This window comes from Peromyscus eremicus, chromosome 15, assembly GCF_949786415.1.
Source record: "Peromyscus eremicus chromosome 15, PerEre_H2_v1, whole genome shotgun sequence".
NCBI lineage: Eukaryota > Metazoa > Chordata > Mammalia > Rodentia > Cricetidae > Peromyscus > Peromyscus eremicus.
In genome coordinates, this window is record NC_081431.1 from 71021517 (window position 1) to 71093605 (window position 72089).

The window sequence follows — 72089 nt, forward strand, 5'->3', positions numbered from 1 at the left end:
GGGAAGGTAGGCACAGCTTGAGTGACGTCTCTACCATCCCACAGCTGCCATGAGGACCAAGTGGGGTTTGCAGCAAACACCATACCCCTCCCTCCATCTGCATCTTACTAACCGTGACCTGCCACAGGTTCAACAGAGACAAGAGGAAAGGGCTTAGGCCTCACTGGGCTGCAGTGAGCATGCATGTACACACACACACACACACACACACACACACACACACACAGATACATGCATGCACATACACAGAGTGCACAGAAAAGACAGCATGCATGTGCATGCACATGTATACACACACACAGATACATGCATGCACATACACAGAGTGCACAGAAAAGCATAGCATGCATGTGCATGCATATGTATACACACACACATACACACACACACACATACACACACACACACACACACACACACACACACGAGTGTAGTATGGAAAGCTTGGACAGAAACCTTACTGGTATGCTATAGAAAGGTACTTCCCAGGTGATTGTAAAAATGTTTTAACTTTGTGTGTGTTGTTATGTGGGTTCACATGTGTGTGATGGTATGCATACATGTATGTGGAGGCCAGACGATAGTTTGTGGGGGTCAGTTCTCCCCTCACCATGCAGATCCTGGGAATCAAATTCAAGTTGCCAGGTTTTGCTACAAGGGCCTTTACCTGCTGAGCCATCTCTCTGGCCCTCCACCTTGCTGTTTAAAGTGGGCTCTCTCTCTCTCTCTCTCTCTCTCTCTCTCTCTCTCTCTCTCTCTCTCTCTCTCTCTCTCTCTCTGTCTCTCTCTCTCTCTCTCTCTCTCTCTCATTGATTGGCTAGACTGCTGGTCAGGGACACCTGTCTCTATCTTACCATCTCTGAGTCACAGACATGGCAAGCACACCTGGTTTTTATTGTTGTTGCTTTTGTTTTTTAATAGGTTCTGGTGATCTGAATTCATGTCCCCATGCTTGCCCAGGAGGCACTTTAATCTTTTCAGCCCATTTTCTAAACGTTAATGTGCTATAAACTACATGGGGACCTTATTAAACTATAGGTTTGGATTCAGTCCATGTCCCAAACCGTGGTCCTGAGGCGGATCCAGGGCCCCATTTTGTCTAAGGATGAACTCAGCCTGAAGTGGATCAGAAGAGGGTTCCAGTGTGGGCCGGAGAAGTCCTGGGATAGCTAGCTGGGTCTGTGTGAATGCAGGGGTTAGGAAAGCAGAAGGAAGGAAGAGAAAGGCTCGTTGGGTGTCACCTAGGGTCCTGAGGACAAGGAGGGTCTTCCCCAAGCCTCTTCAATTCCCCTGAACTGTCAGCTTCCCCACATAACAGCTCCACATGTCAACAGCCTGGTTTTTTAAGCAAAAATCAACTATACACTAAGGAACAGCCTCATCCCCATAGTCAGGAAACATTGTGCAAATTAAGGAATCATTGCCAAAGGGAAGTCGAGCGGGCCTCCAGCTAGCTGCCGCAGTTAAATGGGAACCCTGCTTCCTCTTGGGGAAGCATTTCTGCTGGCTCCAGGGCTTTGGCCACCTATAAAACGTAGCAATGGGAAATAAAGAAACCCTCAAGGAGGAAGCCTTCTTGGGGAGCACGGAAGAAGGAGCTGATTTTGATCAAGCCATGTGCCCTATGATGGAGACCTTCGAAATCAATGGTAAAGTACGACTCTCTGGTAATGCGATTGCACAGAACCTTAACCTCTGGTGGTGGGAAGCAAGAAGAGACCAAACTGTAGGATCTGTGGGCTTGTGACCTGGTGCGTTTTGCACCTGACTCTCACTAGTGAGACTGCATCGGGCTGAAATTCCTGGGAAGCCGACCACAGATGCTGTGCCCTTGGTGTGTAGTTGATTTTTGCTTGAAGTCTGGTCCTTTTTAAAAGTCGTATTTAAATATTTTCTCTGGTGTAAATGCTGATGCTTATTAAGGAAATGCCCCTTCTTTAACGTGTGTCTCAGGAGGGCACACTCTGTGTGTGTTGAGATGATGCTACAGGTCGAAGGATGTGAAGGAATTCCACGGGGCCTGAGATGCAGCTCGGACAGTGGTGGGCAGACCTAGCAGGCATGAAGCCCCGGGTTTGATCCCAAACACACAAACGGGTGATGCCTGCCTGTGATCTCAGCCCCAGGGAGGCAGAGGCAGAAGGATGAGGAGTTCAAGGCCATCTTTGGCTACGCAGTTTGGGGCTAACCTGGACTATGTGAAGCTCTGTTTCAAAAAGAAAATTCACAGCACTGAAACCAAAAGCTGTGTATATATTTGGGTGGAAGTCCTTTAATATCCCTCAAGGGGCTTCTGTGAGAGCCGATGTGCTGACCTGGGAACACATTCTTCCTTTCCTGTCAGTTTCTCTAGCTTTGTCACTAGTTTGACTTAGATGGAGCACAACTTTCAAATATTTAATAATTTTTTATTACATATTTGTGTGTGTGTGTGTGTGTGTGTGTGTGTGTGTGTGAGAGAGAGAGAGAGAGAGAGAGAGAGAGTGATGCATGTGCCAAGGTGAATGAATGGAAGTCAGAGAACAATTTTAAGAGTCAGTCCTCTCCTTCTATCCCATGGAATTCTGGGATAGAACTCAAATGGTCAGTCTTGGTGGTAAAGTGCCTTTACCCACAGAACTATGCCACTGCCCTCTAAGGATGTTTCAAATGGTCTCTCAACATTATATAGGTGAAGTATCTTTCACATCTTCAGGAATTTGTAGCATTTAAAGTCAGGAATGGACTTGTTTGCCACTGCAGAGCTCTGATTTCCCATTCTAGAACATTCTATAAGAATCATCTTTCACAGTGATCAGCTGGAGTGAAAGGGGGTTGTGAGCCATCTGATGTGAGTGCTGGAATCTGAACTCAGGTCCTCTGACAGTTCAGTGAGTGCTGCTGACCACGGAGCCTCCTCTGCAGCCTCTGTGCCTGGCTTCCCAACGGGCTCTGGGGATAAAGCCCAGGTCCTCATGCTTGCGAGGCAAGCGCTTCACTGATGAATCGAATCTCATATCCTCACCCTCTGGATTGTTCTTTAAGATACACTGTTCTAGACAATTCAGCTGATCAGATGTATTCAGTGCCTACTACCTTCTGGACACCACACCGGGCACAGAGAAAGGATACGTGATGAACAGGGCTGCCGGCCTTCAGGAAAACACACTGAGGTGGGGAGAGCAAGCCCTGCCTCAGCTGGCCTTTCTGAACAACACTGGCTGAGGCTGAACACTTCACAGGACATCACGGATGCAACCTGGGAGGGGGCCTGAGGTCAGAGCTGATGTCGCTCCTAAAGTTGAAAGGATGGAAGAAACTAGGCGCAGAAATGAGACAGTGGGCGGCTGGGGAGGGGTGACACGTGTCTAGGTCTCTCTCTCTCTCTCTCTCTCTTTCCCTCCCCCCTCTGTTTTTTTGTTTTGTTTTTTTTTGTTTTTGTTTTTGTTTTTTTTTGACAGGGTGTCACTTAAAGCCCTGACTATCCTGGAACAAACTATGTAGACCAGGCTGGCCTCGAACTCACAGAGATCCTCCTCCCTCTGCCTCCCGAGTGCTGGGACTAAGGTGTGCGCCACCACATCTGGTTGTTCTGTCTCCAAGTCTTGAAACATCTGACTTTACCATAGAAGCTTAGAGAAAAAAAAAACTTTTTGTTGTGAAATAATTATTTAGAGTCACAGAAAGTAAGGAAATACGTCCCAGAAGGCCTTTTGTGACCTTTCACCCAGTTCCTTTCAGGCACAGCTTCTTGCATAGTTTTGGTACAATCCCACAATCGGACACTGATACATTGCCCCAGTTGTGGGCAGACTCTGCACTAGGTTTAAGCCACAGGTAGTCCTCAGCCCCTCACAAGCAATCAACTCCAAGCAACCAACTGCCAAGGCCAATCAACTCCATCTCTACACTTGTGTTAATTTGGGAACATCAGAAAAATGGCATCATATTGCAGCTGTCTTTCATTTAAAAAAAAAATTGTGCATTGGTGTTCTGCCATGGGCGTTGGGTCCCCTGGAACTGGAGTTACAGACAGTTGTGAGCTGCCATGTGGGTGCTGGGATTTGAACCTGGGTCTTCTCGAAGAGCAGCCTTAACCATTGAGCCAACAGCTCTTAACCTTTGAGCCATCTCTCCAGCCCCCATATATAACTCTCTAGAGACTGGTTTTGAGGTCAGCAGGATGGCTCAATAGGTAAAAGTAGTTGCTGCCAACCCTGATGACCTGGGTTCAAACTCCAGGGTCCACATACACAAAAATGTAATAAGATTTGCTTTTATTTTTTCTGTTTTTGCATGTATAATGTGTGTGATGCATGTGTGTGCATTTGTGTGTGTTATACATGCATGTGTGTGCATTTGTGTTATACATGCATGTGTGTGCATTTGTGTTATACATGCATGTGTGTACATTTGTGTGTTATATATGCATGTGTGTACATTTATGTGTGTTATACATGCATGTGTGTGCATTTGTGTGTTATATATGCATGTGTGTGCATTTGTATGTGTTATATATGCATGTGTGTGCATTTGTGTGTGTTATATACATGCATGTGTGTGCATTTGTGTTATACATGCATATGTGTGCATTTGTGTTATATATGCATGTGTGTGCATTTGTGTGTGTTATACATGCATGTGTGTGCATTTGTGTGTGTTATACATGCATGTGTGTGCATTTGTGTTATACATGCATGTGTGTGCATTTGTGTGTGTTATACATGCATGTGTGTGCATTTGTGTTATACATGCATGTGTGTGCATTTGTGTGTGTTATACATGCATGTGTGTGCATTTGTGTGTGTTATACATGCATGTGCACATGCCATGCCATGCAAGTGGAGGTCAAAGGACAGCCTCGGGTGTCAGGTCTCAGCCTCTGCCTTGTTTGAGACGGGGTCTCTCATTCTGCTGCTGGCCTTGAACTTCTCGGGATCCCCCTGTATTCTCCTCCCCTCTCACCATAGACGCCCTGGGTCACAACTGTGTGCTACTGCAGCCAGCATGAGGGGGACTCTGGAGAGTCTGATTCAAATCCTCCCAGTTTCACGGCAAGCGTCCGATCCACTAAGCCATTTCCCCTACCAGGGCTTCCGATTTTATCACACAGTGTAATGCCTGAGAGCCTTCAGACAGCTGGATCCGGGTAGTTGGTTCTTCTGGATAAGTAGTGACCCACAGTATGAAGGCACCACAGTTCAAATGTTTCCTCTTTGGGGCTCCTACAAGTAAAGTTGCTACAGCTATTTATGAAAAAATTTCATGTGAATATGCATCTCATTTCCACAGCGTCTGAGGATAGACTGTTTTAGTGCTGACATGCTGTCTTTGTTTTCCATCATCAATCCGTTATGTAAGAACAGACCGACATGTCACATGCACACTAAAACCAGGCAACCAACACACTAGTTCTCAGATCTCACACAGGGGCTTTAGGTGGTGCTTGCTGGCATGTGTGACATGGTGGCATGCTCAGGGAAGTCATGTGACCAAGTCATACCACACAACAATGACAACCCTACCAGACACACTGCGGGTTCATAGCACGATTTTGAATTAAGTCTTGGACACTGAGCACTGAGAAACCTTTTGCTGATGCTGATATGTGTGCTCCCCCACAGTCAATAGGGTCATATAGATCACAAATTAAAAACCCATGTATTTCATGATCTTTGACACAAAAGTCTTGGAAAAATATTCCCAAAACATATCAAGCAATAGATAAAGAGAGTCACATGCTACCACAAAGTGGGCTTTGTTCTAGGTATGCAAGATTGATTCAACAATGGTTCTATGACTAGCCCTCTCCCAAGTCCACCCTGTCTTGATTACTAAATCATGTAGAGCTGTCCTTACATTCCAATCTTCACAAGACCGTTGTAGTTATTCTATAGCCTGACCTTTCCACATACACCTCAGCATTAGCTTGTCCATTACTACGTAAAAATCTTGCTTCTGAATGTATGAATAATTAACACCTTTACCTCATACAGGTTTAACCTATGAACATAGTATATCTCTTCACTTCTTGATTTTACTTTTCCAAAGTAGAATTTTGTAGTTTCCAGCATACAAATCCTACATCTGTTTTGTTAGATTTACATCTGAATATTTTATTTTCTTTGGCCTGAACAAAAGTATTACCATGGGGGGGGTGTTAATTTTTAAATTAAATTTTATTATTTTAAATTACATTCTAAATTAAATTTAATTAAAAATTTAAATTAAAATAATAAGATTTTAAATTAAAATAATAAAAATTATTTTGTTTTATTTATGCATGTGTGTGCATGCATGTGTGTGTGCATGTTTACATGCTTGTAGGTGCCTGTGGAGGCTGGAAGAGGGCACCAGATCCCATGCAGAGGAGTTACAGGAGATTGTGAGCCTTCTGATGTGGATGCTGGGTTCTGAGCTCTGACCCTCAGGAAGAGCAGCCAGTGCTCTTAACTGCTGAGCCATGATCTCTCCAGCCCAAAACTATGTTTAATTTTGGTTACCAACTGATTTTTATTAGGATATAGCAATGTCATTGAATTTTATATGTTGATCGTGTATCTTACAGCTTTGATGAATTACTTATTAGTTCTATGGATTTCTTTTCAAGATTATTAGGGGTTTGTTGTATTGACACTCGCTTCTGCAAATAGGAAATATTTGTTCCTTTCCAAGCTGTGTCTTTCAATTCCTTGTTGTTCTTTATTGCCCTGGAAGGCTCCATGACGGTACTGAATAAGAGGTCAGGAATGGATATTGCTTCTTCTGAGTCTCAAGGGAGAAACACTGTGTCTCTCACAACTGCGTGCTACTACCTTTAGATATGTGGAGATGCCTTAATATTATTAATTAATTTAAAAAAATTATTTATTTCATCTTTGTATGTGTGTGTGTTCTTGTGTATGTATGCACACACACATGTGTGTATAACCACAGCATCCAGAAAAGAACATCAGATTATCAGCTGGAGTCAGAGGTGGCTGTGAGTGCTGGGAACTGAACGCGGGTCCTCTGGAAGAGCAGCAAGTGCTCTTGACAGCTGAGAACAACTCTCCAGCCCCTGTTGTTTGGAAGTCTCTCACTGAACTTGGAGTTTATAGATTCAGCCAGACTGGCTGAGAGGAGTTCTCCTGTCTGTCTCCCCAGCGCTGGGATTACGGAAAATCATCACTGCACCTGGCTTTTTACCTGGGTTCTTGTGATCTGAATTCAGAGGTTCATGTTTGTGCATCAGGCATTTTACTGACCGAGCCTTCTCCCTAGCCCCCAGCCTCCTTTTCTTCACATTTTTTTTGTTTTTGTTTTTTTGTTTTTCAAGCAGGGTTTCTCTGTGTAGCTTTGCGCCTTTCCTGGAGCTCACTTGGTAGCCCAGGCTGGCCTCAAACTCACAGAGATCTGCCTGGCTCTGCCTCCCGAGTGCTGGGATTAAAGGCGTGCGCCACCACCACCTGGCTTTCTTCGCATCTTATTGAGGTCTGTTTTTGACCCGAGATATGATCAATCTTGGTGAATAAACGTTCTCTGTGTGATGAAGAAGCATGTGCCTTTGGCTGTTATTGGATGGAGTGTTCTGTAAATGTTCATTAGATGTTCGTTGATGGTGTCCCATCCTTCTGTGTCTTTGCTGGGTTTTATCAGTTGTCGAGCGCAAAGTACTAAAATTAAAATCTCCAATTGTATTTATCGATTGTGTCTTCCTCTTTTTAGCTATATCAATTTTTCTTTCTGTAGTTTTAAGTTCTGCTATGTGATTTCTTCTAGATAGTATGTGGTTGTGTCATGTTGTGTGACTCAGCTTGCCAATGTGTGTGCTCAGATTGGTAGACTTGGACCATTTACAGATATACCAGTTATCAATGTGTTAGGGCTTCAACAGACCATCCTATTATACACTTTCTGTTTTTTCCTTTACCTGTTTACCTTTCTTACTTTCTGGTTTTTCTTTCTTTCCAATGAATTATTTGAATACTTTTTAAAATTCCATTTGAGGGCTGGAGAGATGGCTCAGAGGTTAAGAGTACTGACTGATCTTCCAGAGGTCCTGAGTTCAATTCCCAGCAACCACATGGTGGCTCACAGCCATCTATAATGAGATCTGGTGCCCTCTTCTGGTGTAAAGGCATATATGCAGGCAGAACACTGTATACATAATACATAAATAAAATCTTAAAAAAAACAAAACATAAAAAAAAAATTCCATTTGAATGTATCACTTGGAGTGCTTTTTGTCTTGACTACTTCTTCCTTGCTGTGATAAAATTCCCTGACAAAAGCAACTTAGGGGAGAAAGAGTTTATTTTGGCTTAGAATTCCAGAGGGATAGAGTCACCACAACTGGAAAAACATGGCAGCAGGAGCAGAAGGTGGCTGGCTGTCCACATTACATCCATGCAGAGTCAATAGGAAGTAGGGACAGGCTGTTAAGCCTCAAGGCCCGCCCCCAGTGACTCACTTCCTCCAGCCATGCTCCACCTCCTAAAGGATCTGCAGAATTCCAGAACAGCATCACCAGCCTGAGAGCAGGTGCTCACACACATGAGCCAACGGGGCACACATAGCACGTTTAAACCACAACAGTTTATTTAGGGGTTCTCCGGGCATTGTGATATACTTACAGAACATGCCACTGTCTGTTGGGATTAGTATTTTTCCCGCTTAAGGGCATGTATAGGAATTTTATTTCCATTTATGCCCTTCTACACTTTAAAAATACAATTATCTTAAGAATTTCCTTGCTATGCATTGCACACAATGTAAGAAGACAGTGTATTTGTTTCAACCATGAAGTGTAATTTTTAGAAACTCGAAGATTGTGTGTGTGTATATGTCTGTGTCTGTGTGTGTGTGTCTGTTTCTAACAACTCTATTATTATTCTCTTTCTGTTTTAAATCCGTAGGCCTTCTATTCTCATTTCCTGTTTGGAGAAGTTCCTTTAAATTCTCCTGGTCTCCCTTCATCTGAGATTGTCTGTATTTCCCATTCATTCCTGAAGATATTTTCATTCACAAGAGAATTCGTGGTTGGCAAGTCTTTCCTTTCAGCACAGAGAACACAATGTGCCACTTAGGTCTGATCTCCAGGGTTTCACGTAGAGAGTTGGCTGTCGCTCAGATCAGTGTGTCTTTGCAGACAATGTGTCCTTCCTAACTGCTCTCAGTGCCTTCTCTTTAGCTTTTAGACGTCCTCTGCCTCGAACTTCTTACATCTGCATGTGTGTTTGCATGTGCAGTGTGTTTCTGTGTGCATAAATGTGTGTGTGTTCATGGATATGGAGCTATCAGACCTCAACCACCTCAGTGTGTTTCTGTGTGCATAAATGTGTGTGTGTGTGTGTGTGTGTGTGTGTGTGTGTGTTCATGGATATGGAGCTATCAGACCTCAACCTCTGGGATTGTCATTCTTCAGGCACTGACCACCTTTTAAAGACAGGGTCCCTCACTTTACTGGAACCCATAAAGTATACTGTCACAGTCTGAAATGTCTCCCTGAAATTTCTGCCCGGTCTCCATCCTTTACCCCAGGGAAAGCCCTGAGGGTCCACCAGAGGCTCTTTTTAGTCTCTCAACTAGGGAAGTTCTTTCTCAGGAGCCAAAGTCACACAGAAGAGATATTTACTTTGTATTTCTTCCACCTTCAAAGAGATGAACAAGTAAATGTGAGCATGAGCACTCCATCAGCCCCTCTTCTGTGTATAGAGTTGGATACACCTACAAACCAAGTCCCTAGTCACTAAACACCTGTCTCTAGGCCAGATGGAAACTCTGAATTCTTTTTGGTGTGTTTGTGTGTGGGGAAGTGCACGTGTGTATGCATATTCACATGTATGTGGTTGCATGTGGGAAGTGTATGTGGACACCAAAGGTTAACACTGACACCTTCCTCAATTGCTTTATACTTTAGTAACCGAGACAGGGTCTTTCACAGAACTGAGAACTCTGATTCAGCTGGTCACTGTCTCCCCAGTACTGACATTACAGATGGGGGTAACCACACCCAACCAACATTTATGTGGGTTCTGGGGATCCAAACTCTAGTCCTCACACTTGCAGAACAAACACTTGCCCCACTAAGGTATCTCCCAGCCCAATTTTGAAAGCGTTCAAGCACCCATGACCGTTGCCACAGTGACATTGTACTTTGGTTCCGTTCAGTTCATCTTCTCTCCAAGGGTCCCCTCATGCTCCTGTAACATATCATTTTTCATGACTGTTCTTACTGTCCCCACCCTGATTTCTGATGCCTGGGACACCACCATAGTTTACTTCCCCATCCCATCAAATGCCACCTCTTGCACAGGACTGTGTGGCATCTACAAAAATCCCACGTCATATTGTACAAAGGACTCAATTGTAGACGAACGAATTTCTCCCATGCATCTGTTCCCGAATAACCAGTCAGAGGCTTAATATCAATTACAAACTGTTTGGTCTACAGCTCAGGCTTATTGCTAGCTAGCTCTGACATCTTAAATTAACCCATTTCTATTAATCTATATTTTGCCATGTCACCATGATGTTACCGGTCTACTGGCATCTTGCTCCTTGGGTGGCTGGATGGTGTCTGCTCTGACTCTGCTTTTTTCTTCTTGTATCTTTGCTTGGATTTCCCGCCTGGCTTGCCATAGGCCAAAGCAGCTTCTTTATTAACCAATGGTAACAACACATATTCACAGCGTACAGAAAGACCACCCCACAGCACTCAATAATCTCTGTATTCTGATACTTTTATGTGGCTCTGGAGCCATCCTGCATAGACATCAAGGAACCACTGTATGTGGGTCTGTGGGCACAGAAGGGACAATAGCAAGAGCGCCCCCCTGAATGCTCACAATGCACACCCCGTAAACTGGGACCTTATAGAGCTGAGGCAAGGTCATGAACCCCTGTCATGCTTGTTGTTCTGTTTAATTGCTTGTTCCAAGCATGGTTTGCATGCACAATAGCTTCATGTACATAAACACACACATATATACACATATGCTCACATGCATACTCACATACACACAGAGAAAGAAACAGACAGGCAGACACACACACACACACACACACACACACACACACACACACACACACACAACCAAAGATCAGGGAAGTAAAGCCATGAACTGCATACCTGCATCTTATGTCCTAGTAAATCACTCAGTTCCCTGAGCCTCACACAGTGTTTAGGAAACAGGAATAAACTTCTTCGTCATCCCAGACTGTGTAAATGAAACCTGTAGCTTCAGTGGCTCACTGTGTAAGCACTGGTGACTCCAGCAGAGAGCAGCCATCATGCTGATGTTCAAGACTGAGCAAGATCTATCCATCTGGTTATCCACACGTGAGCATGAGGCCAGCGGGCAACCTCGGGTGTTCTCCCGCAGGTGCTCAATACCAAGGCTGGCTGGCCAGCAAGCCCTGGAGACCTGCTCGTCTCTACCTCCCCAGCCATATGTACAGCTGGGGAACTTCTCGCCTTGTGGCAAAACTTCTTGCCTTGTGGCAAAAAAGAAACGAGAAAGATTTCGATGGCTTTCCTACTTTCCAAGGAGTCCCCGCTGCCCCGCATGTGACGCTGGCTCCTTCTCTGCACCCCTGAAACCATCTCTTCTTGTATTCCAGATCCAACACCCAAGAAGAGAAATGGGGGGACCATTTGCATGGCAGTCATGGCCATCTACCTGATCCTGCTCACAGCAGGTACCACCCTGCTGTTCATTCAAGGTGAGGTGCTCCTGGTCCTGGTCCTGATCCTGTGTGGTTCTTCACAGAGTGGCCACCTAAGCTCCTTGGGTACAGAGTTCAGGCTGAGTAGAGGCATCTTGAGAGAACATTTGCCCTCCTGCTAGGGCACAGTGGTTAGACCCACCAAGGTAGTGGAAGAGTGAAGGTGTGTTTGTGAATGTGTGTGCGTGTCTGTATGCCTGTGTGTGTGCATATGGAAGCCAGATGACAGTTTTGGGTTGTTCCTCACTTCCTCTCCATGTTCATATGTGTAGGGAGTATACATACACACGTGTGTGTGTGGAGGACAGAGGACAAGCTTGAAGATCATGGATCAGGCATTGTCCATTTTGAGTCAGGGTCTCTTTCTGGCTTGGAGTTCACCAGATGGCTAGGCTGGCTGACCAAAAGGTCCCAGGGATCCACTACTGTGGGGAGTCCATCCTGTCTCCTTTTCCCCACAGTACACAGAGTTTGTATTTGAAATTCCATGCCCTACAGAAGTTATGTACGTGTGGCATGGAATACCAGGAACCTGCCCCAATGTCTCAGGCTTCAATGAGGCCCTTAAATGATGTATTGGGTTGGGGTCCCAGCTCTCAATCTGCAGAAGCGGCTCCAGATGCTGGAGATGTGCTTAGACAATGGAACCCTGGCTGCTGAGGACAGGCCATTCTTCTCGATGCAGCTGGCACATCCCAAAACCCACCCAGTACCAGGAGCACTGGGGTTGCAGGCCCTGCAGGCCCAGCTCATTCGGGTCCGCACCAGTCAGGAGCAACTGCTTCACAACCTCACTCGGAATCCAGGTACCACCACACCTGTTTCTGTGTGCTGGGGCTGAAACCCAGGGCTTCCATGCATGCTGGGTGGGCATTCTGCCAACCAAGCTACATGGCCAGCCTGCAAAAGAGCCCTTTTGACCAACACAGACAGGCTTCCCCCTAACCACAGGAAACCTCTGCAAACTGATTTGGGGCAATCTGAATATTTCTGTACTTCCTCGACTTGCAGAGATCCGGTTACTGGTCTCTGGAAGCTTACTTTCCTAAACACATGCAGGTGTTGTTCAAACCTCCAAGGCAGGAAGACCCATGGGGGCCCAGCCTCCCAATGCAGAGTCTGTGAGCTCTCTGTGGGTCGCAGGAGCAGACCCAAGCTCCACCCCACACCCTGGCTCAACCTGCAACCCCTCTCTCTTTCCCTCACAGAGCTGTTCCGGATTAAGGGTGAACGAGGCTCCCCAGGTATGTTCATTTCCTGTCTGACCTAAATTGCCATTCCCTGGGAGGCGCCCTAGCTGGGAGCCCTCTATATATTTTCTATGTTCAGCTCACCTTTCAATGATCTGCTCAGTCCCTGTGCTGCCTCCTTCATGGGACCACCTCTCTACCCCATAGAGTGAGGACCCCAGCTCTGGGCCTCTACCTTCCCCCTTGTCCCAGATGATTGCCTCCTCTCTCCAACATCCATCTTCTCCAACCTTGCCATCTTCCCGGGACGGTCCACCTATCTCCTCCTCCCATCTTCCCCAGATGTCCCAGGTTTCCAGAACCTTCCTTGTCTCCCAGAAGCACTCCCATCAAGTGCCTTTGACTTACTTGTGTTAGCCTCTGTTCTCCCAGAGAACTGTGATGACCTCAGCGTTCTGTGTGGTTGACTCGACCCGCACATCAAGGGGGAAAAAGAGATGGTTTATTCTGAAAACAAATATAAATGGCTGCGGCCTGTGAGCAGGGACTCAGGTGGCCTCACATACCGTGTTCCAGTGTGACACGTTTCCTGAAATTTTGATAGTAACAGAGCAAAAGAAAACTATAAATCAAGGTACTTTAAAAAATACGTAACTGCGAACATCAGGTAGGTGGGTAGGTGACTGCGAAGCAGGAAAACACTATCTGATGACATGCTTAGCCTTTGGGTTGATAGAAGCTTAGGGGTCTGCCAGTCCATTCCAGAAGCCTTTTACCTAATAGTCACAGGATGTTAAACTAAACACAGAGATGGGTAATAAATAGCTCTTAAGGGGTTAAAGATAATTCAGGATAATTCAGCTCTGGACCTGCAACATTCCAACTCTCCACAACCATACATGTTCTAATTGGTCAACAATTGAATCTTCACCATAGGTGTGGCTTATTTCTGAACTTCAGCTCACACTTGTACGAGCTAAGCCGTGCTGCTGGGAGCCAGAGCTGTGGGAGTCTGGGCTTGTCAGGCCCCGTCCATCAGGATACCATCTCCCTCCCTTACTTCACGGTTTGCCTGGCTTGGTCAAGCCCTTACACACACACACACACACACACACACACACACACACACACACACACCCGCCTCTGAAGGCTCATTTGACAGCTACTGAGAGCAGGGGGCAGGCATGGGGCTCAGAACCCCCAGCTTTACCTCAGGGATAGGCAGTTGTTACCAGCAGCAAGCATCTCTTCCCAGCGCCACAGACTTCCCGACACAGATACGGGACACAGCCTCCCAGCCAAGCCCGATGGCTGAGCCTCCCTCAGACACCATCTACACTGTTCTTTTTCATTTCTCCCTTGTCTCCCAGACCACATGCTTCTTGAGGAAAGCAGTATCACCCAGGCTTTTTGCTTCCTTCACGGGCTACTTTGCCCTTGAGGCTCAGTGGACGTTTGCTGGGAGGTTGAGTGAAAACATCGCCATTTGCTATTGCTTGACTAGTTGTTAACCCTGCTCTTCTTCATCCTCCAGGGCCAAAAGGGGCCCCAGGTGTGCCTGGGATCCCTGGCCTGCCTGGGCCACCTGCCCAGAAGGGAGCAATGGGGGGTTGGGGGTCCGCGATGGAACCCCAGGGTCAGCCTCTGCTTTTCGACCTTGTGTTCCTCCCCCTTCTCCTCCAAGCTATACTCTGAATCCTTCTTCCCTCTGTCACAAATGGAGAGATGTCTCCCTCTGACTGCCCTGTCATCCCATCATAGCAGGAAGAATAAATCACACCAGGACACTGGTAGAGTGAGTGGCCCAAGTTTATTTTCACCAAGCCAGGAAGGAGAAAGGGGGTCTGAGGTCAGCAGTGAGAGTTCTGGGGCTCTTGCAGAGGACCCAGGTTCGGTTCCCAGCACCCAGGTCGAGCCGCTCACAACTGCCTGAGGCTGCAGCTCCGGAGGACCCAGCACCCTTGTCTGGCCCCCACATGTACCCCTACATGTGGCGTACACTCACACAGACAAACACACATACACATAAGTAATTTTTAAGGGAGAAAATGAAATACACCCTCAAGAGGAGAGAGCTGTCCCAGCCATGGACACTAGCCACTGGCCGCTCCTATGTCTGGACTTAGTGTCTCAGTCTGTCATTTCCCGCTCTGTGCCCCCCTGGGTGCCTCGGGGCATTCCTTTTCCTGAGATAGGTAAAGAATTGCTTTTTAAAAACAGAGGTTATTGTTATTGTTATTATTATTATTATTATTATTATTATTATTATTGGTTTGATAGGTTTTGTTTTTCTGGTGGTATGTATGAGTGTGTGTGTGTGTGTGTGTGTGCGTGTGAATGCTGTACTGGAAGAAGCCAGATAGATGCCCTGGAGCTGGGGATACAGACTTCTGTGCCCAACATGGGAGCCAGGAACTGGCCTCAGATCCTCTGCAAGAGAATCTTAACTGCCGAGCCACCTCCCAGCCCTGGAGATGGAGTTTGTTGCAGTGAGCTGTAGAAAACATGTTTCGAGGTGTACTCACTCGTGAAGTTGAGAAGTTCATTAGGGCAAAGGGCAATGGCGACTTGCGTGTGAACTTTGAGGAAGGATTTAGGGGAGGCGATCCAGGTCCTGCTGAGACCAGCTCTGTGGCTTTTGGTTTTCCCAGAATCCAGTTCTCCCTGTTAACTGCTCAACTTCTTTGTCTTATACCCAGCCAGCTGCAAGCCCTGTATTTATCTCCCCCAGGGTTCCTAACTTCATGTTTTAACCCTAACATCTCCAGGTGTCCAAGGACCCCGGGGCCCACCAGGCGTCAAGGGAGAGGCAGGTGAGTAGATGTCACCGTGAGCTTTCTCAGTGACAGGGACCCACACCAAACTCTAAACCCCATGGGGTGGGTCTGCACAAGGGGAGACAGTTTGTGTGAGACCTGGGGTGGGTTCAGAGGTGGGGAGGGGTCACAAACAGGAGTACTGCCCAATGGTGCCTCAGCCTGGACAGGCTGCAGTGTGTGGGCAGCCCCATTGAACCTTCTTTGCTGAGGACTGCAAGGCTGCAGCCCGCTGGGGAAAGTGCAGCTCCGTGGTCCAGCAGGGGCCGAGACATCCACACAGATCCTGCCTTTGTGACCTTGCCTCCCTCACCTCCATGCACCTCGATTTCTTTATACGTAAGATGGAGTTGAGACTTCTGCGAGGTGCTGTTACAGCACATTCTTCTCTCCCTGTCTCTGCCTCCCTCTGTCTCTGTCTCTCTCTGTCTCTCTCTCTCTGCACATGTGCACACATGTGTTGTGTCCCGGTATACATGTGTCTATGTAGATGCCAGAGTCGACCTTGGCGGCACGCCTCAGGTGCAGTCCACCTTGGGTTTTGTTTTTATTTTTGTCTTATTTTGAGACAAGAGAGGAGAGAGGAGAAAGGAGAGAGGAGAGAGGAGAGAGGAGAGACTGTTTGGTAACTTACCAAACAGATTAGGTTAGCTAGTCCGTGAGCCCCAGGGATCCACCTGCCTCTATATTGCGACTACAAGTGCACGTCACCACTCCCAGCTGTTTTTACGTGCGTTTGGGGAGTCAGACCCAGGTCCTTGGGCTTGTGCTTGCTTACTGAGTGAGCAGTCATCCCAACCCATTGTTGTGTGAGCCCAGCAATGACCCAGCCTGTCACTGAGCTCCCAATCCTCCTGCCTCAGCCTCCTGAGTGCTGAGATTACAGGCAATCATCACCACACCAGCTTCCAGATAACGGCTGAAAGTCCACGATTGCTGCTAGGCCATGGATTAGCTTCTGTTTTTCAGGGTGAGGCTGAGACCATGTCTCCGTCAGAGTAGTAGACTCAGAGCTCTCTCTCCACGAGGCAAAAGCTCAGGGAAGTGACTGTCAGCCTTTGCAGAATTCTCCCAGTACCCCATGGCCGGGCCTGCTGCAGCAGATAATCCGGAATCCTAAGACTTTTTAACAGCGGGTGAGCAGAGCCAGCTGGTTTAGCTCAAAGGAGAAGTAAACAGAACAGCAGGCTTACCCCTCCAGAGCCCCAGCAGCCACAAAAGGGTCTGGTGAGCAGAGAGAGCTACTTCTAGGAACTGCTCCATTAGGAAGGTGTTAACAGGGTCCCGGGGAACCCACTGCTCTCTGTCTGGGTAGGGCTTCTTCCAAGAGGCTTTAAACACTGGAAAAGAAGATTATGGTGTGGTGAGGATCATGCACAGACACTCACACCCCCCCCCACACTGCTCCACCACATGCTCTCACACACTCACACACATTCATTTGTAAGCACGTGTCTACACACATCATTATGTCTTCACACTCATATGCTACACACACACACACACACAGCCACAGCCACAGTCACACATTCTCTCATGCACACATGTGAACACTGGGGCCTGCACATACATGCATCTTCACACTCACACCACACACTCTCAGAGCCACATATTCATGCACATGTGTGAACACATATGTATGTACACATGAATACTCACACTATACACTCATGCACTCATGCATGTATAGACACACATTTCGGCATACATGCATCCTCACACTACGCAATCACGGAATTACACACTCACATATTCATGCACACGTGTGAGCACACATTTATACACACACATACCTCCTCACAGTCAGGTGCTCACACACTCATGCACACATGCAGGATTCTGCACATACTCTAGTGCTCACACGTATGCACAGTATACTGATACTCATGAGTGTGCACCTGCAGATACTCACAGGCTCTATGCACAAACAGCCTCACACTCACACAGCAGGCAGGCCACTCAGAGGGGAGCCAGTCTCCCTCTTCTCACCCAGAGAGGAAGGGGCATGGAGTAGGTTCCCCAGATCCCAGAGACTGCAGCCAAGCAGGCCACTTGGAAAGACAGGCCCAGGCCATCCATGGAGGCAGAGTCTGGAGGCCCACTCTTCCTCTGCAGAGTGCAGGAGGAAGCTGGGCAGTCTCACTGGCTCTCCACACTCCTCTCAGGCTCCCTGAAACCCACAAACCCAACAGGAGGGGGATGCTAGCACACGTGATGGTGGCATGGAGATCATGAGCCGAGAGCAGCTGGCACCCCGGGAAAGCTGGAGCTCGGGCATCCCAGGGAGCCGTCTCCACACCTTGCCCTGCAGCCCCTCTTCCCCCTTCCCTTCCTCACCCACCCTCCAGGGTCTCTCCATTTCTCTTTGTGCTCACAATCCTGCCCCAGTCCACTCCGCCTAGGAATGGCCTGCGCTTGGGGCTGTGTCCTGCATGCTCACCTATAACATACCTCAGTGTCCCGGGCAGGCGTGTTATTTCCCAACACCATTTTTGTCCCGGGCACAGGAGCATTAGTGAGGCACCTGCAGAGAGCCCAGTCATCACCAGCCCCATTTTACAAATGAGAGTGTTGAGGCAAGGGATACTGAGGTGTCTCTTCTAAGGTCATTTACCTTGCTTGGAGAGACAGCTGTGATTCAAACTGACTTGCTGTCTTCTAGAACCTTCCTTCTGTGGCCATGCACTGACCCACGCCTTTGGAAAAACAGTCACCTCCATCTGAACCTGCCTGGTACTCTGCCACATACGCTTGCTTGTCCATTTGTGTATAGAGTATACAGAGCTTATGCTGGGGTGCCTTTACCACTGCAGGGCCCCTAGGATGTCAGCTAACTAAAGAAACCACAGTGACTGAGTCCTTCTTTTCATCTCACAGGCCTCCAGGGACTTCCGGGTGCACCAGGGAAGCAAGGAGCAACTGGTAACTTGGACTTCCTCTCCTGGGACCAGCCATGCATTGCCATTTCCCATAGGGCCACTGCACCCATGTGACTTCCTCTCCTGGGGCCAGCCATGCATTGCCATTTCCCATAGGGCCACTGCACCCATGTGACTTCCTCTCCTGGGGCCAGCCATGCACTGCCGTTTCCCATAGGGCAGCTGTCTCCACATGCTCTCTCTACAGCCCTGCCCTGCCCTGCCCTCCTTTATGTCTCAAGTCTTCAAAGAGCTCACCATGACCATCAAAGAGACGAGCTAATGAATGTGTCCCCCAGGTTTTTCCCAGAGATCCCTTCCCTTCCCACTCTGTTCCGTCTCCAGGAGCCCATCCCCAGTGGGACAGTCGGAGCCTACCTCATTCCTGTTCTTGTCACAGGTGTCCCAGGACCTCAAGGAGAGAAGGGCAGGAAAGGTGACAAAGGTCTCACTGGCCCCAAGGGGGAACACGGCACCAAGGGTGACAAAGGGGACCTAGGCCTTCCAGGTAAGAGTCGTGTTGGGGTGTTGGCATTCATGGGAAAGCTGGAGGGGCGAGGAGCCTGTGTCTACGTGCTCCAGCTGAGAACAGGGCTCAAAAACTTCCTGTCCGGCTCTTTAAGAGAAGCCTCAACTGTACTCCAGTTCTTTCGAAAAGGAATTAATTGATTTCAATTGATTCATAATTATTTGTGTTTATGGGTGACAGTGTGATACGTATATTATACGCTGATTGACCCAAGATAGTTGGCTTCTCTGTGACCCATACATTTTTATTTCTGTGTGGTGAGAGCCTTCAAGATGCTTTTCATGGAACGGTTTGGACTCATAAGGCAAGGACACCCGAGTGTCTCCTGCTCCCTGGTGGTGTCTTTGTGCACATGGAACTCAGTACTTAATTAGCACTTGATGTCCCATCAGGAAACAGCCTTCTTTTTTTTATGCATGTGTGATGTATCGTGTTTATGCATGTGCACATGTTTGTACATGTGTTGCTACTGAGTGTCTTCCTCCATCACTTTGCACCTTCTTTCTTTTTTTTTGTCTTTTTGTTTTGTTTTTTATTGAAAATATATGTTTTCATGCAACACATTTTCATTATGGTTTGTTTCTTGAGATAGGATCTTTCACTGAACCTGGAGCTCACTCACAGTCCCAGGGATCTCTGGCTTTCTCCCCCCAAACTCTGGGATTACAAACATTTACCGCCATGCCTAGCTTTTTATATGGGTACTATGATTCAAACTCAGAACCTCAGGCTTATACAACAGGTACTTTACCCACAGAACTATCTCCCTGGTCCCAGGAAACATTCATTCTTTACGTCTAATCATCTAGCTCCCCTCCCAAGCCTTGAACTAGCCTTACTCAGACCCAGGGAGGCTGGCTCTTGCTCTAGCTATCTTCTTCAGAGTCCTTCACTGATTAATCAGGACCCCATTCTGACATCACTGGGAGGAAGTTGGTGTGCCCCTGAGTCCTCTCCAGGCCCTTGTCAAAATAATAGCATAGAAGGTTGGAGAGATGGCTCCCTTGGTGAGGTACTTGCTGTGCAAGTTCAAGGGTGTGAGCTTGATCCCAGAACCTATGTGGGAAAGCCAGGCACGGTAGCATATGCTTGTAATCCCAGTGCAGAGACAGGAGGATCCCTGGGACTAACTGACCAGCCTACCTGCTGAGTTCCAAGGCCAGTGAGAGACCCTGCCTCCAAAAAAAAAAAAAAAAAAAAAAAAAAAAAAAAAAAAAATCAAAGTAGATGACAGCTGAGGAACAATGCCCAAGGTCCTCTGGCTTCCAAACTCATGTCCGCGAGCACCACACATACATGTGCACCCACACACTTGAACATGCATACACAGGTACACACTTCACAAAACCAGTGCATTTCATTATTAGAGAATAGAGCTATAATTTTTTTTAGTAAAATTTCTGCCAGCCGGTCTAGTAGAGAGCAGAAAAGGTTGCTTTGAGGGTGACAGTCCTCTTTAAGACCTTCACCCCATGTTGGTCCCAGTAGGAACAGAGCTGGGTGTCCACACCCAGTCAACCACGTGACCTCAGTGGCTCTCAGAGCGGCCGGCACTGAGCAAGCCCATTGTGCAGCCCACCGCCTGGCTGACCTGCCCTTCAGGAAGGCGGCTGCCCTCAATTGATATGCACCAGATACCAAGGGAAAGGAGGGGGGAGAGACAGAGGACTCAGGAGAGGACTAGCTGAATGAGCTCCGAATGCTGATGACGAGTGGAAAATTTGAAATCTTGGGTGCCAGAGAAGCCCTTGTCTGTGCCGCAGGCGGGCACAGAAATCACTGCATTGTTTTTCTCTTTCCCAATGACCTTTGCTATTCTCAGCATCTGGGAGATGCTTTCTAGAACATTCCAGTTTCAATCTGAGAGGCTATGAAGGATAACCCCCAAAATGGAGAGAGTAAAATGAGCCCCCAAAGTACTGGGTGACCCCAGACTGTGATCCCTCTCTCTGGGGTGGGGGTTCTGACTGGGATCCCAGCAGCCCAACTGTCTCTGGTCTTTTTTGTTTGTTGCAGGAAGCAAAGGGGACATGGGCATGAAGGGAGACACAGGGGTCATGGGTCTCCCCGGAATACAGGGAGATAAAGGCGACCCTGGGAAACCAGGCCTACCAGGTAAGTGGTTGTACTGTAGGGGCTGCGGACCTGGAGGCCTTGCCCTTCTCTCTTGTAGCCCTTAGAGTGACAGCATCCTTAGGAGTCCTTGTCCATTGCAGGTTTGGCTGGGTCTCCTGGAGCCAAAGGTGATCAAGGTAGGAACTGTGGGCATCTGGGAAAAGTGGCTGTGGTCCCCAGAGAGAGTCAAATAGGGAAAGTTACCCATTGTCTTTCTCCCTCCCTTTCTTCCTCCTTCCCTCCCTGCCTTCCTTGCTTCCTTATTTTCTTTCTAACAGGGTCTCATGTAGCCCAAGCTAGCCTAAAACTTACTACTTACCTAAGGATAATTTGAACTTCTGACTCTCCGGCTCCCAAGTGCTGGGATCACAGGCGTGTACCACCATGCCAGGTTCTATCTCATCATAGCAATAGCCCAGAGAACTCCAAGGGGCTTAGAAACCTGACTGTTCCTAAAAGGAAGAGATCAGCAGGTAGAGCACAGACTCTAATGATAACCCTCTTCACATGTGTACCTCCTTGGCTGCTGAGGAGCAGAGCTCGGTGTTCCCACCCGAAGTCCTCAATCTGTCTACCATCTTAAATCCCACAGCTGTGGCGGAGGAGACCAAGTTTGTGGCATTGCTTCTCTCTCACCCATAGGGCAGTAGATGACTTCTCAAGACGGCGGCTGGATAGTGTTAGGAGATGTATGTCACAGAGGGTAGGGAGCCCTTGTGCCACTCACCCCTAGCCCCGCCTTCACCATTTACCTTCTAGGACCACCTGGAGCACCGGGTGCGCCAGGCCTTTCTGGTGCAGCAGGATCTTCAGGTGCCAAGGGTGAGCCAGGCCGCACTGGTCCTCCTGGGCCACAAGGTGAGGCCCTTTATCCCTGCACTGGGAGTGGTATTCCAACGTCTGTCCAGTCCAATCCTTATGCCCACGTGGTGTCTGTTGTCTAGGACCTCCAGGGATCCCCGGGAGTCCAGGGGCTACAGGTGTGAAGGGAAGCAAGGGAGACACAGGTGAGTGGGTGTGGAGAGGAGGGGAGTGGGGTTGCTGGATATTCTGGATGGACAGGAAGGAGGATCCCCCCCCCCCCCCGGGCATCTCACAAGGGGCAGAGATTTTCCTGTCCTCTGGCCTCAGATGCTCCTGATAAAGGAAAGTAGTTTCCTCCATTAAGTCTCCTTGAGCCCAAGGTCTCTGGATTGTTCTTTGCTGCCTATGTTTCCCAGAGAGCCTTGAATGCCACAACCAAACCTGCAGCATCACAGAAGGAAGCTGAAACCCTTTCCTAGCTGGGCTCACCTGTGGTGACATCAGCACCTAGGATTAGAACAGGGGGCAAAAACTTTTCCCTTGTGTTCTCTTCTGGGAACAGCTGGGAACACTGATCCAATCAGGGAACTCATGGAAGCTAGTTTACAAGCCTTTGTACAGCTTAGTTGAAGCTCTCCATACACAGTGGGTCTAGGAGTTTGTCCCGAAGTCTGGTCCCAAAGATCCTTTTTTCCAGATTCTGTCATGTAGACTAACACAGACATTCTATTCTGTCATGTAGACTAACACAGACATTCTATTCTGTCATGTAGACTAACACAGACATGCTATTCTGTCATGTAGACTAACACAGTTATTCTATTCTGTCATGTAGACTACAGACATTCTATTCTGTCATGTAGACTAACACAGACATTCTATTCTGTCATGTAGACTAACACAGACACTCTATTCTGTCATGTAGACTACAGACATTCTATTCTGTCATGTAGACTAACACAGTCATTCTATTCTGTCATGTAGACTACAGACATTCTATTCTGCCATGTAAACTAACATGAAGTCATTCTATTCTATTGTATATACTAACAGACTTAGTCTAGTCTATTGTACAGACTAACATAGAGTCTTTCTATTTTGTGGCTGGGTTGTAAACAACTTGCCAGTTTTGTCTGTCACATGGCCTCTCATCAGTATGGGCCACTTGCTAAGTCCCTGAGATAATCTGTCTGATCTCTGATGTCAGGCTTCTACATTATGCTCACCTAGTCTAGAACGTTCAGACCACTGCATTGGGCACAGTGGCAATGCTACGTCTGTGGGTGGATGCAGTAGACAGACTACAGACATGTTCCAAGTGCAGACTCTCTAAATGCCAGTTGGAAAGCCCTGTGCAGTCTTGAGAGTTCTGTGAGGATGGAGGACAGAGTAGTGAGACTAGGCTCCTGTCTCCAAGAGTGTCCAAGGACCCTTTGCCAGAGAATAAGGTTGAACAGGGTCAAACAATTTGGGTGTCCTTGACTTTGGCAGGGCTATGGACACACATAAAAGCTGGCCCATCCCAGTTTCTACTGGTCAAGTGGTTGGCTGACTCATTCATTCATTCACTAACTCATGCATCAGTACCTCCTAGCAAGACTTGGACTCTGAGTGAATGATCTTTGTGACTTTCCTGAAGGCAGTTAGGAGCCATGACCTCACCTGAATTTTTTTCTAGCCTTTGAGTCCCTCCAGGCCCAGACTCCCTCAGTATCTCTCACCAGGGTTGGGGAGACAGCTCAGTGCATAAAATGTTTGTCTAGCAAGCTCAAGGACCGAAATTCAATCCCCAGAACTCATGTCAAAATAAAACAAGCTTGGTGGTACTTGCTTCTAATCCCAGTTCTGTAGAGGTGGAGACAGGTGGATCCCTGGGGTTCACTGACCAGCCCACTTAGTCTACTCAGCAAGTTTCAGGATAGTGGGAGACACTGTCTCAAAAATCAAGGTAGGAAGCATCTGAGGAACAACAGTGATGTCTTTTGTCTGCCACATGCATACATGTGTGTACACACACAGGACCCCACACTAACTTTACACACAAGTACCCACATACATACATTCACCTGCACATATACAAGACCCCATGCCAATTTTATTACAGACATTTTAGTCTGTGGCTCATTGGTCTTCATGTGCCTGGTAAACATCTTCATGTGGTGTCTATATGTGTGTGTACATCCCATTTTTCACCCAGGTGGTAAATACCATCAGTCCAGTCTGATGGGTCACCCATTAAAGTGTGGCTCCTTAGGTAAAAAGATTGAGTTATATATTCAATTTACAATGTCTGATGATCACCACTTGGGTTGGCAGCTCACCCAAGGCTGAAGCTTGCTTTGGTGCAGCATCTGCTGGCTTATGTGAGCCTCCCACAGACTTCCCAGAATTCTGTGGGCTAATGAATGGCTGCATAGATTAGATTTGGTGATTTCTGGGATGGTTTTCCAGAGGGGTGGGTGGCAGATGTGATCCAGATGTCATCCTCATGTTTGAGGACAGCATCCTCTTTGTCAGGAGGTTGGTAATCCCCAAGATAGAGCTTCAGTGGCAATTATCCAGTTTTGATAGAGCATTCCAGGTTTCCAAAGCCATGACCTTCTAATTTTGTAAATAAAGCTATGAATCTCTCAAGCGAATATCTAGCTGATTCGGATGAAGACAGAGGAATGACATTGTCTTGGCTTGGCCTGAGTTTCACTATTATGGGTTAATGATAAGCAAGGAGAGGTCTGTTTGCTGAGCTTGGAACTTTACCCCCACACTCTTGATCTATCAACCCCCACATCTGAGTTTTATCTTCTGTGCCTAGCAGTCAAGAAGTGATGGGGCTGGGGAGATGGCTCAGTCGGTAAGGTCATGCCGCACCAACATGAGGACCTGAGTTCGGATCCCCATAATCCATGTAAAAGCCAGACTGGCATAGAGGCCACCTGTAATTCCAGCCCTCGGAAACAGAGGTCGAATCTCCAGGGCAGCCAGGCTAGCTCCACTAGCCTGGCTTGGTTCAGCCAGAGGCTCCCTTGATTAAGAGGAGAGTGATCAAGAGGAACACTGGACATGAACTGTGGGCATTCACATGGGCACTCCATGTACATATGTGCCCACATGTTGGTGCACATTATGCAGAGGCTCAGAGAGACTAAACTCCTCACTAAACACAGGCTGCTAGTGCCCAGTGGATCCAAGAGTCCATCCCAATGTCTGATCCCAAAGATATGCTTTCCTGACTTTGTTATATGGGGTAACAAAAATTGTAACCCAAGAGAAATCAAGTTGCCCTTGTTTAGGGCTGCCACATTAAGAGGGGCCCTGGACCATTGGGCCGCCACCCCAGTCCCACTTAATCAGCATCTCTGAATGGACCTGGTAAGATGTTTTTGTGTGAGTACTGTGTGTGTTTGTGTGTATGTGTGTGTGTGTGTGTGTGTGTGTGTGTGTGGTGTTCATGTAGATGGGTGCCCTTGTGAGCATGGGTGTGAATAGTGCTTATATGGATGTTGGTCCTAATGTGTGTATATGTGTGTGTGTGTGTGTGTGTGTGTGTGTGTGTGTGTGTGTAGTAGTAGGGGGTGTTCATGTAGATGGGTGCCCTTGTGAGCATGGATGTGAATAGTGCTTATATAGATGTTGGTCCTCGTGTGTGTGTGTGTGTGTGTGTGTGTGTGTGTGTGTGTGTGTGTGGTGTGTTCATGTATATGGGTGCCCTTGTGAGCATGGGTGTGAATAGTGCTTATATGGATGTTGGTCCTAATGTGTGTATATGTGTATGTGTATGTGTGTGTGTGTGTGTGTGTGTATGTGTAGTATGTGTGGGGTGTGTTCATATATATGGGTGCCCTTGTGAACATGGGTGTGAATAGTGCTTATATAGATGTTGGTCCTCGTGTGTGTGTGTGTGTGTGTGTGTGTGTGTGTGTGTGTAGAAGCCACCAGAGGAACTTGTCAGGTAACTTCCCATATCACGCCCAGACTTTTTTTTTTTTTTTATTGAGACAGAGTCTGTGATTGAGCCAGAAGCTTACTGTTTCAGCCAGACTGTCTGCTGGCAGACCAACTACCAGAATCTGCCATTTCCATTTCCCAACACAGGGTTACAGCCATGCACAGCCATGCACAGTCCATGCCTGGCTCTTACATGAGAGCTGGGGATTTGTACTCAGTTGTCATGCTTCCACAGGAATTGTTCTCATCCAGTGAACCATCTCCTAGCCCCTCACAAGCCACATACAGGGAATTCTGAGACACATTGAAGTTAGACAGTGATATCATTCAGGGGAGCCTGGAGAGGTCATTCAGACCAAGCTAAGTGACACTCCAGGAAAGGGCAAGCTTTGTTCACTGGTGGACAAAGACAGCTCAGGACACAGTGGGAGCTGGAGTCTGGGGAACTGCCAGATTGTACTGTTCACTCCTTTGTGACCTTGGATAGATCACCTTATGTCCCTGAGAGTCATCATCCTCTGTGAGGCCGGGAAACAGCAGGGACCCTCAGAGGAGCGAATGAGGAAGGAAGGCAGAGCTGGGCTGTGAGCTCTGTTGGTAAAGTTCTTGAGGACTTGAGTTGGATCCCCAAAACCCAGGTGAAAACACGCTGGGCTTGGTGGCACCCATTTGTAATCTCAACACGGAGAAGGCAGAGACAGGAGATTCCCTGGGGCCTAAAGCCCAGCCGGAATCAGGGGCCAAAGGCCAGCTGAACCAGGGACTCAAAGCCCAGCCTGAATCAGGGGCCCAAAGGCCAGCCGGAATCAGTGAGTTCTGGGCCAGTCAGGGACTTGTTACTGACCAACACTTCCCTCAGGAATCCCTTCAAGAGGCCTCCGAAGCCACTCCCCTGCTCCCCTTGCTGGCACTGTGTGAGGTCTGAAAATTCAAGGTGGGGTGGTCAGGAAGGAACTTCCCTCAGGCCACTGCAAGGAGGCGATGGCTCCACGTGGTTTCTGGTGATGCAGTGGGTGGATCTGTGGTAAGGCTGCCTTATGTCACAGGTGGGAGGCCTGTAAGGCACAGGTGGTTATTAATAGCAGTTGTATCATCCGCTCCTTCTCAATGGCCCACAGTAAGCTTGCACTCCCCCAGGTTTACAGAACTGCCTAGGGGAGCCCCACTGATTTGAAAGAAACCAGTATGGGCTCTTAGAGTGCTAAGGGAACAGAGTATGACCCACCATGGGAAGGCTTGAAGGGTGCTGGAGACAGTGGGTCTTCTGTGAAAGGCTAGTTCATAGAGGAATGAGTGAGAGGAGGGGAGGGAAGTAAAGAAGGGAAGGAGGGGCCAGTGAGATGGTTTATGGGTAGTTTCGTTGGCTGCCAAGCCAAACAATCTGAGTTTTATCCCAGGCCTCATATGGTGGAGAGAACTGACTCCTGAAAGTTGTCTACACACACACACACACACACACACACACACACACACGCACGCACACACACACACACACACACACACACGCACACACACACACACACACACACACACACACACACACTAAAAAAGGTGGGTAGAATAGATGGAAGAGCCGGAGAGAGGACCTCTCACTTTAACCTCAAAGGGAATAATCACCAATGGTTGCTATATTATTTTTTCATTTTCTGAACATTGAGACTCCTTTTCCGCTGTGGATCTTTACACCTCTTGGAGACACAGTGAGTAATCCAAGATTAGTTAATAGGTGCTGGCCTTGCACATAATGAGGACCTGATTTTGACCCCCCCAGAATCCACACTAAAAATTAGGCAGGCATGGGGTTGTACTCCTGTAAATAGAGCTGGGGGGTGTAGAAATAGAAGGCTCCCCCAGGCTCACTGGCCAACAAGCCTAAACTACTTTGAGTGTTCTAGGTCCCAGTGAGAGATCCTGTCTCAAAATACAAGATGGGACACTAAAGGTTGTCCCCCTGGCCTCCATATGCACAGACACAAACACACAAATTATGTTGACCCATCTACAATAGGTGATGACCTCCAAAAATCTGGGTGGCCACTCCACAGTCTTTGGAACCAAAATGTTCATTTACAAAATATTTCTGGTCTATCGTCTGCAAATCTCAAGAAAGATAAAACAGTAAGGACAAGGGTTGGCATCACAGTCAAATCAGGTCACTAGTGGGGAGGAAAGGCAGCCCAGGGCATCCGGAGTCTGTGTGCCTCAGACTTCCACACAGCATATCGCCACCTCAGCCAAGCACGCTGGTCTTCATGGTCTACATCCCGTCTCCCCTTCCGCCCCACTGTGAAGTTCAAAGCAATCAGGGAGAGCGGTGTACCCTTCTGTCTGCATTAATCAGACAAAGGTAGAGGCTGTCTAAGATTAAAAGTGTCTAATATCTAAGTTTTATTATCTTCTCCCCCTTCCCTGTGTTTCCATCTTAGGAATTCAAGGACAGAAAGGCACAAAAGGAGAATCAGGAGTCCCAGGTAAAGGGCTGGCTTTATTTTAATTTCTGAGATGGCTGGGGAGGCCTGCGTGTGTGGAAGTAAAAGCCTTATTGACTGAGAACACTGTGACATTACCCCTCAAAGTTGAGGCAGAGACTCTGAGGTTTGGCACCCAAGCCGCCATTCCTGCCCTGGAAGATCGGGGGAAATGGCCGGAACTCGGTATTCTAAAACGGTTAGGAAGTGAGGCAGAGCCCAGGGAGGGTGGGCAACGCATGTAGCCATGTCAGGCCATGCTGCCACCAAAGAACTGGGTGATCTCCTCTCCTCTTAGGGGTTAAGGCTTCCCCCATCCCTGCCTTGGTCTGTTTGCCCTTCTTGGCTCCCCAAGTCCCTCCTCCCCTCCTGCTGCTACTTCTCATTTGGATAGCACCATCATCTTCTTCATCACCATCACCATAATGCCTAAAGCAGTCTACTTTAGACACAAACAAGTCAATGGAGGATCACGGTATAGCCGCCATCACCCGGGTTCATGTTGTCTGTCACCAAACACACCAATGAGCAAAGATAAGAACTGAATCTCATTTTGTTTATTTGCTTATTTGTTTTGATTTGGGTTTTTTTGTTTGTTTCATTTTGTTTTTTGTTTGGTTGGTTTTGTTTTTTGTCTGTTTTTGTTTTGTTTGGTTTTGTTTTGTTCTTGAGATAGGGTCTCACTACGTAGCCCTGGCTGGACTAGAACTTGCTATGTAGAGCAGGTTAGCCTCAAGTCCACAGAGATCTGCCTCCCAACTGCTGTAACTGAATCTTTAAGCTGATTGAAGTTTACTCAGCCAGCCAGCAAGCTGGGAACGTAGGGAACATCGTCCTAAAGGACCTGCCCTCCTCACTCTGTCATGTCCAGCTGGCAAACTTTATAGAGCGTGGGAGGAATTGTGGCCAGTCCAAAGTTCAGTGCTGCCCCTCTAGCCAGGAGGTCAGCCTTGTCTCTGAGAACCATGGTACTGATGCCTCTTCCCATCATTACTCTGTGCAGCTAGGTGACCTGCTGAGCTGTTTACAGTGTGTTTGTGGGGATTCCTTTCTACAAGGATGCAAGTGTGCTCTTCTCATGTGTTGCCTAAAAGCCCACTAACCATCTGAACCATCATCTATCAGTGGGAGCTCAAGCAGGATGGGAAGCTGGAGAAGCAGGGTCCCAGGATCTCTTCTGCAGACAGCGCCCTCACATGGCCTGGAAGACTTCCTACCATGCCCATGTCCTCTTAACACCCCTTGCCTGAGGCTTAATCTCCCAACACAAGAACCTTAGTAGGGTGTGGCAAACCATGCCCACACCATAGCAAGCGCTACAACAGAACTCAGACAGACTTCTAGAGTGAGGTTTCTTCCATGTGAGCTACATAGTCTATTGCAGTCTTAATTTACTAATCAGATACGGGGACCTAGAAACATTCTAGCAAATTCTCACAGAAAGACTGAAACTTCCGCATAATTATGTCATCTTCTGAGGGCTCTACCAGCCATATCTTCCTGTGCATTCTCGATGGCATTAAGGTGGAAGACCAGATAACCAGAATAGCCCTCCGCTGGACCAAAGCCTTGGCTGCATTTCGCACAGCCCATTACTCGGGGATCTGATGGTCAAGGGTCACTCATCTATTAATCAGCAAGGCCCTTATATTCACCTGGGGAGCAGAGAGGGCCATCTATGGGGCTAACTATCTCTTCTCAGGCCTTGCAGGCAGAAAGGGAGACACTGGAAACCCTGGGCTGGTAGGCCCCAAAGGAGAACCTGGACGGCCCGGGCTGAAGGGAGATGCTGGCATGAAAGGTAGGTGCTGCCTTTGACAAGGACTTAAAGGTTAGGGGTCTTCAGAACTGAGGCTGGTTGCTGGAGGCATCTTTATTGAGCTGTCAATTTACGTGCTAGAAATTGTCCTGGACACGCACAACCAAGCTTCCCCAACAAGCACACGGCCTTCCTGCCTGTGCTTGGCCACCTCAGGCAGAACCACAACCATTCTGCCCCGAAGCCTTGTTGCACTAAATGTCTGTCCCTAACCCAACTCCCACCCTTTAGCTATATCTGAGGCCTGTGTCCTCTTACCCAACCATTGGTGTGCATGACACAGATAGTTGTTCCCAGAGTTGCCAGGTCACAGGCAGAGCTGGGGGAGGGTAACTGACCCCTCATCCCTCTCTGTGTGTTCTGATGTGGGAAAAAAGGGTGAGGGAGATCTTGGATCAAATTGTATGGGTTTTTTTTTTCCTTCATGACAGGGTCTCCCGGCCAGCCAGGACAAACGGGAGAAAAGGGTCAGAAAGGTAATTGGTGTTTTTATTGGCTTTTCCTTGTCTTTTAGAGTCGATTCAGAATTGCAAAATCTTGGAGAGGGGGTGCTTATCTTCCAGGGGCTTCTATATCTTTGGCCTGAACCTGTGTGTGGCCAGAGTTCCAGACACACCACTCCCTCCCTTCTTCCCCATCCTTTCTCCCTCCCCCTCCTCATTCCGATCCCCTTTCCTTCTTCTTCTTCTTCTTCTTCTTCTTCTTCTTCTTCTTCTTCTTCTTCTTCTTCTTCTTCTTCTCCTTCTCCTTCTCCTTCTCCTTCTCCTTCTCCTTCTCCTTCTCCTTCTCCCCTTCTCCTTCTCCCCTTCTCCTACTCTCCCATATCTCCCTCCCCCCTATGTTTCTCTCCACCCTCCCTCACTTCTTTCCTTCTTTTTTCTCATCTTCTCATTTCTCTCTCTTTCTATTCACCTCGTCTCTCCTTCTACAGTCTCCTTCTGTCCCATTTATCAACCTTTTTTTCCCCTTTCCACAACACATGGCAAGACATAGTCCCACAGAGGCATCTGCCCCTGTGACTTGTTACCTCTAGGCCAGAATGAAGGAGAGCTGTACCCCAGGAAGTGTTGGTGCTGAAGGGGTTCTTGCCAGCTCCGATGGCAAGATCCTGCAAGCAGGGTTCGTCCTCCTCCGAAGCTGTAGAACCTCTAAGAGCAGCAGAAAAATGCACCCCAATGTTAGCATTCACCTCACCTTACACACGTGTTCTTGTGCAGGCGAATCCTTCCTAATGGTCCGGATTGCGAGTGGCACCAATCGAGGCCGAGCTGAAGTTTACTATAACAATGTCTGGGGCACAATTTGTGATGATGGTTGGGATAATAACGACGCCACCGTCTTCTGCCGCATGCTCGGTTACTCCAGCGGTAAAGGTCTCTCCCGTTTCGGAGGTGGTAAGTGACTCTGCAGCCAGGGACTTTTTTTCCTAGACATGTCCAAGTGGCCCTGTGGTGAAGTGATGTAGTATGGCTGGGCTGAAGAAAACCATTGGTTCGAGGAACTGGGAAGTCCTGCAGTTTAGCAGTGCGTTGAGTAGCTGCAGCTCTGGGTTCTGGGTTTACCCCTTTCTGCTTGGCCACCTGTCTGAAGGACACTGTTGCATTCCCAGCAGGGACAGCAAAGGCTTTAAAGGGCTCTGGATACTGCCATGGGTCACTGTCTATCCAGACTTGGAGTCCAAATGCCATGTGGCCAGAATTGTTTATGGAATGGGGACAAGTGTGACTTTTAAAAGCTGAGGGAGAAGATGGAACCCTAGCAAAAGCAGATGTTCATTTCCACATCTGGAAACTCAAACCAATAGCTGCCAGAGGTCTTAGCCTTGAAGATAACCCCACCTCTGTGTGTGTACACATGTGTGCACATACACGTGCATGTGTCTTCATGTGGGTGAGCATGCATATGTGTGCACACGTGTGTGGAAGATAGAGGACGGCCTCAGATGTTTCTTGGTCCTTGTTTTCTTGAGACAAGGTCTCTCACAAGCCCACACCACCATGTCCTGTTTCTGTTTTTTGTTTGTTTGTTTTGTTTTGTTTTTGACATGGATTCTGGCTTGAGTGGCAGCACTGTACCCACTGAGCCCTGCCCAGCCCCTGTGAAGACCTTTTTAAAGAATACATGAGAAGTTAGGTATGGTAGCAAGCACCTGTTACTCCAACTCTTGCGGGGCAAAGACAGGGTGATGGAGAGTTCGAGGCCATTCTGGGGCTCTGGGCTACATAGCTGAGCTCTGTCTTAAACAAAACCAAAAGCAGAGAATGAGAAGAAAGAAAAATCATGGCAAGACTTACTATTCTCAATTTGGGGAAGCTGCCCTGGGGCACTCGGAATGAGTTTACACACCCCATACTCCCACCTCAGAAAAGACCCCAGCTGGACAGCAGGTCATAAGGCCGGATCCCCTTGTTCCTCTCCTCGGGTGTTTTCTGCTTTACCTCATCCCAAAGCACAGACCTTCTGCTCATGCAGAGGCCACTCTCTGCCTTATTCCTTTGAGACAAGGTCTCTCCCTGCACCCGGGGCTGGGCTGTCAGCCCTTTTATGTGAGTGCTGGAGATCCGTGTGTAGGTTCTCCCACTTTTACAACAAGCGCTCTGTACACACTGAGCCATCTCCCTAGTTTCATGCTTGCCTTTCAAGAAAGGTCTAGCTGGCCTCACAAACGATCTGGTTTCGATCCTATCAGAGGGAGGGGGGCTGGCAGAGGCAGGGCTGCCTTAGGCCCTGCAGAAATACAGATGTAACACGAGGGAGCTGAGCTGCTTGGGAGACAGTGGAAGGCCGTGTGCACACACAGTGTGTGGATTAAGTAGTAAATATTTGCATGAGGCTTTCACGATGTGGTCGAGGTGGGAGAAGAATCGGAGATACTGTAAGAGATATTAAAGATCCTTAGAGCCCCGGGCTCGACTGGCCTCTCACCCTGGCTGGGAGCTCCTGAGAACTGGCAAACCATCCTGACCTCTCACCTAACACCCTTCCTTTCTCTCTCCTGCTTCCTCTGTCTCAGGCTCTGGGAATATCTGGCTGGATGATGTAAGTTGCCTGGGGACAGAGAGCAGTTTGTGGAGCTGCAGGAAGAACACCTGGGGTTCTCACAACTGCAACCATGACGAAGATGCTGGCGTGGAATGCCGCTGACTTGGGCAGAGGTCACCGCTGTGGCCCCAGCTGTCTTCAGACTCCGCCCACATGGAGATCTGTGGGCTCCCTAACTCTGTTGGGGGGATTAATAAAGCTCAACTGGGGATCTGCTGTGTCTGAGTGTCACTGATCTAGTACCCCTGTTATTTATAGCTATGCCCACTCAAACTGCACACGCTAGGCTCCCGGACATGCCCTTGACTCATAAGCTGAGGGGAGATGAGGCTGAAGCATGTGAAAGTTACTGTGGCCATATTTCGTCTTCACCACCCCTTCAGCCAGCCCCTCATTGCCAGTCAGAGCTCCCTCGCTCCGTCACCAGCACATGGCCTTGTCTTTGGCTATCTGCTGCCTAGGGGTTAGCTTGCAGATCGTGCCAGGTCACAGGATACATGTGAACTATCCATTTTCATCTGAGGGCTGCTCTGAGCTCCAGAACCATGAGGACCTTGTCAGCACCCCCCACCCCACCCCACCCCCAGAGTAGAAATTCTGAAAACACTTACTGAAGGCTAGGGAGATGGCTCAGTGGATAAAAGCACTTACTGTGCTAGTGTGCGGGCCTGAGTGTGAAACCCCAGAACTCACTTTTAAAAACCATTAGGGAACTGGAGGGATGGCTTGCACAGTGATCAAAAGCACTTACTGCTCTTACAGGAGACCCAAGCTCTATGCCTAGCACCCAAGATTAGGGGGTTCATGTAGCTAGAGTTTTCCTGCCTGGCCCACAGTCAGGGCAAATCTCTCTCACCCGCCAGTCCCACAGCTTCTCAGACCCGACCAAGTAAACACAGAGACTTATATTGGTTACAAACTGTATGGCCGTGGCAGGCTTCTTGCTAACTGTTCTTATATCTTAAATTAATCCATTTCCATTAATCTACACCTTGCCACATGGCTTGTGGCTTACCGGTACTTTGCATCTTCCTTGTCCTGATGGCAGCTGGCAGTGTCTCTCTCACTCAGCCTTCCACTTCCCAGAATTCTTCTCTTTGTCCCGCCTATACTTCCTGCCTAGCCAATGGCCAATCAGTGATTTATTTACTGACCAATCAGCAACACACTTGACATACAGACCATCCCACAGCAGGTTCACAACTACCTGAAACTACAGTTCCAGGGGCCCTGATACCCCTTATGGCTTCCATGGGCATCATCGGAGGCTGGAGAGATGGCTCAGCAGGTAAGAGCATATGCTGCTCCTGCAAAGGAGCTCCCAACCATTCCCAACTCCAGTTCTAGGGAATCTGACATCCTCTTCTGAACTCTTCAGGCACCTGGGCTCATCTGCAAATATCCCCCCACCCCCCTCACACACACATTTTAATTCATCAACAGCTGCACAATAAGTCACTGGATCCTACCTTCCCAGGCTGTAAAATGTTGCTAACAGTTCCTCCTTGTGAGAATAACCCGAAATGGTAAATAAAAAGAAAACATTATTTTAAATAATTCCTGTTCAGTTAGTAGAGTGCCTGCCTAGCATGCACGAAGCCCTGGTTCCATCCCCAGCACCACGTAAATTCAATGTGGTGGTACAGGGTCAGGAGTTCAAGGTCATCCTCCAATACACAGTGAAGGCTAGCCTGGGCTACATCAGACTGTATCTCAATTTTTAGAAAATTCTTAAGACCCAAGTGAAATTACACCTCATTTAGGAAATGATCCACATACCCTCACCCCAAAGAGTAGTTTCCACTCCAAATTTCCATAACCCATTTGCAAGAAGGGAAGCACAATGCTGAGTCTAAGGCTGGACGTGTGCTCATGAGGTTAGGCAGTGGTAGCATTTGTGGAGTGCAGCAACAACGCATGTGGTCCTTCATTCCATGAGTACCTCCAGCTCACAGACTGGCCCAGCACCTGTATCTCAGTCCACTGGACCCAGCTCCCATGCTTGGAATTCTGAGTGAGTGCCTTTTCATTTGCACAGTGTTGGACTCCAGAAGCATTCAGGAGATTTGCATTGCTGCTAATGAGGGAAACAGGGCCCAGAGATCTTTGTTAATATCATACACAAACAGAACTCACCTGATGAGGTTATGCCAGGTCTGTGGCAACAGGCAGATGATCACACACATGGGTTTATTCAAACACTTTTCAGTTCCCCTTTGTAATGGGGTAATCAGAAGGAAAAGAGGCCATGCCCCAAGAATACAAATCACCAATTCACACACAAAAAAGAACCTATGGGGCTCAATGGTTAAGAGCACTTGCTGCTCTTCCAGAGGTCCCAGCTCCCACCTGGTGGCTCACAACTGCCTTTAACTCTAGTTCCAGGGGATCCAATGCCTTCTTCTGGACTCTGTGTGTACTGCATGCATGTGGTACATAGACATATGTAGGTAAAGCACCCATATACATAAAATGAAAATAAATCTTTTTTAAAAAGAGCCTATAGGGTAGTAATTATATACACATGTATGTATACATATTCATCCTTATTTACTGTAAAAGAAATACTAACAAAATAATAAATACATACGTGTAAAATTGGCTTTAAAACACATCTTTGGTGCTGATTTTGGAGGAGGTAGCAGGTATTATCCATGGTCTAGGAATCTAGATGGAAAGCTGGGGATGTGGCTCCGTCGGTAGAAAGCTTGGCTAGCATGCACAAGGTCCTGGGTTCAACCCCCAATACTGAATAGATTGTGCTCGGTGGACTTGACTGTAATCTCAGCACTCTGGAGGTGAAGACAGGACAGTCAGAAGTTTAATGTCCTCCTTGGCTATATAGCAAGTTCAAAGCCAACCTATGACAAAGGAGGGAAACTTCCTTCAAAGACCAACAACTATCATTAGAAGAAAGACACAGTGTGGCTGTGTTTACAGGACCTATTGATCTTTTTTAGGCTTAAATTGCTACTTTCCTTGAATTAGAACTTGCTTTCCAGCCTGAGGAATTTCCTTCCATCCCTTGTCAGATGTAGCCACCAGACCAGATCCCCAGAGCTCCTCTGTCTTCTGAACTTGAAACAAGTGGCTAGCCACAATGGGACAACCTTGGGATAGAGAGTAGCTATTACCTCAGTGCGCTGAGGGCAGAAACTGTAACTGTGGTGCAACTTCTTAAGTGTGCAGCATGCCACACACACGCACGTGTGTGTGCACGTGTGTGTGTGTGTGTGTGTGTGTGTGTGTGTGTATACAAGCAAGGGTTCATGTATGTGGGTGTATATGTGTATGTGTGCATGCATGCATTCATGTGTGTGTAGGTGTGTGTGTATTCATGCATGTGTGTGTGCATGTGTGGGAATGGATTATTTACGGTATCTACATGTATAAGGAGAAATCTGTGTCAAAAGAAAAGACAGTATGGTGATGTGAACCTGCACCCCAGGGCTGGGCTGGGTGAGGTAGACATGGGATCTCTGAAGCTCCATGCTTAGCAGTCTAGCTGGAACAAGGAGCTTCTGATTTGCTGACAGACTCTGTCTCAATATAAATAAGATTGAGAGTGACTGAGCAATGACATCCCCATATCAACCTCTGACCTCCACGTATACCAGCACAAAAAAGTGCACCTGCACACACGTATACATATGCCTACAACACACACATACATATGCCTACAACACACACACATACACACACACACACACACACACACACACACACACATTTGTCTTTGGTGTTTGGATTATGATTGCTTTCCTCCATTGGTGAGTATTTAATGTTTTGAGTTTTTGTTGTTGTTATTGTTGTTGCTTTAGATAAGGTAAAGACAAGGTCCCTGGCTGACCTGGAACTCACTCTGTAGACCAAGTTGGCCTCAAACTCACAGAAACCTACCTGCCTCTGCCTCCCGAGTGCTAGGATTAAAGGTATGGTCACCAAACCTAGCCCTCTTCCATTTTAATTTTTTTTCATGATTCTATAGTTGGTTGCTATGATATTTATAAGCAGAATATGTATGCTTATAAATAGAAACGTATGTATTTATATGTAGAAAATATTGTTAGTTCAAGTAGACTCTTAGGACATAGTTAGGGTCATCAAAAAGGCTAGACCCCTGCCCTTCCTAAGCACAGATTCTCAATTCTGGTTTCCCTGGGTCTCCTGTGTGTGGCTGACGAGAGGCTCCTCAGAGGACAGGAAGAGGACAAAGTCTTGAAAACCCTTGGGTGAAGAGCAGAGATGGGTTGCAGCTGACAGAGCGGTGGGTGTGGGGAGGGCGTGGCATTTTATAACACAATACAGTAAGTTTTGTTTGTGTGTCGATGGGTAAGAGGGAGGCTCAATTACTAAGGAGAAAGACATCAGTTCTTAGGAGTAGAGACCTTCTGGGGAAAAAAATAGAAGGCAATTGGAGAGAGCAAGGGTAAAACCGTGAATAAAGATGCAGTATCTGGTAGATCTGGGGCGGGGGCCAGGGAGTTCTCTGGTTCTGTTGTATCTTCTCAAAGGACAAGAGCCAAGGACAGCAGCCCTGCAGAAGGGGAGGGACAGGTGCAAAGGGAGGGTGCACTCTCCGCTGTCTTGATTGGAAACGTCAGTAGTCAGGCTCACACTATCTCCTTCGGTGTGCAGAGGAACCCACAAGGAAGACGCTGAGGGCACCACCGTACAGCTGGGGAGAGGCAAAGGCAGGGTGTGGGCTCACAGGGTCGCCATGGGGACGTGGGTCCTGGAGAAGATTCCTGGCTGCACCTTCATGCCCTGCCCGTTCTCAGCCTCTCTGGGCACCTCGTCTGGCCACTACCTACCTATCGGTATCGGTATCAAAACCTCAGGTCCCTGAGCCCCGATGCATCAGTGACTGGGGACGGTTTAGTGTCTACCCCAAGGGTCCCTCACTAAATTTAATCAATACCTTATTTCCATTTTCTTTTCCATCTCCCTCGCTGGTTCCCCAACCTGGCTACAGGCTATGGTTTCTCTAAATGTCACCAGGAGCCTGCTGTTCCCTTACTGGCTGAAGACCTTTCTAGGTTTCTTTTTGCAGTGAGCTAGCAAAGGTCATCTGCCTTCCCTCTCCCAGCACGCGGGGGCGCTGCAGGCCGCGTTCAGCCTCCATGCACTGGCCTGGGTCTCCCTGTTGCGCACCCTTCGCACATCTAACCCGGGGAGGAAAGGAGAGGCTAGGTTCCTGCACTGGTTCTTCTGGAGACACTGTCGGGCTGTGGATCTTCCGCCCGTGACGAAAAACACCCGTGCATCTGTATTCAAGCAGGCTTTCCACAAACTCCCTCCTTAGCCTCCCCTCCCCAGGTTCCTTAGTTACCTGGACAGATGGCATAGAAAAGGACAGCGAAGGGAATTCCCATTTATGATTAAGCACCAACTGTGACCAGTTTTTCACACACATGAATTCCTCAGAATCATCCTATGAGATTCTACAGTCCCAAGAACAAAATGGAATCCTAGAGGCGAGGCTATTGTCCACAACTCAGTGAGCTGCTCATCAGGCTGATGCCAGTCTGAACCCGAGGCTGACTTTGAACTACGAGTTCCCCTCCCGAGTTGCCTTCCCCTTTGCACATCGCTGCTTAAGGTAAGAACATCGGGCTGGAAGCTATGACTTCTCCAGGTGGTTGATGGGAGACTGCGAGATCCGTCACCAAGCCCAGACAGTCAGGGCCCAGCTCTAATCCCTACTACTCAAACAATGGCTCCTGGTGGCATCCTGGTCTCTTTCCTGCCCAGCCAGTTTCCTCCCGTGGTCTTTTTGTTAGGGTTAAAAACAAATCTTAGAGTTAACATGGAGAAGTTGGGACACCAGGGTGGGGTGGGAGGGTGGGGATAGATAGGAGGGATTCCAACTAGCTAAGTAAGATAGAGACAAAATGCTGATAGGAGGAAGAAGAGAGTTCTTAACAAAGCAGCAAAGCGGTCTCCATGTTCCAGCCGGCTCCCACAAGACCTCTTGAGAAACAGGTGCAAGACACCATCGCCCTTTCCTCTTGTAAACTTCTCAACTTTATGGATAGTTACATCTTTACACATAGTATTTTTTTTTTTTTTTTTTGAGACAGGATCTCTAGCCTAACCAGCAAGCCTGCTCTTCTGATTCCATGTGCTGAGATTACAGGCATGCACCACCATGGCCAGTTTATGTAGTTCTGGGGATGGAACTCAGGGTTTTGTGCATCCTAGGCAAGTACTCTACCAACTTAACTACAGCCCCAGCCCATTTCTGCATATTCTTGCATATAATATATCTAATTATAACAGACTGAATTCTGGGTGAGGATGGCTTCTAAGGACACCTTTGCCTTTTTCCAAAAGAAAGCCACCCCAGACCACCCTAGAGGTGGTTAAGGAGAGAAGAAATGTTGGCCAAGACCCTCACATTCATAGATTCAAGAGCTTCCCATCTCTCATCACTGTGCACGGAGGACTACCTGGCCAGACCTCCTGTGAGTGCTGGCCAGGAAGGATGGAGGAGAGCCAGGAGGAGCCTTCACACAAACTTTCTTGAGGCAACTGCATCTGGAAGTGGGGTGCCCAGAGAACAGGAAGTGCCTCTGCCTCAGAGCTGCTAGAGGGAGCAATTGGTCTGAGAAGAGAAAGGAAGTTGCCCCTTTCCCTACCTAACACCCCAGTCACAGGAGACCCCCCCAGCTTTACAAGCCCACCCGTCCCTCGACTTTTTTCCTCCAGCTCTCCTGTGTTTCCAGACTGTATTTCAACAGATTGTACCTAACACATTCTACCAGACCATGCCATGCAACAGGTGTTTGACGTCGAATAGGGAGATACGGCTTGAGCCATCCAGATCTTCAAAAGGCTCTTGGTCCAGCTGGCATGAAGGTTTAGTTCAATCTGGAATGGTGGTGTCCAAGGACACAGGAAGAGGAAACACAAGAAGCTTTGCCTCTTCTCTTTGGTCCAACCCCAGAGGCTTCAGGACTTTACAAAAGCTGCATGACCCAGGCTTGTGGGCTGATTATAGGGGCAAGACCAGCAAGGAGACAGTGCAACCACCTACCTAAGGCAGAACAAGGGTGGAGTAAGGAGTGCAGGATGAGGGTTCTCACATGCCTGGAGTGCAGGGGAGGAGTCAGGACTGATTGATGACATACTGGCTAGTGGTCCAGGAGCAGAGCTGTGTGAATCACAAAGCAGAGGATTCCCTGCAGAGGCGGGACAGAGATTAGCTTGGCTTTTACCTGTGGGACCTTGTCATGCAGCAGTTTCCTGCAAAGCAAAGCAGTTCTTCCTGGAGGGAAAAGGGAAGCTCATGAGACTCCAGATGAGACTTACACATCTCAGAAGCTCAAACTCGCTAGAGTCACCGTTGCTGGCGGAGGAGACTCTCTAGCCCAGCAAGCTGTGAAGGAAGCCCCAAGGATACAGCTTTCACCACATCACTCACGGTGAGGCTGGGGCTTTGTTTTTATGAGCGACTCCTCACCATACTCCTCCAAGGGACCCCAGTGAACTCACTGGCTCACTAAGCTGGACTTCAGTGCCATGAGTGGGTTTTGTCCTATGTTTAGGAGGAGAGCTGTCTGTCATCAGTGCCCTAGTGAAGGTTAGTACACAGTTATTCATGTCACCCCAGAAAAAGCCACACAGAACAATGGACCTGAGAGGAGCTATCCTATCCAAAGGCAGGGATAGGAGGGACCCTTTGAGGCTACCCGAACCCACTGAAGAGGTTCTTCCAGGAAGCCTGAAGTATGGAGAGCTCTCAGAGCCAATCAAAGCAAGAATCCCAGGCAGAATTCCACAGCATGGACTGTGGCTGTGTTGCCATTGATAAAAAAAAAGGGACTGCAATTAATTAAAAACTAGTTTCCTCCCTGCGCACTTCATTTATAGGTACTTCCTGCTCTGCCTCTGATGGTCTTTATCTCCCGGATGGATGGAGTCTCCTATCTCCAGAACTTCATGGATGCTCTAGTAGCTCAAGACCCAGTTCCCACTGGGCAAGGGGACAGAGGGCCACTGCTTTCACCAGTTTCCTAGACAGCTTCCTCACACTCGTCCATACCCTCATGAGTGGCTCTGCTCCATCAGAAGACAGTCTAGGGATGAGGCTCTGTTGCTCGAGCACTTGCTGTTTTAGTGTCTTAGCCAGGATTTCTATTGCTATGAAGAGACACCATGACCACAGCAGCTCTTATAAGGAAAACATTTCGTTGGGGCTGGTTTACAGTACCAAAGGTTTAGTCCATTGTTATCATGGTGGGGAGTATTGCCGAGAGCGTGGCGGCATGCAGGCAGATGTGGTGCTGGAGTAGTAGCTGAGAGTTCTACATCTTGCAGGCAACAGGAAGTCAACTGCGACACTGAGCGAAGTTTAAGCAAAAGACCTCAAAGCCCTCCACAGTGACACACTTCCTCCAACAAGGCCACACCTACTCCAACAAAGCAACACCTCCCAATAGTGCCACTCCCTTTGGGGACCATTTTCTTTCAAACCACCACACTTAGTTGAGGTTACCATTTCTGTAATGAAACACCATAACTAAAGCAAGTTGGGGAGGAAAGGGTTTATTTGGCTTACACTTCCACGGAGCTGTTCACCACTGAAGGAAGTCGAGACAAGAACTTAAACAGGGCAGAATCATGGAGGCAGGAGCTGACACAGAGTCCATGAAGGGCTGCTGCTTACTAGCTTGCTCCGTTGGCTTTGCTGAGTCTGCTTTCTTGTAGAATCCAGGACTATCAGCCCAGGGATGGTACCACACAGCCTGGACAGGGCCATCCCCCATCAATCACTAATTAAGAAAATGTCTTACAGCTAGATCTTGTGGAGGCATTTTTTTCAATTGAAGTTCCTTCCTTTCAGATGACTCTAGCTTGTGTTAAATTGACATAAGGGGTTGTGGATTTAGCTCAGTGGTAGAGTGCTTGCCTAGCAGGGGTTGGGGATTTAGCTCAGTGGTAGAGCGTTTGCCTAGCAAGCACAAGGCCCTGGGTTCCATCCTCAGCTCCAGAAAAATTGACATAAAATTAGCCAAGACACTTGCCTAGCATGCACAAAACATAGTTCAACCCCTAGCACTATATAAATCAGGCATGATGGTGCATGCCTATGATCCTAGCACTCTGGAGCTGGAGGCAAGAGTATCAGAAGTTCAAGGTTATCCTACACACACACACACACACACACACACACACACACACCACACACACACACACACACACACACACACACACACACACACACGGTGACTTTGAGGTCACCCTATGCTGCATGAGACGCTGTCTCTAAATAAAAGAAACAAACCAACAGTAGCACATTTTAACCCAAATACTTGTTTCTTTGTTGCTTATCACACTTGATGGACCAACCCTTCCTGTGTGCCTCCAGCCATAATGGTCACTAGTTTCACACTCATCCTCCTGCTACCAGAGCTGTCAGGGTCAGAGCCTGGGCCCTGCAGCTCTAACTAGCCAGGCTAGGCCACCATCCTCAACATGCCAATTAGAGAGTGACTCACTGTGGCCACATGGAGAAGAGGAGCAAAGATGTCCAGTGACTCCTGAGTCCGTATTCTGGGTCCTGACATGAGATTTAGGTTTAAACAGAAGGCCACAGTTGGGTTAGAGAGATGGCTCAGTGGTTAAGAGCACTTGCCGCTCTTGCCGAGGACCCAGGTTCGATTCCCATCACCCACATGGTGGCTCACAAAGTCCATACCTCCTGTTCCAGGGGTTGCAACAGCCTCTTCTGACCTCCTAGGTCACCAGGCAAGCATACAGTGCACAGACATAAATGCAAGCATAGCACTCATATACATACAATAAAATAAATTAAAAAATGTTTCAATAGGGGGCCAGCTCTATTTATTTATAGCTAAGCAGTCCCGATCAGGGTGTGATCCAGACACCAGTCTGTGCTGCAAGGTGACAAGCTCCCCCTCTGGCTGACACCAGGCTTCAGCCTTTCCTTCTTCCAGTATGAGTTTCTTGGGGAGGAAATTCTATTTTCTTAGGGTATATTGCCTCGATTGCCTGGTAGCCAAAAGGAGGGGCACAAATGCCTTTTTAGACCAGCTTCGTTCCTGCCAAGAGCATTGCACTTGCCCAAAAGGCTTTGGGATAATCCAGACAGATTTTCAGCTTTTCCTTTACATACATGTGTATGACGCTAAGCATGTGGTGCTCCGAAGAGTCGTGTCCCTCAGTGGTCACAGGACTCTCTGAAACACAGGTGTGGCAGAGTCACCCCAGAACTCCTGGTTGGAGGTCCTGGGTTGGTGTCACTGACGTTTTAGCCGTGTTGTTAGGATTGTCCTTGCACAATCTGAAGTGTGTGTGTGCACACACACCTGGGGGTTCCCTGCTGGGGACGGCGCTGTTGCTGAGTTGCGTGGAATGTGGATTGGAAGGGCTGACTAACCTGTCCCCAAATTACCTTCTGAAGAAATGGTATTGCACAGGCCTTCAATCCCAGCACTCAGGAGGCGGCAGCAGGTGGATGGATCTCTGCAGGTTCGAGTCCAGCCTGTTCTACATAGTGGGTTCCAGGACAGCCATGGCTAGAGAGAGAGAGAGAGAGAGAGAGAGAGAGAGAGAGAGAGAGAGAGAGAGAGAGAGAGAGAGAGACCCTGTCTACAACAACAACAAGGATGGTATCACTGGCTCCTGCAGCAGAGGGTGTCTTGTCCGCAGGCCTTGATGTCCCAGGTAAGACCCAGCAGGCTCATTTGCCCATAAGAGGTGACTTTAAAAGCCTCATTGCTGTTTAGAATGTGTCTCCGATTATGTGTTGGGCTCAAGCTGTTTTCCTACTAGCTCTCATCAGTGAGAGCTTCCTGTTCACATCTGCTCATCCAGAGTCTTTTTCTCAATGACTCTTTCAACATAAATTAAAGAAATTGGCCGTTGTTTGTCTTCCGCAGAAACCTTTACTCTTTGTCCCCAAGCTCTCGCTTTAGACTTTACTACAACTTTTACCTTTTTTTATGCAATCAAATGTATCATTCTTTTCCCTTGTGACTTCAGGCTTAAGCTGTTACTTAAATATTTTATAGCTCCCTTGCAGTTCTCGCTTGGATAAAACGTAAGTTGCTCCAAGCATTTTCTTCAGGTTCAAACACAATGCCTTATGCTTGTCAAGCATGCCTCCAAGTGGAGACAGACAGAGGACGGTGGAAGACAGACAGAGATAATAGACATGATAGACCAATGGATGATGACATACACATCAATAGATCAACAGATAAATAGATTAATAGATGAACTACACATAGGTAGGTACCTAGCTAGATGGATAAGTCATAGATTTATCTGTAGATAAAGAGAGAGGAAGGTGAAGAAGAGAGGAGAGGTGATGGACACTTAACTGCTGTCCCTTTTCGAAAATCCAGGGGTGTGTGTGAGCTGATGTGTGCACATATATGTGCATGGGTGTTCTAGTTAGCTTTCTGTTGCTGTGATAAACAACATGATCAAAAGCAACTTTGGATTCTGTCACAAAGAGAAGTCAAGGCAGGAACTTAAGACAGGAACCTGCAGGCAGAAACTGAAGTGGAGACCATGAGGAATGCTGTGTAATGGCTTGCTCTCTGTGGCTGCCTCAGTTTGCCACCCCCCCAGACATGGTTTTTCTGTGTAGCTTTGGTGCCTTTCCTGGAACTCACTCTGTAGCCCAGGCTGGCCTTGAACTCACAGAGATCTGCCTGGCTCTGCCTCCCGACTGATGGGATTAAAGGAGTGCATCACCACCGCCTGGCCTCAGTTTGCTTTCTTACATGGCCAGGACTACCTGCCCCAGGGGCATCGTGACCACAGTGGGTGGGACTTTCCCATGTCCATCATTAATCAGGAAAATGCACCACAGACTTGCCTGTACACCAGTCTGATGGAGGCATTTTCTCAACTGAGGATCCTTTCTCCCAGATAACTCTAGACTATATCAGGCTGACAGAAAATGAACCAGCACAGTGGATACAAGTGACATTTGTGCACATGCTTGTGGAAACGCGAGGCTGACATCAAGCATCTTCAATCATGTTCCACTTTTTCTTCCTTTCCATGTTATTTACAAATAATAATAATAAATAATAAAACTAAATAATAAAATTATGTTAATGACAAATATTGGTAAAAATTAATAAATGAAACTATTGAATGATGATTATTAACAAATAATAATAAATATGTGTGTTTATGATGAGGGGTACACATGCCATGGCCTGCATGTTTAGGTCAAAGGTCAACTTTGTGGCGCCAGTTCTCTTCTTCCAACTTTCTTTGGGTTACGGGCATTAAACTCAGTTCATCCCACTTTTGCCTTTACCTGCTAAGCCATCAGGCTGGGCTCAAAAAAATATTTTTGAGTCAGAGCCTTTTACTGAAACTTAACCTTGTCATTTGCTAGTTGACCAGCAAGCCCCAATGATCTACCCGTCTCCACCTTCCCAGGACAGGGATTACAGTCATGTGCCACCGTGCCTGGCATTTTTACGTGGGTCCTGGGGATCAAACTCAGGTCCAAATGCTTGTGCAGCCCACACTTTATCAACTGAGCCATCTCCCCAGCCCCACTCCCAGCAATGGTTTTAAACTCAAAATGCTTTCTGAAACACCCTTTCTCCTTGATTTTTCTGGCTCTGTCTTGGAGGCTTTCATTTGCTTCCTGCCCCTGGCTTCCTCTTTGGTTCCTTCCTCTCTTCTGCCCCTTAACAGTGACATCAGTCCACCTTCTCTCTCTTCACTGTTCCCCACGTCCCCAGCAGGGATGGTGCCGGAGGAGGATGGATGGTTTTCCCTCAGCTTTACTTCCCCTCAAAGACAGGAGAGGGGACGAATGGAAAAATAAACAGAGCGTGTGTTTTCTTGTTCTTGAGCAAAGCTTGCATTAAAAAGTGTCTTTTGAAGGCTGCTCTGGTTTCCTTTGTGTTGCTGTGATAGGAACAAATGCAGCTTGGGGAAGAAGGGGGTTTGCTTACAATTCCTGGCGACAGCCCATCCTTGCAGGCGAGTCACAGAGGCAGAGGGCTGCTCATGCTACAGCCCCCGTCAAGGGCAGAGAGGAACGAACAAATCCATGCTGCCTGCTTGCTTTCTCAGCACTCAGCTAGATTTCTCTACTGAAACAGTCCGGAGCCCAGCCCATGAAATGGTGGCCTCCACATTCAGGGCATCATCCCACCTCAGTTAACAATCACGACAATCCCTCCACGTGCCTACAGGACACCCAAATCTAGACACCTCCTCATTAAGACTCTTCCCGGGTGATTCAGCACAGAGAGACTTTGCTATTTCTGCTGGTGTCATCTATAAGCAGAAACAGGTCATTGTCCATGTTCGTGCAGCCTGGAGCTGAGCAACGGGCCCTCTCACTACCAATGCTTCCGGTAACTTTGCTGTAACTGAACACTGTCCACCTTATGTAGCGATGTGACCTCACCATCCTCTGAATACCACCCCCCACACCTTCAAGCCGAGACCATTCCTTCTCATTCATATATCTCCTCTCTTCCTTGAAGATGATCCGTTCATAAAAACTCACATAGGAAACCAAAGGACTCCATCTTCTTCCTCCAGTGCTTCTGGTTCTGTGACCAGATTCTGCTAAGGTCATTTCCTGTTCCTAGAAGCCATTGTCTCAATCCAGACCTCTGTCCCCTCTCAGCCCAACCACTCTTGAGCTGGTCCAGGAGACCCCCTGGAATCTCTCTGCTCCTCTGTAGCTGGAGTTTTCCAAAGCCTTAACTGGATATCATGGCTTCTTCACCCAGCTCAGGGCCAAGCAGAGCGTGGACACCCATGTTTAAAGGTCTGAACCTGCAGGTGTGTCCAGTCCTTTGACACTGACCATTTAACACTGTCACCTGCAGAGTTCACACTCAAGGACCATGCCATCAAGTTACAAAACCAAATCGTAAGATGCAATCTCATAATTCTTTAAAAACATTTTCAGTCTTGTGTTGGGCTGTATTCATATCTACTCTGAGGTGTATGTGGCCTGTGGGCCACGGGTTGAGCAGGCCTGGCTGTGAAACAGAAGCTCTAAAGGGATATGGGCTCCAGGAAACACTCTTCCCCACTCCAGGGACTCCAAGCTCTGCCTCCCAGGGCCCGCCCATTACTGCTGCCTGCCTGGGTTTGTTGAACAGCAGATGAATAGATACCTGGTCCCTGGGCACCTAGGAGGAGAGATCCTGGGTGGAAGAGAATCTAAACAGGGTCTTCAGGCATGCTGGTGTGACTATTAATCTTGATTGCCAACTTGATGGGATCTAGAATCTGCAAGCATATCTATGGGAGAGTTTCTAGATCAGGTTCACTGAGGACAGAAGACTCCCCCTGAATGTGGGCAGCTCCATCCCTCAGGCTGGGGGTCCTGGAATGTGTAAAAGGGGGAAAGGGTACTGAGCTCCAACATTCATTATTTTCTGCCTGCCCGCGTGTGATCAGCTGCTTCGCACGCTGTCACATTTCCCCCACCTTGATGACCAGACCCTGGAAGGTGAGCCCAAACAAACCCCACCTCCCTCGGCTGCTTTCTGTCAGGCATTTTGTCAGAGCTTGGGGGTGGGGGGGTGGGGAACAGTGAGTACAGTGGGCTGCATAAAACTCAGAGGCCAAATTCCTTCGTTGCAAAAGTGATTCTCACACAGGGAGAAAGTGTCATGATGGGATAGACTGAGAAGGGTCGGCCTTGCCCTGCCCACTTGCTTCATTCACAAGCTCAGACTCCACGAAAGGTTCCGATGAGTCATTCCAGATGTGTTCGGCTCACATAAAGGCATAGGTGCCTACCTTCCAGTGCTTTCCATCAGCTTCGAATTCGGCTTGTGACATGGCCACTTAGTACAGTGCCTGGGTGGAGGCATAGACTGCATGCCCCTGCACCTGACATTCTAGAAAATGGGTGTGTCATAGCAAGCTTCGAGACCATCAGTAACGAACAGGCCTTTGGGGCCGGGAGATGGCTCTATTGGTGAAGTTCTTACCTTCAAAGCGTGAGGACCTGAGTTCAAGTCTCAGACCCTATGTGAAAACAAGGCTGGTGGTAAGTGCTTGTAGTCTCAGCACTGTGGAGGCAGAAACAGGACACCTCATAGACTGGGTGTGGTGACAAATCTGTAATCCCAGCATTCAGAGGCTGAGACAGGAAGAATCGCAAATTCCAGGCTAGCCTGGGCTATCTAGTGAGACCCTGTCTCAAGACACACACACACACACACACACACACACACACACACACACACACACACACATACACACACACGAGAGAGAGAGAGAGAGAGAGAGAGAGAGAGAGAGAAAGAGAGAGAGAGAGAGAGAGAGAGAGAGACAGACAGACAGACAGACAGACAGGCAGACAGCAACAGAGAGGGAAACAGAAAGAAAGAGAGAAAAGCAGGAAGGCCAGCAGGCTGGCTGTAAATGTCGCTCAGTGGAGGTTGCTTGCCTCGCTTGCAAAGGCCTTGGGTTCAATTCCCAGAACTGCAAAAAATAAACAAAATGGAATTTAAAAACTAAAAATAAAGTGCTATTTGGTAAATATTGCCACAGCACCACCAGAGAGGCTCACTTGACTGACAGCCCATTAACAGCGCCCCATGGTGTAGCCTCCCGCTCCCCTGACCCACCGAGTACGTTCATCATTACTTTGCAAATAAACTTATGGAAAGTGCATGTCTCTATGAAGCTGTGCCTCCAGTGATGAGCTGGAAGGAGCCTCTTTCGTATGTTTATTGACTGTCCCTGTCCCTGATTGAGAGCTGCCCGCGTGTGTTCATTTCCTATTGATTCTAAATTGATGCATTGTTCTTCGTTATTAATTTCTAAGTGCCCCCCCCTTCCAATGGCACGGATATGAATATGTAAAGCTGGTTCCTGGCTTTGTCCTTCTGTTTCCTTTCTGCTACCCGAAGAATGGCAGTCTCATTTGACAAAGGCTCGGGAAAAGGGCGCTCATCTTGGTTTGGCAGCGAGGAGGGGGGACCCTGCAGTCGCACCTGACGGGAGCCAAGGCTCAGAGATGAGAAGGAACACGGAAGATTAATATGACCGGAGCAGTTAGTGGGGAGAAGGATTGATGAGTGTGTGTGCTGTCAGGGCAGGAGACTGCGGGCTGCCGCAGGGGGGACAGCTAAAGGCTGGATGGAGAATTCCCCACCGCCACTCCTCTCAGACAGCCGAAGAGCCTTCTTTTAAAAAATATATGTGGGCCAGCAAGATGGCTGGCGGGTCAGAGTGTTTGTCACCAAGACTGGTGACCTGAGTTCAGACCTCGGGTCCCACATAGTAGAAAGAGAGAACCAACTCCCACAAGTTGTCCCCCGGCCTCCACAGTGCAGTGCTTGCCGAGAGCATGCATGGAGACCTGGGTTCCATCCCCAGCACTGGTGGAAGAGGTAAAGGAAGGAAAAGAGTCTAAGGTTTGGGGTGCAGGCTGGAGATGCAGCTCAGGGGGTATGGCACTTGCCTAGCAGGCACAATCCTAGCACCACATAAACCAGGTGTGGCTGAGCACATCTATAATCCCAGGGAGGTGGAGGCAGGAGGATCAGAAGTTAAAGGTGGTTCTCATCTATACATAAGAGTTCGAAGCCAGCCTGTGATGCATGAGACATTGCCCTTTTTAAAAAAAGTTGTAAAGCCTAAACATGAGCTGAACAGGGATGACAATAGACATGCCAAGGCAGATGGGAGGGGCGGGGGGACATGAAGCCTCAGTCCCACATGGAGAACCACGGGCATCTAAGGAATATTAGAGTGGGGTAAACAGTCCTCCCCAGGGAAGAGCACACCAACTGGTTATCCAATACTAGATGGTTAGCTCTTAAAACACACGTATAAGTAACATTATACAGGCCGAGCAGGTTATATTCAGGAATATATATGCACATACATATACATGTAGGCCTGTAGCAACAATGAAAAGAAGAGGCCATGAACTTGAAACCAAATGAGGAGCAGTACATAGCAGGGTTTGAGGGAGGAAAAGGAAGGGAGAAATGGTGTAATTCTATTATCTCAAAAAATGAGAAAAAAAATAGAAAAAAAAAGATTTTAGCTCCTTTGTAGCATTCTAGACACTGTGGTGCATATTTTAAATGTCTGACTCTGTTTCAGCTTCACACCACCGGGAGAGAGCGTTCTTCAATTCATTTATAAGCTGGTGAAAAGGTTCAGAGAGGTTAGGTACCTCACCGAAGGTCACACAGCCTATAAAGAATAGAAGCACACCTGCCTGAACTCCAAGTCTCTGGTTTCCATCGCTGCACTTGTCACAGCCCTGTGACACCCGTGTCCCCTGAGCATGGGTGAGGGGACCAAATGAACTTGCTTGATTTCACACAACTTGCAAGTGAGGGAATTAGGATTTTTGACTCTGACTGATGACTCCTAAGACCTTGCTGTTCTTTCTTGACATACTCCTGAGCACAGAGTCCCCAGACTGACAAAACATGGGTTTAAGAACATTCCTAGTTCTCACTGATATACCTCTAAGCTTGGAAGTCCTGCCCTTGCACAGAGTGCTAAGGCCTGAGGTCCAGCCCATCCTGTTGAGTTACCTTATGCAGCTCATAGACTCCTCTGAGAGAGCCAGCCATTATCACCTGCACCAGGTCCATTTGCCTAACTGAAACCCAGCCTGGAACAAGAGGCCTGGATCCCTAGGGCCAGCCAGGGCTGGGAGCTCTGTTGAAGCAGGGCACTGAGGTCCAGACTGGGTCCCATGTGGGTCCTGGGTTCCTTCTTGAAATTCTCTAAAGTGCTATCTGGCACCCAAGACCCTCTAGGGCTTGTGAAGATGTTTACAAAGGGCCCCTGAGCCAGACCTGAGCTACCATGGGCTGCTGCCCATATTTCTCCCCTTCCTGTAGCTCACAGACCCTCTGTTCCACTCACGAGATCTAAGAGACCACCATAGGTGCCCCAGGGTGCAGGCTCAGGGCTGCTGTCCTTGCTCCAGGTGGGGGTGGGAGTGCTGAGGGGTGGTGACCCCGAGAGCTGGAGCCTGGGCCTTCAGAATCTTCTGGGGTATTGACTTTGGGAGATTCTGACACAGGCTGGCTGGAGGACTTGGTCCAGGCTCCTTGAGTGCAAGCCACTTTTGTGGGTTGTGTGTGGATCTCAAGACTGTGACACCCAAAGGTAAAGGCTGGTATCAGGCATCCATGACTCATGTGCTTCCCATTGCTGGCACCAGGTGGCGTCCCCACCTCCTCCTTTGCAGGTAGCCCCTAAGGGTGCCATGCCCACTTCCCTAGCACATGTGGGCCCGGGGCAACGAACCTTTCCAACTGATGTGTGTTCTTGTCACTGATGGATGCTGTGATATAGGCTCCCTGGAGCTTCCTACAGTGACCCACAGAGGACAAAGTCTCCTTGCACGGACACACCAATCTTTCCCATGAGGGCCGGGGTGCCGGCAACATTGACAGCTATCTTATTCTAGGGGCATGTCTCTTGCAGCCTGGTAGTTCAAGAGACGTCCCCAGGCTATCCTGTTTGTGCTTCAAAATTACAAGTGGTGAATTTAACCTGACAGCAAAGAGATTTCTTGCTCTCATTTGCCTGCATTTTTGGCAATACGTGTACACACGGTGTCAGCCTTACAGGACGTCGTAGGATCACCATGGAAACGTACATCTGTGTGTGCCTTTGAGGGTGTTTCCAGAAAGGTTTAACTAAGTGGGAAGACCCACCCTAAATGTGGGTGGCACTGTCCCTTGGGTTGTAATCCCAGACTAAATAAAAAGAAGACAGTAAATTGAACACACACCAACAAGCGAGGTAATACACATCTGCATAGACATGTAGAGACCTGGGGAATATTGCTTCAAAGGAACTGCGCACCTTAGTTTTTGAGACAGGGTCTCTCACTGGCCTAGAACTCACCAAGTAGTCTAGGCTAGTGGGCCAGTGAGCCCTAAAAAGCCACTTATCCCCACCTCTCCAGCACTGGAACAAAGTGCACACTGTGATGGCCAGCTTTGGGGGGGGGCGTTGTTTTAATAGGGGTTCTAGTAATCAAACTCAGGTCATCTTGTTCTCAGGGCAGATGCTTCACTGACTAAGCCTTCGCTCCAGCCCATGATTCAGTTTCCAAGGCCGCTCTCCAGCCTTGTGATTGGCTACAGGAGGCCGATGAGCAGGACAAAGCTGACTGGATGTTTTCCATAACAGGCATTGAGGCACCCCAAAGAAAAGTCTCATTGATAGCATAGCCCGGAGGCCAAGGAAGTCCCTGAGCTGCCTTGTTGTCTTAGTCACAGCTGGATAGATGCCCTGGTTTCCTTCCTGTTGCTGTGATAAAAACACCCTAACCACAAGTGAAAAAGAGTTTATCTGGCTCCCAAGTCCAGGTTACAGTCCATCAGTGAGGGGAAGTCGAGGCAGGAACCAAAGCGACTAGTCATGTCACATCCACACTCAAGAGCAGAGAGATCCACAGTCAAGAGCAGAGAGATAAATGCATACAGGCCGTGGTTTCCTCTCAGACACTTTCCTCCTCTCTTACACTACTCAGGACCCCTGCCTAGGGAATGGTGCTGCTCGCAATGGGCTGGGGCTTCCCACATCAATTAACAATCAAGACAACCTTCCACAGTCATGATGACATCATTAAGAGTCTCTTTCCAGGTGATTCTAAGTAAGGAAAGTTGACAATTAAATCTGACCAGCATGCCAGCCTTTGCCTAGCAGAGCCAAGCTGGGCTAAGAAGCACTCTCGCTGTTCACACCATCAAGACAGTCATCTCAAGCTGATGGGTCACCTAGATGTCTTTCTAGAATGCCCAGCTTCCCCTTAACTTTCTAGGCTCTTCTTTAGATTTAGATTCTTCACAATGCTTTCACCCACTCAGACATCTCTCTGGCCTGCTTTCTTTCCTTTTCTTTCCTTTTCTTTTCTTTTCTTTTCTTTTCTTTTCTTCCCTTTCCTTCCCTTCCCTTCCCTTCCATTTCCTTTCTTCTTTCTTTCTTTTCCTGTTGTCTCAGTCTGTCTGCCCATAGAATAAGATTTGCATAGTGCAAGAGAGAACTGAGTTGCTTGTGATTTAAGGATGTAAATTGCCTTTTAATTTGGAAGAAAAAACTGCTTGGTCTTGAACCAATCTCTCTTTAGACATACAGCCAAGGCTGGTGAATTACTCTTACAGCTACAGGGCATTGGGTAAAGACTCTCCGGTGCACCCTATAACTCTGGGAGTGCTGTAATTGCCGCACTAACTCCTAAATTTCCCTCTGGCCAGATCAAGGCAATCCATTCTCATTTAGCCAATCCGCTTAGGATTTACGATTTCCTTTTAGACTGACTTCAACCTTAAATTTTCCCTTTTCATAAAGTCCTTGATGTTGAAATACATTGGTGCCCTGGGGAACGCAGCCTCCTGCCCTTGACATAAGCGCCTACCCCTACCTCTTGAAGAGAGAGATGATGGTGACCCCATCATAAACATAAACGTAAACGTAAACAGCCACCACCAAGAGTCACTGTTTCGGTGTCCAGGACACTGACACATCTGCCGGAGTGTTGTTTATGTGCACACATTATGTGTGTATGTCAGCATCATGTGTACATTATATATGCACACATATCATATCTATAAACATATATCATTGAGAAAGACCAGGTCTTTCTAGGTAGCCCTGGCTGGCCTGAAATCCCCTATGTAGACCAGGCTGGCCTCAAACTCACAGAGATCTGCCTACCTTGGCCTTGTGAGTACTTGGATTGAAGGCATCTGGCACCATGAAAGCCCACCCCCCCACACACACACATTCAAATTCTGTATTTTACAAATATCAAAAGTATATGTTGGGGCTCTGCTGTGGGATGGTCTGTATGTCAAGTGTGTTGCTGATTGGTCAGTAAATAAATCACTGATTGGCCATTGGCTAGGCAGAAAGTATAGGCAGGACAAGGAGAAGAATTCTGGGAAGTGGAAGGCTGAGGGAGAGACACTGCCAGCCGCCATCAGGACAAGGAAGATGTAAAGTACCGGTAAGCCACAAGCCATGTGGCAAAGTAAAGATTAATAGAAATGGGCTAAATATAAGAGTAAGAGCTAGACAATGACAGGCCTGAGCTAATGGCCAAGCAGTTTAAATAATATAAGAGTTTGTGTGTTTATTTTATAAGTGGGCTCTGGGACTGGCGGGACTTGGTGGCGGGAGCTGGAGAAAAATTCTCCAGCAACAGGGCTCGGGCGTCAGTGAACCGCTTGCCACACAAACATGAGACTAAGCTTAAGCCCAGAACCCATGCATCTTAATATCCCCATGCTGGGGAAGCAAAGACAGTGCATCCTGGCCCACTGGCCAGCCAGCCTAGCCTGCTTGGCAAGTTACAGGCAAAAGCGAGAGACTGTCTCATTTACAAACGAAGACCAACACAGACAGCATCCTGAGGAATGACATCTGAATTCGGCCTCTGGCCTCCACACACACATGCACACTTGTGTGTGCACCTGAAAACTCACACCTACACACACACACACACACACACACACACACACACACACAAGTCCATGCCCATATACACACATTCAGACATGCATACTTGCATACTCATACACATGTGTATATATATACAGTTTGTGTGTATGTGCCTGTGAATAATTTTCTAAATAGAAATAAATATGTTGTCCAATTTTACAGATGGAGAAGCTGAAGAGAAACAGCAAGTTAACTGACTTTGTGTAGCAGTGATGGGGATCAAACCCAGGGGCTTCCCACATGCTACACACACACTCTACTGAGTGACAGCCTCGGCCCTAATTTATTGTTTTGATTCTCCGAGTGTGATTGAGCCAATATCTAAGCATAAAATCCACATTCAAGTGAGAACAGATGTGATTCATCATTGTGCTCACCTGCCCTTGCTGTGTGACCTGTTCTGGGAGGACATGAACAAACATCTATTCACCCTAGAGAGGGCACCAGCTAAAGGACTCTGCCTAAGTCTAGTTTGATGAACAAGTGTTTTCTGAGATTCTTTACAAGAGTATGAATCAGGGGTCACCGACAAGAGCATGGGTGACTCAAAGGCAGCTTCATCCCTGAAAAACCCACTGCAGCCTGGGTTATGACTCACAAAACTGTATCCCTGAAGCTCCCTGCCTGACTTGGGGGCAGCTCTGCCGCACAGAGAATCTCCTCTCCCCATCATTGTTACTGCTCATCTAACCTTGGGTGGGGCCTCGTGAATCCTGTACTTTTCAGGAGCTTTGTTGAGCTTGTTTTGTTTACTTCCTGAATGTTATGTCGCCCCACCCCCACCCCCCAGTGCCCTTCCTCAAATAGGAAAGTTTCATTTGGAGGAAAGAGCTTCAGCTCCATAATGAATCACACAGAGCCGGCCTGACTCAACCAGTCCTGTGCCAACCACTACAGACACTTCCAGGTTAAGACAAGTTGCCTTTGGATTATCCTTGGGGATGCTATACCATCGGTTCTTTGAGGTAATGTGAATGAGTTCTTTTCACACTTGGAATGACCACAGGCTGCCATGTCAGCAATGACAGCCACAGGCGTGTCCTGTGGGGAGGGCTCATCCACATGTCCTCCTACTACCGGCCTCCCTCATGGCTGCGTGGCCCCTTTATGTTCTATGTTCTGATCACAGCTCATTTGCCACACATCTGCTTGCCCCATGGGCTTGGGAAACAGTCACCTATGGGAGGGACCCACAGCCACTCTTAAAAACTATCCACATTTGGATTTTGCCGGCTTCACACAAAATGGGAAAAAATTAATTTTCTCTTGTCCTTGACTTTTTCCTTCCCAAACCTCAGCTCGTTTGCTGCTACAGCATTTGCAAACACAGCTCTCCCTGCCCCAGAGCACACCGCAGTATTCTGTCCCTGACTTGGTGTCTGCTTCTGTGTCTTTTGAAATCCTGGGACCCAGGCTGAGCTCCCTGGACATCCATAGCCTTTCCCTTCCCTCTTCTCCACACATTTCCTGCTAAGCTTGAGGAAGCTGTGCATTCAGAAGCCCCAGGCAGGTCTGTGTGGGGCAGACATCCATTGCTCCTCCACACCAGGAATACTTCAGAGAACCCAGCTGTCTCCAGGCTTAGGTATAGGGTGGTCGGGTTGGAGAAAACTTCCTTTGCTTGAACCAAGAGCCTCTTGAATATGTTTGAATTTCAAAGGACCCGAATCACTGAGAACTGGGAGTACTTCAGACTGAGCAAACATTTCCCCAAACTGCCCATGTGTAAGGCAGAGGCTCTGCATGAGCGTGTGACTCACACTGACGGCCGGGTCGTGAGTGGAAGGACGTCCAAGCTGTGGAAGCTCACTTGCTAACCCCTGTGGTCCCTGCAGGTCCCGGTCTAGGGTTGGAACTCACAGCCAGGGAGCCTATCTGGGAATGTTTTCTCTGCCTCCACCCCAGCTCTAACCCAGCTGTGCTTCCATCAGGGCTACTAGCCCGACATGCTGGTGTTCTCTGCTCTGCTATCACAATACACCATGACCGTGGCTGGGTGCGGTTTTCTCCTCGGATACTCCTGCTGATGTGTGATGTCACTGTAGTAGGAAGGAGAGGTGGGGCCTTTAGGAGGTGACTAAGTTAAACCAGATTAGCGAGGCTAGGGATACATCTCAGTGGAGAGACTTGACTGCCTAACTTGCACGAAGCCCTATGTTTGACCCCAGCATGTAGATGGAAGTTTCTCTGTCCCGCCTAGCCTCATGGTCCAGATGAATCTCTCCTACCTGAGCTCTCTCAGCCACTTATAAAATAATCACTCAGAGCCTTATATTAATTACAAACTCTATGGCCTATGGCTCAGGCTTCTTGCTAGCTAGCTCTTTCATCTTAAATTAACCCATTTCTATTCATCTATGTGTTGCCACATGGCCGTGGCATTACCGTTCTGCTGGCATCTTGTTGCTCCTTGGACAGCGGGCTGGTGTTATCTCCTTCCCGACTGTCTCTTTCCTGTATCTCTGCTTGGATTTCTCACCAGCCTGTAAGCTGCCCTGCCATAGGCCAAAGCAGCTTATTTATTAACCAATGGGAACAACATATATTCCCAGCATACAGAAAGACATCCCCCAGCACCAGCACAGTGTGGAGTTGCATTGGGAAAGTGGAGTAAGAAGACTCAGAAGTTGAAAGCCACCCTTGATTACACAGGTTAGTTCAAGGCCAGCCTGGGAAACATGAAAGACCTGGTCTCGAAACAAGAACCAAAAAGACACTGTAAACGATGACAACAACAAACACACTAAGGGTTAACGATGCTTCAGAGGGAGTTCTGAATCAGTTACCCTGGAAACAGGTAGTTGTGACATGAGGACACAACTGCCCCTCTCCCCAGCCGCACACCCTCCCTTCCACTTCCTGCCAGTTGGTACATTGTGCGCCTTCATCAAAGGTGGGTCCCCAGTTTGGACTTCCAGACTCTAGAACTGAGATATTAAAAGAAACCTCCTTGGTTTATACATCTCTCTGTCTCAGGCATTCTGTTACAGCAACAGAAAAAAAATTAAAATGTTTCTCACAGACAAGGGAGAAAGATGTGGAGGAAGGCATGTGGATGAAGGGGTGTTCAGGGGAGCAGTTTGCCCCGCTGTTCTCTCTCTCCACTGGCTGCTCTGGTCAGGTGACTCCCAGGGTGGCGGTCAGGGAAGCAGACACAAGTGTCAATGCCAAAGCATAGCTCTCACCTCAAAGGGAGTCAGAGATGGTTTATACTGGAGCCAGGAACACGATTCAGCTGATCCCAAACTCCGTGTTCCAGTGATAACAATTTCATGAAGTTTTTTGTTTGTTTTTTTTTTAGATTATAAAAGGCTAGAACTGTTCAATGGGAACAACCTGGGACAAGCAGAAAGAGCTCTGATGGGCAGGATTGGGCAGCATAGGACTAAGAACCACACCTCTCCACAGCCCTGCCCTGAAGGATGCCAACCGGACTCCCCTTCCAAGGCACACATCACAGACTTGCAGCTTCCCATCAGGCTAACTCATTACTCCTCTGAATTTAAAAATATGTTTTCCTCTTCTCTGTGGTGGAAAGTGTCCAGTTGTCATGGTTCTCGTCTAGCACAGGTGCAGAACTGCTTTGTTGATCTCAGGATTTGTCCAGTCATTCCGAATGTCATCCAGGTGGTTATCAAAATCCACGAGCGCTTCACAGGAGCGGCTGTCCAGGAGCGATGCCGAGATCAGGAGCGGCTGTCCAGGAGCGATGCCGAGATCCTCTGTGCCTCGGGCCAATCTTCACAGTAGTCGTGGTGTGGGTCTCTGCATCTCCACCTGTTCTCATGGTGTTCGCACACATGGATGGTAGATGCTGCGCAGCCCATCGTGAAGCCCTCGGCGATCCTGGAGGCCACCTTCTCTGCCACCTGGTTTGGGCTGGCATCCTTCACACGCTCATTAGCTTGATAATAGCCGGAGATCACATAGCTGTTCTCTTTGCACCACGAGTCAATCAGAGTGAGCGCCACCTCCAGCATGGGCGCTAGGGCCAGCGTGCAGTGGAAAAGCGGGATGCAGTCCACGAAGTATGGGTGCCTGCGCCCGGCGGGTGCTCCTTGTGTGGCCTCTGCCTCTCGGCCACCAGAAGCCCGTTGACAGCGCAGTGCGGGTACTTGGCGCGGTGTAGTGCCATCTTGCAGTAGGCCTGGGTGGTCAGCTTCACGCCCGGCATGCTGAGTCTGGCTGGCGACATTGCAACGGAGACCCACCATACGAGGAACAACCTCGCAGCACCCTGTGGCAGACTCACGCCTCCACTGGCTACCTTCCGCTTCTACCCTCCCGCCGGAAAGCCCAATTTCATGAAGTTTTCATGGTAACAGAACAAATAAGTCAATAAATCAAGACACTTCTAATACATGGTGGGAGTACCCTGTAAGTGGGTATAGTAAAGGGGGAATCTCTGCTATAGGGTTCAGGTTCTGTCGGGGACAATCTAGTAGATTTCACATTGGACAGTCACAAGGAGGTTAGGGCCAATATCAGGGAGGGCTAAAGAGAGTCCAAGATCATTGGCTTTGATCTGCTACATTTAACCCTTCACAGGCAAGAAGGTTTTTAAAAACAATTTTCCCTTTTATTGAAAATAGAATTTTTTCCCCTCACATAATATATCCTGATTACAGTTTCCCCTCCCTCTACTCCCCACCCATCAGGATCTACCCCCTTCTCCATCTCATTAGAAAACAAATAGGCTTCTAAGGGATAATGATAAAATAAGATAAAAAACTTAACCAACACACCAGAATAGAAAAAAACAAAACCAAACAAACAAACAAACAAACAACAACAAAAAAAAACAACAAAAAACAAAAAAACAAAGAAACCAGCCAACCAGGCTCAGAGAATCATGGCCATAGGCTTTTTCTCCCCTGAAAACTTCAATTCACACAGTAGTTTCCCCTCCAGGCACCCAATGGCAAGGAGAGTGACACCATAGAATGTGGGAAGAGCTGGCCTGCAAAAATATTCCTCCTTCAGAGATACTCCTTCCTCTGTCTCCGCTTCCTCAAGCCCTTCAGGCTGTGGCTGCCAGCTCCCAGCTCCCGGGGCTGGAAGGACAGGAGGAAGCAGGAGGAGCCCTCCTCGGCTGCTGCTGTAGTGAGGATCCACCCCACCCCTGTTCCCATTGTTAGGTCTGTTGACCCTTGGGAATCTTCCAACCACAGGCCAGAGATGCTGAAGATACAGGACGGTTAGTCTTCATTGTCAATGTGACGGGATTTAGAGTCACCACGGAAACACCTCTCTAGGCAGGTCTACCTGTTAAGTTTGTAGACTGAGTTAATTGATAGTGAAAACCTACTCTAAATGTGGGCAGCACCATCCCATGGCCTGGGGTCCTGGACTGAGGAAAAGGGAGGAAGTGAGCTGAGCACAGCGTTCATCTCTCTTGCTTCCTGATTGTGGGCGAAATACAAGCCGCTGCGCTGCCCCACGGGCCTGCCACCACGCCCTCCCCGCCACCGTGGGTGGTACTCTCACAGTGTGACCCCAAACAACCCTTTCCTTAAAGGGTTTTCAGCAATTTTGTCACAGCAACGGGAAAGGTGACGGACACAGAGTGCAAAGAGACACGCGGGCCTTCTGCAGTGGATACCACCGTGCGGTTCCCAGACTCCCCTGCAGGAGTGTGAGAGGCTTCCTGGGAGGCACACAGCACACCTCTTCGTGAATTGCCCTGGCATATGTGCCCCTCCTCGGGACAGACAACCGCTGTTGCCTAGGTGAAGCAAGGGTGAAAAAGCCCAGCCCCTCTGTGTGGTTTAGGATGACCCTAAGGGGCCATAAAAGCATCAAGATGCCTCCCAATCCAACTATGGAGATGGCGGTCCCGGTCCCAATGTCAAACCTTCCCTTCCTGCTGTCTTCACCCTGAGAACCTCTAGAGGAGCCATATGTAAGCTACTCTGTAGCTCAGCGTGTTTCCAGGGATCCCCACTTTCATACTGTTCAAGGGTGCCTTTGAGGGGGCAGCCCATGAGAAGAAGCACCCACCCAGTGGAAGACTGCTGTTCTCCCGCTATTCAGCGAGTCTGTGATGGCGCCCGCTACTTGCTGAGTGGGGTCTCTCAGGCACTTTGTTCTCTCTTTGCTTTAATCCTCTCTTCAAGTGTTTCACTTCTGAGGTCAACGTTGAAACGAGTTTGGTAGGAAATCATCCATTTCTTCTAGACTTCAAAAATGATGGCCCAAATTTGCATATAAAATATTTTAATTTCTCTCGTATCTGTGGCTCTATTTTCGTGGCCATTTTCTGGTACTAATCAGAAAAGCTGAGCAGTTTTTGGTCACCAAGCGTAGTGTGCACACAAGAAAGCTTTTCTGAAGGGAAAATGTGGATTTTTCATCCCCAAAACGTGATAGCTGAGAAAAAGGAAAAGATGGCCCCTGTGTAAAACCCCTGTGACAGGGAAGGAGAGCAGGGAGGGAGAGGAGCTGGACGGAGGCAGGGGGATTATCAATGACACAGATAAAGACCAGAAACCCTCTCCCCATAATAGACAGGGCATGTGTGAGGGAGAAAAAAAAAATCTGAACTCTATCTGGAGAAAGCAGGAGCAGTGCAAATGTCCCCTAAAAGGTCAGGAGTCTAGTGAACCAAGGCTCTTTTTGAGCCTCCAACCTTCCCTAAGTCTCTAGCCCCCTTCCACACTTGGGAGTGTCTTTCTCTTCCTTAATAAAGGATCTCAGGGCTGGAGTGTCAGCTGTGAAGAGCACCTGCTGCTCTTGCAGAGGACCAGAGTTCTGGTCCAAACTGCCTCTAACTCCAGCTGCAGAGGGATTCGATGCTCTCTTCTGGCCTCCATGGGCACCTGCACACATGTCTGAATATATACTTGCACACACTTACCTATAAATAAAATGTTTTAATTAGATAAGGTAAACTATTTCTGTTTTACCACTATGCATGTGTCCGTGGTCCATTTTTGTTGTTGTTGTTCCAAGACTCAAGAACCTGGGAATTCCGGAGGGTGCCTTCTAGACTCCAACCCCTACATCTGCAACAGTAGCCCAGAGAGTCACACTCAATGATTTCTGACAGTGCACAGGGCACACACACTGGGGTGTGAAAATTATGAAGGAAAAAGTGAAAGGTTGAGCTGGAGAGCTGGCTCAGAGGTTAAAGGTTTTTGCTGACCTTACAGAGGACCCAACCTCAGTTCCCATGACCCATGTCAGGTAGCTCTCAACTGCCTATAACTCTAGCTCCAGGGGCCCTGGCAGCCTCTTCTGGAATCCTTAGGTACCTGCACTCACATGCACATGCATGTGCACACACACACAGACACACACACTTAAAATAAATCAATAAAATATTTTTTAAATCAAAAAGCTAGAGGATGGAGCCACGAAAGATGACATGGTGCATATTGGGAGTTCTAGAAACAAAAACAGAATCACCCAGCAGAAAGAAAACCACTAGAACAATAGGAAATATTCCCGAATGAAGAAAACCCTGGGTTCTCTGGGAATGTAAAATCTCTTGAACGAAGAATCTAGAAACTAAAGGGCTGTATCTCAAAGGGAGCTCTTACTGAGTCTAAAGCTAAACGCACTAAGCAGTTTTAGCACTCTCAGCTCAGCGGAGGCAGTGGGGAGGATGGGAGGTTAGGTATCTGGATGTCTCTGCCAGTGGGAAGAGGAAGACCCCAGAACCCCCCAAAGCATCTCCACAGCTGGACCAGACCTTGAGCATGTGAGCCTGCAGGGCCACATCACTCTCATCCCAAGACACCAAAGCCAAGGAGATTCTCTTAAGGATTTAAGAAGTGGGAGATTACCCAATAAAACCTCATGCCTACCCACTTGGTGTAAGGACAAGGAAAATCTTCCAAAGCAAAGAGGGAGAGCCAAGGTTTTAGAGCACAGGAGAGCAGAGCAGCTTAAAACGCACCACCAGGATGTCTAGCACAGAACCACTCAACACACACACAATCTTTCCACAAATTGGGCTAGGGACACGGCTCAGTGGACACACTGGTTAGTTTGTTTCAACTCGACACAAAGTATAAGCACCTGCAAAGTAGACATTTCAACCAAGGACCAGTAGACATTTCAACCAAGGACCCGCCTCCATCAGAGTGGTCTGCCTCCATCAGAGTGGTCTGCCTTCATTGTGCTCTTGGGGGCATTTTCTTGATTAGAGATTGATGTGGGAGGGCCCAGCACACCGTGGGCAGTGCCACCACTGGACAGGTGGTCCTGGGTTGTATAAGAAAGCAAGCTGAGGGGCTGCAGAAATGGCTCACGAGTTAAGAGCACTTGCTGCTCTTGCAGAAGACATAGGTTTGGGTCTCAGCACCCACATAGTGACTTGCAACCATTTGTAATTCCAGTTCCAGGGGATCTGACATGCTTTTCTGGTCTCTTCACGCAACAGGTAGACACGTGTACACAGACACTCATGCAGGCAAAAGATAAAAATAAAAACAAATAACAATTTTTTAAAAGAAAGCAAGCTGAGCAAGCCCTGGAAAACAAGACAGTAAGCAGCACTCATTCATGGTCTCTGCTTCCGTTCCTGCCTCCAGGATCCTGCCCTGACTTCCCTCAGCGGTGGACTGTAACCTATAATCCATACAACTCTTTCCTCCCCCATGTTGCATTGGGTCATGGTGCTTTGTCACAGCGACAGATAACAAACAAGGTTGGTGAGTAAGAGCACTTGCTTGCAAGCGTGAGGATCCGAGTTTGAACCTGCAACACTCACGAACAGCTGGGCTTGGCTCTGTGTGCCTGTAACCCCAGCTTTGGGGTTCAGAGATAGCTGGATGCAGGGCGCTCATTAGCCAGACAGCATTCAGTGAGAGAGCCTGTCTCAAGGGAATAGGGTAGCAAGTGACAGATGAAGACATCTTTCATCCTCCTCTGCATGCACATGCATGGGCACATGCACCCATAGACTCATGTGCATGCACCCACTGTGACTTTTTCAGCAAACCAATGATATTGGGTTAACTTACAGAGTATAGGTGAGGGGATACTTAGAGGATTGTGAACAGCCCAAAGGTAGCTGCAAGACCAAAACAGCACCTCAGCATGGGTGATAATTCACGAAACGTGTACATAAAGAAGCTCTCCCAAGGACTTGCAGGCCACTTGACTGTTAGTCTTCCCTCTCCAGAAATACTAAAGCTTGCCCTTGAGGAAGGAAGTGCCTTGTAAATCTTACAGGACTCAAATCTTGTGAGTTTTAAGAACTTCCTGAGACACATATGTTGTTTCCTTTCTGAGTTTTAATGAGCCTACCTCTAGGATGGAATATGTCAAGGTAGAACTTGCTACACAACAGCAACACACACACACACACACACACACACACACACACACACACACACACACCATCCCCATCAACCCACTCACACCCAAACACACATAGTTATTTCCAAATTGCTAAATCAGACAACCAATAAAACAGACAAAGAAACTGAGAAAATCTACAGAGGCTTAGATTCAAATGACCAATAAATATAAAATACACCTAAAATCTGCTGAATGAGTCATGAACATATAAAGTAAAAATGAGAAGTTACTCTAGACCTGCTAGGTAAACTAATGCTAAAAGACTGAGAACACAATACCACCACAATAGATTGGAGAGATGGCTCAGCAGTGAAGAGTACTTGCTGCTCTTGCAGAGGACCTCAGTTCAATGTCCAGCACTCAGGTCTGGCAGCTCACAACCAGCTCTGAGGATCGGACTCTTCTGGACGCTGGACTGTGAGGGCTCTGCACTGTATTTATACCCACATAAACACAAAACATGTACACATCTCCCCACAACCCTGAAAGAACTGAGAATACCTCCTGCTGGCTCAGCTGTGAAAAATCAACATCATTAGGGCCATTTTCAAACCACCTATTAAAATTAAGGTGCTAAAATTAAGAATGCCCTCGTTCTCGGTATTTATCCCATGGAAATAAAAGCATTCCTAATTAAAGCATTAGTAAATTAGGAAACGGACATGATCTATACAAGTGTACTTGATGTTTATAATAGCAGGACACAATCTGTAAATGGCTGTCAGTTGAGAGTAGCTGAATGAATGGTGATGTGTTATTTCATTCCATAATCTGTTAGCCTAATAGCCTGCTGGGCAGCCATTTAATAGAGTGCTTTTGTATCACTCTATTGTGCTTAGGAGTGTGTGTGTGTGTGTGTGTGTGTGTGTGTGTTTATGCACACACACACATGCACTGAGTGGAAAATAAAGGACACGTGACACATGCCAACTGTCAGCCTAAGTTATCCCAGAAGGGCTTGGACTAGGGCAGGGGTATTCTGTATTCCAAGAAATTGGGATTGCCCCCATGAATCTCATTCTGGGAGAAGAAAAGGTGTGAAACATGATGCCAGACCAGGAAGAGGTTTGTCTCCCAAACCAAGATTTCTCACAGTTCTGACAGCTTCTTAGCCCACATTGCAGGAGACACTGGAGCTGAGATGATGCTGGGTCGATGATGGGCAGGACCACACCTTGATCAGGACCACTTAGCATGAACAGCTCTTTCCCTCTGTTTAAACTTGATCTCCAGTCAGCTGTCTGCCTCCAGGCTATGGATTGTGCTCTATCACCCCAAGCTCTCAAATGCTGCCAGCTCATCAGACAGACGGACAGACAGAGGAGTGTTGGATCACAGCCCTCTCCCATGTCATTTCTTAATTTCATGGATGTTGATGCTGGCTTCACAGAGTTAAACAAATGCATGATAAACAAAAGTATCACACATGTATGTCTGTGTATGTATGTATGCTTGGTGCCCAAAGAAACCAGGAGAGGATGTGGTATTCCCTAGAACTGAAGTTACAGATGGTTGTGAGCCACTCTGTGGATGCTAGGAATTGAACCTGGGTCCTCTGCAAGAGGAGCCAGTGTTCTTAACCTCTGAGCCATGTCTTCAGCCCCTATGCCATTTCTTTCACAAAAGACTAATCATGAACTCTCTAAGTGGGGGACATACACGACAACCCCCCTCATAGCCAACCAGCCAGATCCAACCTGGAGTCTTCTCCAGTATCAGGCTACCCAGCTACAGAGTCAGAGAACAGAGGGACAGGTCCTCAAGGTGAAGAGAAGGTGGGGAGCAGGACTGAGCTGCAGCCCCAGTAAGCAAGCATGGGTGGAACCCAGCCAAGCAGACAGGCCATGGGCTTCCTGGTGTGGGGCAGTTTTCGGTACCCTGCAGGCAGCCACAAATGGGCTTTTAAGCATCTGGGGTTAGTTCTGCCCTCTGCCCTTTGGGGAAAGATTGGCAGGCCCAGAGGCTTCCTCCCACCCCAGGAGAGCCAGGAAAAACAGTTTGTAAGCACAGGGGAGGAAGCATCAGGCAGGCCTGAGATAGGCAGGGACGAGACAGAGAGAACAAGAAGACAGCGTCAGGTCTTACTACCTAGTGCTGCTGTGGTCCCGCCTCAGCCTGGGTTCAGGTCCTGAGACAGTCGTTACAGGTGTTGGCATGAAGAAATGAATTGTCCCACCACCAGCTGAGTTTCACACAAATGGCCGGCCCCAAATAGCTCCAGCCATCTTTATTTATACATCAAAAACAAGCATGCTTTTCCACACTAACAAACAAGAATTTACCCTCCTTCAACATTAACCTCCGGCAAAAACAAATATGTCAAATAAGTTTGCCCCCCAACTTTTACATCAAAACATCTTGAAACTAAAAACAACACTTACATTTTGCTAGCTTGGCCAAATATCAAGCCAGGTGCATCCTGTCTTTACAAAAAGAAAAGGTGATTGACATAGACACACATTTTCAAGAACAGCAATATCATTCAAAACTTAGCAAAGCATATTTGCAGGAATAGGGGTGATCTGCCTCAGATCCTGTCAGCACTGGATCAGAACAGCTCCCGGGGTCTGGAGCGACAACTGGCACCCCCAGACAAGAAACCTGAGAAGTATCAGTTCTAGGGGAATCCCACATCCTCTTCTGGCTTTTTTGGGCACAAAGCATACATATATAAACGGACATACATATAGGGAAGCATCGACATCCATAAAACTAAGAAATGACATGGGGGAGGGCTGTGGCCCAACACTCCTCTGTCTGTCTGATGAGCTGGCAGCATATGAGAGCATGGGGTGAGAGAACAGAATCCATAGCCTGGAGGCAGACAGCTGGGCTGGAGATCAAGCTGTCCTCCATGGCTTTCTCCCACTTCCCAAATTTAAGACCCTTGTGAACAAGCATATGCAGTTTGAGAGACTGAAAACCTTCTAGTGATATAAAAGCTGTTTTCATGTCTGTTTTTGCTCAGTACAACTGCTTCATGTCACTATTTTGTGGGTCTCGATTTCTGGAAGGGGCTGTGCTTGATCTTCTGACTTAGGGTCTGAAATGGTATCACAAATGCCATCGGACAACTGGAATTGTCATCTGAAGGCTTGATGGTGTTGGAGTCCCGGCTGGCTCATTCATAAAGCTGCTAGAGGATGGCACTTCCCACAGGGAACTCAGCCAAGGGATGTCACCAGCACCATAGGTGGCCTAGGATCCTTGGGCAGGTCCATTTCCTACATAATACCCATTGCTCCAGAAGTGGCTAATCTAACTTGCCAAAACTGTCTTATTGAAAACCAAAATCTCAACCAAAAATGTTTAAAAACTAAAGGCATTTTTGTTTTGCTTTTTTCTTTGAGGGTTTTACTCAATGGCTCAGACTGATCTTAAACTCATGGCAATACTCCTTCCTCAGCCTCCCAAGTCCTGTAACTACAGTTGCATCCTAACTAGGGATACTACTGCTGTGATGAAAGACCACAACCAAAAGCAACTTAGGGAGGAAAGGATTTATTTGACTTACTTATCCAGAGCCACAGTCCACTGAGGGAAGCCAAGGCAGGGATTCAAACTGGGCAGCAACCTGGAGGCAGGAGCTGATGCAGAGGCCATAGAGGGGTGCTGCTTACTGGCTTGTCCCCCATGGCTTGCTCAGCCTGCTTTCTTACAGAACATAGGATCACCAACTCAGGGGGTTGCACTACACATAATGGGCTGGGCCCTCCCCCATGAACCAATAAGAAAGTGCCCTACAGGCTTGTCTACAACCTGATCTTATGGAGACATTTCTTCAGTTAAGGTTCCTTCCTCTCAGATGACTCTAGCTTGTGTCAAGTTGACATAAAACCAGCCAGCACAAAGTGTGCGCTGCTATGCCAACCCTTGTGATTTGTGTCTGTCTTTCTTTGCCGTGACTTCTGATCCCTGCTGGCCACATAGTAAAGTACATCTTTTAGGTTTTGGTCTAGTGGTGGCCTAGGCCCGATAATGACTGAACCTCAGCTCATGGTGGCAGCCTGTGACTTCCCAGAGTAAGAAGTTACTAAGCAAGCAAGAGGGCAGTGTTGTATGACTTTTCCTGCCTAGAGAAGGCATTGACAACAGACTGAAGAAACAAGCGCTCCTGAAGCAGTGAGTTGATTGGGGCTACATATAAAAGGATGGGTGACTGAATGACAGCTGTAGCAGTGAAAAACCCACCCAGCATGGCTGAAGACTCACCAAAGCTGCATCCCTGGAGCTCCCTATCCAACGTGTAGGCAGCTCCACTGAAGTCTCCTCTCCCTACCAGTTCTTACTGCTTACTCAACACTTGACGGTAGTTGGAATTCTTGTAAAGTTCAGGAGTTTCCTGAGCTGTTTGAGTTTCAGTTGCTTGCTGGGCCCTATGATTTTCTTCCTTCTTGCTCCCTACTCTCTGTGTCCTCCTCCCTCCTCCCTCTTTCCTCCTCCCTAGTCCCTCCTTCCTCTTTACCCCTCCCCCTCCCTTCCTCCCTGCTCCCTGGTCCCTCCTCTTTCTTCCCTGGTTCCTCCTCTCAGTTCCTGGTCCCTTCTCCTTCCTCCCTCCTCCCTTCTCCCTGTTCCCTTCTCCTTCCTCCCTGCTCCCTCTTCCTTCCTCTCTGGTTCCTGCTCCTTGGTCCCTGGTCCCACTTCCTTCCTCTCTGCTTTCTCCTCCCTCTTCCAAAAGAGAATGTTTCAGTATATAGGAAAGAGGCACACAGCGCCTTAAATGCACTTGAGCTTTTGACCAGTGGAATCGCTCAACACCTGTTCCTCAAGCCAGGCGTCCCGGCTCTGGGTCTGGGCTGCAGTTGGAAATTTTAGGACTGTGATTTTTCTCCCTCGATTCCTTTGGGAAAGGGAGTGAAGTCTAGTAATTCACCTCATTTCACCCTAAGTTGTGTTTGGCTTCTTGTCACTTTGTCCTCCACCCCCAGGGCAGCAGGCACCACTCAGAAGTGATCACTCTCTTGCTATCCCTGCAGGGGCATGCAAGTATTCCCCTCAAGAGCCATTTAACGGTGGCACTACCGGAACAAGCCACCCAGGGAAGGCCTCTCTAGTCTTTCCAGGGAAACTAAAGACCAACTCCAGAACAGAAAATGGACAGCTTTGCTCCACTTGAGTACTGGGGACACATAGCTTCTCCCTAGGCAGACACGAGTGTGGAGAGGTGCCTTGTGCCCCAATGCAGAGCACAGGCCTCAACAGATGAAGAGCCTGCCCCTCAGACAGTCCTCACAGATGTGAACCTGTGCCTGTTAGTCAGAAGTGCCCACTCTTTGCTCAGACACCCTCCTCACAGAGTGGGCACAGCATTCATCAGGGATGCTGTGTGGAGATCCTAATTTTTTCCTGGTGATCTGTGGAGAACTGAGCCTCCCCTCACACCCAATGTGCCAGACAAAAGAACAAGGCACCATCCTTTAGCATGGGATGCCACTCAAGATGTGGTTTGTCTCAGAACCAACTCACAAATGAATCTGTCCTCCCAGTTCCCAAAATCAATATTTACTATCAGGACAGCCTGGGGACCACAGCAGGAGGGACCCCTTCCTCACAAGTCAGGGGAGATTGATTGTATAGCCATCACACCAAGGAGGAAAAAATGACCAACAGGCTAGCATATGGGAGAAATGGGAATGTGGTTCCTGCGGGACACACAGAACTCAGAGGCAGACCTCAGAGCGCCAGCTTACATCCTTGACCATGCCCTGGGTTTCCTCATTGTCAGTGTGGCTGATGAACCTGCCTCTTGCCTTCACAAGGCTTCCAAAGGGAAGAACTCTTGGGATAAGGTGTAAGTTCAAGAGCCCGTGAACTGGGTAACTTTGGATACTTTGCCCCATCCCCACAGACAGTTTCCACTTCTGTTAAGTGAGAAGAGGAAAATCCATGTGACCAAATTGACATGAATATCATTTCACAATGCCTGTAAATCCATTAGCACATCCTGGCCCTTGATGAGAAGTACTCAATTAAGTACAGCTAAGAATATGATTAGGTACGTGGCTGCGTTCAGCTCCAGACGGAAGCCGATTTTCAAAGTGTGTGGCCTATTGCATTTGGGTAAAGGGTATGAACAGATGATTTAAGGAATGTGTGTGTGACGGGTAACCTTGGGTGTGTCCTTCCTCAGGATCTCATCAAGTAGGCTAGGCTGACTAGCCACTGAGCCCCGAGGACCTGCCTGTCTCCATCTCCCCAGGGTTTGGATTACAAGTGTGCACCGTTATGCCCATCAATTTTCCTCGTGAGTTTTGGGTGTCAAACTCGCGTCCTCACACTTACAGACAAGCACTTTGCCGACTGATCCACCTCTCCAGCTTCTCCACAGGTTTTTGGTTTGGTTTGGTTTTGCTTTGGTTGTTTCTTCGTTTATTTTTTTTGTTTTTTGTTTTTTTTCAGCTTTGTCTCACCTGTGATCCAGATTCTTTCATAGAAGGCTCTAGGAAACTCGGGAAAGTATTGCTATGGACCCTCAGGTTTCTCTGAGAACTGTTGCGGAGGCGGGAGTACCCCAGCCGCCTCATCCTTCTCAGGGCCCAGTCCCACTGCACTCTGCCCCTCTGCTCTTCCCACCTGGCGCATTGCAGTGAACGTGCCTTGCTCAGTCTCCTGGGCACTCAGCATCTCACCGGCTTCTGTTCCAGGAGGGCCACCACCTCCTTTAACCCGCCTTCCAGGGACTGGACCCCGGACTGAGTTCCTGACTCGGACTGAGTTACTGACTCTTAAGCATCTGGTAACCACATGTGGGAGTGCTGAGCTTCACAGCCTGCTTTACTTGTGGCGCTTTCAAACCTGGACCCGGCCCTCTGCTTTCCAAGCTCTAACCTCAGATCACAGGCATTGTAGACAGACATTTAGGGCTCAGGACTGCCATTCCAGGAACCAGCAGAAGACTGTATGAGCATTTGTAAATAGGCTGTGTTCTCATCCAACGAGAGACCCTGGCCTCAGGCCTCTAGATGCATGCACGCTCATGTGCACCAATACGAACACAGACCTGCACAAGGATCTGTGACCAGTTGGTTGATAAATGGCTGCATAACTTTTTTTTGTTTTAAAGATATCACACACACACACACACACACACACACACACACACACACACACACACACATGTTCAAGGGCACTTGTGGAGACCAGAAAAGAGCAAGAGATCCCCTGGAGGGAGAGCTGCAGGCAGTTGTGAAGGCAGGTCCTCTGTGAGAGCAGTACGCTTAAATTCTGAGCCATCTCTCCAGCCCCAGTGACAGCTCCCCAGCCACCTTCCGTGTGTTCTACTTTTACCCCTGGTTGAAATACACAATACTCCCTTTCTGTCTTAGTCAGTCGCACCTGGCTATTGCAAAGGTTGCTGGTTCTCTCACTGACTGCTCTGCTGGTGTGCATTTCCCTGCACACTTCCATCAGCTCTGCCAGACCACGCAATCACCTCTCCCAGGTGCCCCTTTCCGATCCACCCTCTACCACTCACCGTCCCTTCAGAGGTGACCATTCCAAATTGCACCTCTGCTAGCTCCCCTCTGTTTTCAGATTTCCACCACTGAAAGGATACCTCATGACTTAGAATAATAACCAACGAACTGAGTGTACAAGATTCTGAGTACTCTGCCTGCCTTGGCCATCACTGGGCTGCCCAGCCTCTCCTCTTGCCATGCTCTCTCCTGCCCTTCCAGACAGTGCACATTGCACACTTTCTCACACGCCCTGGGCCCCCACACTTCCTCTCACACAGGACCTAGCACAGTTCCTCTTACTGGGACACTCTTCCCACACCAAACTTTTCACATAGTTGACGGTTCCTCATCCTTCATACCAACCTTTGATTGTCACTTCCTCCAGCCAGCAACCGCTCTCCAAACTAGCTTAGCTTGCCGACTACACATCCTTGAGAGTCCACATTCTGCTCCAGGGTTGACATTGGGGTAAATGATATTTGATCTGTTCGCTGGTATACGGGACCACTGGGCCA

The 72089-nt window shown here is 48.2% G+C and overlaps 1 protein-coding gene and 1 pseudogene across 1 annotated transcript; one reads left to right on the top strand and one right to left on the bottom strand.

The window, feature by feature from the left end:
* Window positions 1-1540: 1540 nt before the first annotated feature.
* Window positions 1541-33510, top strand: Marco (macrophage receptor with collagenous structure). The gene is made up of 17 exons (XM_059280202.1): window positions 1541-1649; window positions 11584-11685; window positions 12282-12494; window positions 12897-12932; window positions 14413-14514; window positions 15647-15691; window positions 18572-18616; window positions 19013-19120; window positions 21158-21256; window positions 21358-21393; window positions 22016-22114; window positions 22201-22263; window positions 28432-28476; window positions 30176-30274; window positions 30724-30768; window positions 31510-31686; window positions 33306-33510. The coding sequence occupies exons 1-17, from the start codon at window positions 1541-1543 to the stop codon at window positions 33434-33436; spliced, it is 1554 nt and encodes a 517-aa protein (XP_059136185.1). The 3' UTR covers window positions 33437-33510.
* Window positions 33511-58112: 24602 nt separating this feature from the next.
* On the bottom strand, window positions 58113-58982 carry LOC131925637 (ER membrane protein complex subunit 8-like; annotated as a pseudogene).
* Window positions 58983-72089: the final 13107 nt, after the last annotated feature.

Coding starts and splice junctions, on each gene's coding strand:
- Marco (XM_059280202.1), top strand. CDS start 1,541: ATGGGAAATAAAGAAACCCTCAAGGAGGAAGCCTTCTTGGGGAGCACG. Junction 19,121..21,157: donor AGGGGACCTAGGCCTTCCAG/GTAAGAGTCGTG, acceptor TGTTTGTTGCAG/GAAGCAAAGGGGACATGGGC. Junction 30,275..30,723: donor GGGAGATGCTGGCATGAAAG/GTAGGTGCTGCC, acceptor CCTTCATGACAG/GGTCTCCCGGCCAGCCAGGA.